Consider the following 72,089-nt stretch of genomic DNA (forward strand, 5'->3'; position numbering starts at 1 on the left):
GACACCCTCAAAGTTGTATTATATGGAAAAGTTAAAATGTGGTGTATGCAAAAAAGAAAGGAATGGGATAAAAGACTGCAAGCTACTCAAACTAAATTAGATAACTTAAAAGGTAATCTAACACCAAATGATAAGAAAGTCTTAGATAATATAAGTACATTAAACAAATATCAAAATGTATTGAAACACAAAATATCTATAAATCTAGAGAAAATTAAATTATGTTCATACTCTATCAATCCTAAAAGTCTACATAGAATTGCAGTACACTCAAAGTAGTTGAAAGAAAGAAATCACATAAAAGAAATTACATATGTTGAAAATATGAGAAAAATAAAAGCTGCAAATTTAAATTCCATACTACAAGGTTTCAAAAAAACATTATGAGAATATAAATACTCTCAAACCAATAAATGAAAATATAAATCTAGACAAATTCTTATCTGATAATATTCTAAATACCTTATCCCCTGGGAATATTGCTAAAATTGATAGACCTTTCACATTTACAGAACTAAAAAAAATCAAATAAACAACTTAAAAACTAATAAAGCAGCAGAGTTAGATGGTTTAATTCCTGAAATATACAAAATCCTTCCTAATAATACATTAAAAATACTACTAAACACATTTCGGGAAATCAAAACTACTTATAATATCCCACCATCATGGAGATATTCATTAATCTCTCCCATACTTAAACCTGATAAAGATCCTACTTCCTGTTCCTCCTATAGGCCCATCTATTATTAAATATAGATTATAAGATTTTCATGAACATAATATCAAACAGAATCAATTCCATTATACCTAGCCTAATAGAGGAAGATCAGACTGGTTTTATTAAACACAGAAAAGTCCAAGATAATATAATAAGACTTCTGACTCATAGATTTAGCTAAAAAAATAAAAACAAATTAACAATAATGAGTCTAGGCATAAACAAAACCTTTGATTCACTGAGTTGGTCCTATCTATTTAAAGCTTTACAACACTATAAATTTTCTCTAAATTTTATAAAATTAATTAGAAACCTTTATGAAGACTCTTTCTTTTGTAAAGATAGGCTTTTTCTTATCCCTCTCATTTAAACTTACAAAAGGAACAAAACAAGGTTGCCCTCTTTCCCCTTTAATTTTCACTCTAGCTGTAGAACCACTAGCCAACTATATTAGCAATAATGTTCACATTAAAGGCTATACTTTATATAGTAACATATTTCCAAAGATTCAGCTATTTGCAGATGATTTGTTACTAACTAGTGGAGACACTGATGCATCTTTAGATCAGCTACTTAACACTTTAGATTTATTTGAAAGTTTATCTGGACTAAAATTTAATCATAACAAGACCCAGGCTTTGTTAATAAATAAAAAAATGACTATGAAAATGAAAAGTTATAAATGCTTTAACTGGGACAATACACAAATTAAATACCTGGGTGTTCAAATTAATTCCACTCAAGAATACAATTACTACAAACTATAATATCTTAACAAATCTAATAATTAATCTCACAGATAATTGCAACAAACTTTATTTTACTTTTGAGGGCAGACTAATGCTAATTAAAATGATAGTGTTACCTAAAATATAAGTTAGTCTTTAATCATTCCCACAACCAAGAAAATATTAAAAACAATTAGTAATAACTTAGTAAATTTCTGTGGTATCCTCAAAAACCCAGAATATCTTTACAAAGACATGTGGCAAGTTGGGAAGAAGGAGGTATTAGTTTTCCTAATATTTAATATTATGTAAATGCTTCTATTTTTAATATAATCCTTTTGTGGTTAAACACCTCATATAATTCATATTGGAAACTATTACATGAAAAAAATTATTAAACAATAATAGAGCATTAATTGACCCTCTAACTACAGTACACCAAAATACCTTTATTTGGTCTTTAAAAATATACATACAAGATAAGCAGAAGTTAAAATCTTGCTCCTTTATCAGTCTAATAATAGCAAATTTCATGAAAATCACCCAATCTAATCAGTCAATTAAAAGCTTATTAATATTCATTTTTCCTATTGCTTATACTAATGAATGTTTAATATCGTTTGATAAAAATAAAATGATTGAATTTAAAAATAATGACTTAATATACTGGAACCAATTCTTATCCACTAATGGAATTTATTCAGCTTACCATCTAATTACTAGATACAGCCTACATAATAATAACTGGATAGACATACAAACCTGCAGAGAATTTATATATAACAAAACTATATTTTCCTTACAAACCCATGGAAAAAACATACATAAAACACTAGAACTTTTGACATATAATTGATGGTTCTTTGAAAGGCACCTCATTTATATCCTTAATATATAAAGTCATTAGATCTGATAATTCCACAAATGCTTCTTTTTGGGAATACTCCACCAAAATAAATAATGGAGAATGTACTCCTAAAACAAGAAATTACTTCTAAAAATCAGTACAGAAAACAACAATTTCTCCTTACTGGAAAATATACACATGGAAATTCCTCCACAGAAGTTATTATACACCTCAAATAATTGCAAATATGTACAAAACAAATGATATGAAATGTTGGAGGTGTAAAGCTACAGAAGCTGACTGGTTTCATATGATTGTTGCATGTAATATGTTATCCCAATTTCGGAAGGAATTTGAGTGTTTCTGTAAAGCCTTATGGAATGATAATTGTGAAATTTCAAGTTCACTCATTTTATTTAATGTACCAGTACCAGAAATCGTACCCAGATCTCAAACACACCTTCTTTGGTCAATACTTGCAGTAGCAAGAAAGGTTGTGACAACAAATTGGAAAACTAACTCTCCTATATCTTTCAGAAATTAATTTATTTATTTAGCCAGAACCTTATGTGAAAATAAATATCTAGTTTAAAAATGAATACAAATAATTTAACACACAAATCAATTGCTTGGGAAAAGTTACAATCATTACTAAAAACGTATTAGATGATTTCCTGAATGAATATAGAAGTATTTCATTGTTATGGACTTTGTAAATAATCTGCTTCAGTTTTGAGTGTAAATATGTTATTACTGTTGTTATTCTTGTTATAAAAAAAATAAGCATTTTTGAAAAAAAAAAGACTGTAGACACCCAGGTTCAGGTCACACTGTAGACAGCTGGTAAGTGGGACATCTTTGCATCATGTGCCATTGCAGCCCCCATTGACATCTTCACAGTAAATCTGGTCAGTGGCAGTACTCATCTCAGGTCCAGAGTATGTTGCTACCAACTTGACCTCCTTCAGAATACAGTACCTTGAAGTTTTCATTGAAGGTCTCTTGAAACCTTTTCTGGCTGAAGCAGCCAATAAGCACCCTGCCTCATTGTCAGTGTCAAAACCCTCCTTCAAATTTGCCTTATGATACAATTAACAAAACCAGGTATATGGTAGCTCCCTACTATCGACTTCAGTGACAAGGAGGGTTCTGACATTTATATTTTTATATACTAAAATCGGCAGGTACTTAGCCTGGCACACAAAATTCTTTGAGGCTATCCTAGCCCCCTCCCTTTTAATGACAATGCATAGTGTTCCAGAACCAAACTCAAATATTACTTCAGCAGTTTAAACTGTCAGCAGCTCTGAAAAATTGACCCCAGTCTGTCTGGTTATTTTTCATAAGTTCTACTGGGTATTTTATTTCATTAGTTGAAACCGGAGTGTGTGCATTTCCTAGCTACTTTCAAAGACAGTCCATTCTTTTTGATTTGTATAAGACTTTTCCTGTCAGAACTGATAGTTGATTTGTCATCCTCTCTCTCACTTCTTTTTTCCACCATTTTGAAGTATGTTTTTCCTTTGCCTTATTAGTCAGATTTGGTTGTACTTAACCCCTTCTTGCTACAGGTTTTACCTAGTAATTAAAACTTTGGAATGAAGAATGTGCAAGTCAGTTTTAGGGTGTGATGTCCCATCCTCTGAGCCAGTAATCAAGGTGCCTGAATCCTCACCACTGACACAGGTGAGGGACATTTACTTGGAGCAAAACTAGATACACACAGTATTTCCAGCTGTAGCTGTCTGCATCAAGCACAGTTTCCCTTAACTGCACACAGGGAACACAGTCCCAAAGCTGGGTTTCCCCTATCCCTTTCTCTCTCCTGGCCCCCAGTAAGACCCCCCATTGGCAAAGCTGTAGAGATGAGTCCTCAGCCAAGTGTCCAAGCTGAATCCTCCCTTACTCTGTGAAACCAGTGCTGTGTATCCCTGCTCCAAGTAGCTGACATCACACTCTTTGAGATTTGATTTTCACACACACAGCCCCCCCCCCCAGGAAAGTCTGGCACAGACTTACTATTTATGCCCCTCTGCCCAGACTCTAAGGTAGTTAACTGCCACCAAACACTCCAAAGCCAGCTACTCCAAGGTTCTTACAAGAGTACTCAGTTATACTGAGGGAAATTAATACTAATTCAAATGGTAATGTTGACCAAAGAACAAGGCTTTCAGGAGCGGCCACAGTGTCACCAAATAAAATAAGGCACTCCAAGTTAAAATAGTCTCTGAAAGACCAGCCACAATAAAAGGTTTAAATATATTTAATAATAATAAAAGAACATAAAAATACTAAATATCTATTTATAATAAACACCAGAGTTTCAGTCACAGGAAATATTAAAAATAACCCAGATGGATAGATTCACACAGTTACAGAAAAACAGTACTTAATCTCACTATATTTTCATTTTCACACATTATATACATTTTCTTTCTTTATAATAGCAGTCTTTCAGTCCAGTATTACATAAGTCACTCAGTTACTGTATTCTCTTAAACCTTACTACTCCTTCTCCTGAACTTTATTCTGCATGTATTGTTCCCACAGATTACAGTTATTTCTGTGTAATTTGCTCTATTCCTTTTCTAAGGATCAGTGTTACAGTTCTTTTATGTCTCTTTTTACAATATTCAATAAAGGTACTGATGATCTGCCACCTGTTGCTAGCTCAGGAAGATATGGTGGCATATGTGCTCAAACCTTTTGGTTACATGGCACCTCCTTTTCTTGTATCTAATGTTGGGGTTCCTATGAGACAGGCTTCAGCAGTACCAACATAACCCCATCACACAGAATCATCTTAAAGCTTTGGTTCCTGTTGAGGCTTCAATGGCTCTGTACTCTCCAGTTGTAACATAGGCAAGCCTTTTTATAGCGCTTACTCTATGCATTCTCACTATAGATGTCAGTCCTACAATTACCAGAAATGGTGGTGGTCTTTGGAGCAAGCCCAATTGTATATCAACAATGCTGAGCTCAGGGCAGTTAGTTTTACCCTCAGATTATTCCAGGAGTCATTGTCAAGAGGCCCTCTGGTGTTCCATATGGACACTGTACCGGTAGTAAGGTACATCAATAAACAAGACAACACATTTTCTTTTGTGTGTAGAGGCTATCAAGCTCTGGGACTGGGCCCTGGACCACAGCCTGTATCTAGTAGCAGGCCATATCCCAGGAGAAGTAACTGTGTTAGCAAACTGACTTACTCCACAGGACATTCTTTCTTTCCCACAAATGATCAGTCAGTAGCAGACAGTATTTTGCAGCTTGGGATTAGCCAGTGATGGACCTGTTTGTATCACCAAATAATGTGAAAAAACAGAACATTTACTTGCTGCTTCCTGGGCTCAAGACTCCCTGGTTAGGGATGCCCTGGTAGACATATGCGCAGAAGGCCTGCCTTATGTGCATCTCTCCACATCCCCAGGATGATCCAGAAAGTGAAAATACACACGGCTAAAATGCTACTCCTACTAGGCAGCACAAGTCTGGCTTCCAGGGCTGGTTCCTTTCACATAAGGCCCTCTTAGGTTCACCCCAGGCAGAGGTATAATATCTCTCCCATCTGGAACAGCTTGCCCAGATAACACTCTCAGGCTCAGTATGACTTCTGCAATTCTGAATGTTGCAAACAAGCCTCAGTTATCTGATAAATTTAACGAGATTGCGATTGTTCACAAGGAAAACCTACAAAAATAAATGGAACAGCTTCATTCTTTGGGCCACTAAGAATGGATTCTTGATGCGTACACCATTATTCAACATCTGTTGAAGTATTCGGCTAAGTTGTTTAACCAAGATTTACTCTATTCTTGAAAGTCCACCTTATGGCCATACCTTTTGTCAAGGCAAAGACTTAACTTTCCTGGACACAGCAAACCTCAGCAATGGATTCCATAAGGGTGTTTTCATTTGAGATTCCTCAATCAGAGACCCAGTACCACACAGGATCTTCACTTTATTCTAGAGAGGTTCCCTTTGAGATCACAGTAACAGCAGACATTGACTTCCTTTCCTGGAATACCTTGTTTCTTGCAGGCATTACATCAACTAGAGGATCTTGTAGATGTCCTCCTATTCCTATGTTGCAGTATTCTTAGTGTGGGATTCCCCACCTCAGATGACCTGAACGTCGGCTCATATACAAAAGCTTAAGCCTGATTGCTGTAGGTGCATGGGCATCACACGTACAGCCATAAACCAGGGACCTTAAAAGTGACATCTGCATGCACAGAGCTCAGAACTTTTCAGCCGCAGACGACGTCACATCAATCACTCGAAGACCTCTAAAAAGCTAAGTACCCCTTTGGGGAATCTTTCCATCTATTTTGCTTGAGCTTGGTTAGCTGTAGTTATTGTTAGCCAATGTCAGCTTAGAAGGGCAAATGCCATTGTGGGCATCAGATACCACATAACGATACGCACGACCATTGCATTTTTTGTCTAGGGAAGGAACACAACTATACGACCTGTTCCATTTGCCAATCCTTTGTTACAAAAACCCTTTGCAGCTGTCTGGCTTCCTTTAACTTACATTTAAAGAACCAAAGACTCAAAAAAACTTGCACTCAGGATGGATCCCGAATCGGCCACTCTGACTGAACCACCATGGAAAAAGACCAAGGTTTCCAGGTCTACTTCTGTTGCCTCTCCGCCATCAGACATCCACCCAGCTTCCAATTTAGGGGTTGAGGGATGTCCGATAGAACCATCTACTTTGACACCTCCCACCAAGGAACCCGCTTCAGAAGTAATGGCCTGCACGTCCATGGAGACAGCACAGATGTCTGTCCCTACCGATGTCAAGGGAGAGCCAGATACAGTTAGATAAATGATCGGGATGCCATTACCTGAAGCCCAGGCTCCAGAACCTAGGCCTTCGCCCAGACCTACTCCTTCTAAACAGAAACAAAAAAATAAACACCTGACTCCTATCCCCAAAGGAGTCCCAGACTGGCAATCATTTATCAACTCCTTGATGCAGGCTTTTATGGCTCTTAGGCCCACAGCCTCTTCCCCTTCCACTGTTCCAGTGCTTAGTCCTAGGCATGTTTCTGCTACTTCTCTCCCCTTGCCTACTGTCCAAGAAGGAGAGGAAGAATTAGAACCCTATTACTCTTCTTCTGATGAATCTATTTCTTATGCCTCACAAATTGCCTCTCCTCTGGAATGCTACTCCCCAGATGAGGAATCCATTGAAGGGGACTCCCCACCAGAGGATATCACCTTTGGAGAAACAATTACAAAAATTAAGAAATACTTCAAATGAGACACTACCCAAATGACTGACACCCAGAGGAGGTATTTTGAACTCCTTCAAGTGGATTCTCCCTCCCAGTCAGCCGTCCAACCTGTCTTACCTGCCTATCTGGATGCTTTCTCCTCTGCATCCAAAAATCCAGACTCTCAATCACCTGCTCCTAAGAGACCGGACAGGTTCTACAAAGTACCTGATTATCAGAAATTCTTGGTAAAGCTGCCCCTGGCAGACCCTGCAATAATAGCTGTCTCCCCTGATGAGCAATCTAGACCGATTCCTTCAGCATCTCTTCTGCCCATGGATAAGGATAGCAAAAGCATGGACAGGATTGGGAAAAAAATACACCTCCTCCACCCTGGCCTTCAGAGCTATCAGTTACCAAACTCACATGATAAAATATGCCTTGGGCCTAGTTTCACAAGCCTCCACTCTTTTGGCTACCACCCCTGACTCCCGTGCCAAAACTGACGCAGCATCTACATTGTCCCTGGCTTCTCAGGTAGCCCAGACATTCCATTAGGTGCAGTTATGATGCTGCAGAGGCCTCCACTAGGTCGGCAGCTTTTGCTTCAGTTCTCCACAGGTAGTCTTGGCTTTGCCTCCAACCACTCCCTGAGGATTTCAAGTCAGAAATTCTAGCTGTCCCATTAGACCATAACTTCTTGTTTGGCAAACAATCGCAGAACTTTTAAAAAAATCTACAGGGAAAAAAAGTAAGGAGCTTCAGGACATCAACATTTGCTGGTCTCCCATTCCTAAATACTACAGGAATTATCCTGCAAAAACCTCCTTTGTCAGGAAAACTCTCTCCTCTGCCAACCACTCCTCTACCAGACATAGGAGAGGAATCAGGAGTCAAACCTACTCCAGACCAGTTACCTCTCAACCTTCTCCAAGATAACCATTCCGGGATAGAAGTGGCCCCAACAATGCATGATTGCCTTGCCCATCTCCCTGTGTCAGCCTGCATCCCCTTTTGGAAAACCATCACATCAGACCACTGGGTACCGACTATCATTCAAAATGGATATTTCCTTTCTTGGAAGGAAAAACCCATCCCAAGGCCCATCCCCTTTCCTCCCAAAAACTAAATTCACCTCATACTCCACATACTACTAGACCTTTTAAGATTAGGTACAATAGAACCTGTCCCTCCAGGACAGGAAGGAAAAGGATTTTACTCAAGACTTTTTCTGGTCCCCAAAAAGACGGGCCTTGGAGACCAATACTAGATTTATCCTTCCTAAACCGGTTCCTAAAAGTCCCATCATTCAGGATACTATCCCTTCAAACTCTTCTCCCTTTAATACCAGCCCAGGCCTTCATGGCCACTCTACAACTAAAGGAAGCTTATCTCGAGATTCCCATAAAACCCTCCAACAGGAAATTCTTATGTTTTACTGGACCCTGCTCTCATTTTTCAGTTTATAGCCTTGCCCTTTGGTTTGTCTACTGCACCCAGGGTATTTACAAAATGCCTAGCCCCAGCCATTGCTTACTACAGGACCAAATGTGTCCAAATCTATCTGTACCTAGACGACATTCTTCTTCTAGCAGAAACAGAATACCTCCTCAAAAATCATCTCAGGTTCACCACTTCCCTACTACAAAACCTGGGTTTCACCCTAAACCTACACAGATCTTCCTTACTCCCGCAGATAGACACAATTTTTCTAGGCTGCAGGATCAGGACAGACTTGATGCAGGCTTTCCTCCCCCAGGACAAAGACCTGTCATTCTCCAATCACTTCCAAAACCTAGTACTAGTTCCTCAGATCTACAAGACAGTTCCTGCAACTCCTGGGGCTGATGGCAGCCTCAACCTATACATGCTAAAAAGTGTTGTGTGTATGAATTAACATTAACAATGGACATTTTAACTGTAAAAGTGTTAATGTTGTATACATGGCAAAATGCCAACAATGTCCCATATTTTACATAGGAAAAACTTGTAGAAAATTCAAGAACAGAATTGGAGAGCATTTTGGCGACATAAAATACAATAGGTCAACTAGTGCCCTGAGTAGGCATATGCAGGATCAAAAAGAACACACTTTTAAGTTCCTGGTAATACAACAGCTTAAAAAAGACCTACAGGGAAAATGTCTAGATATACATTTGGACATCAGTGAGCTGAAATGGCAGCTGCATTTGAATGCTATGGAGTATCCAAGAATTAATGAAATGACTAGCATAGCCAGTATTTTAAAGTTCAAAAGTATTTTAGGATAGTGTTTTAATTCATACACACAACACTTCTTTAGCATGTATAGGTTGAGTTTGTATTATGTTTTAAAGCCTTTTATTAAATTAAAAACTTAAACATGATTAATTGGGGTGAGGTACACACACAAAAATGGCTGGGATGTTACATTCATTTGTTCTGATGATGTCCCTTGCAGTTGGGGAAGAAAGCGCTTAACTTGTGGAATATTGTTTTACCTGGGGTTTTTAAACTGTTAAAGTGGTGTATTTCTACAACGTGCCTGCTTGTTCCATTTGCTGGTTTGGTTCTTCAGTTTGTTGTTGTTGTAAAGACACTCCTTTGAATAAGGACTGTTTGTTTGGCACCAAAGCAGAAGAGGTTCTTAAAAAGATGGAAGAAAAAGCTAAGTCTATGCAGACTCTTAAAGAATTCTTACAAGTGCACCCCCCTAGATTCAGTAGGCATTGCCCTTCCAAACACTGGTCCTTTTCAGCCCCCTCCAGGCCTTCTCAAACCAGACCACCCAGACTACAGTCTCAGGGTATGCAGAGATCTAAGCAATGGAGTGCCCCCACCCCTAAAGCAGGGAATGGTAAGCCACCCCCTTACGGAAAAGCTCACAATGACTTCTTTACTCCACTACCCAGCCCTGCCCAATTGCTTGTGCCCTTAGGAGGAAAACATGCCCTTCATGCAAAAAACTGGATGTCCATCACTCAGAACTGGTGGGTCCTCAACATTGTATCCCAGGGGTACAAATTTTATTTCCATTCACTGCCAACCCCAAGTGGGTTTCCAGATCTTCCTCCAAACCAGTAGGCAGAGGCTCAAAACCAAGTACTTTCCCTGCTCAGTATTAGAGCTATTCAGCCGGTTCCAGTAGAACAGAGGGGTCAAGGATTCTACTCCAGACTCTTCCTGGTACCCAGGAAAGAGGGCTCTTGGCACCCAATCCTGGCTCTTTCAATTCTCAACACCTTCCTGGTGGTACCAAAATTCAAAATGCTTAACCTGCAACAGCTTCATCCTATGCTAGCCAAGGATGCCTGGTTAGTCACCCTAGACTTAAAAGAAGCCTATCTGCACATCCCCATAATGGAGTCATACAGGAAGTATCTACGTTTCAGGGCAGGATCTATGCATTATCAGAAGCCTATCTGCACATCCCCATAATGGAGTCATGCAGGAAGTATCTACGTTTCAGGGCAGGATCTATGCATTATCAGTTCTCTGCACTTCCCTTTGGCTTATCTACTGCGCCCAGAGTAGTCACAAAATTCCTGGCTCCAGCCATTGCATACTGCAGGCAGAGAAATATCCAAATTTACCCATACTTGGACGACTGCCTGATTCAGGCAGACAGTCAGGAATTGCTGCCACAGCACCTGACATTTGTGAAAAACCTTCTCACTTCCTTGGGGTACACCATCAACGAAAAGAAATCAAAACTGGTACCCAGTCAAAAGATTGTATTCCTGGGACAGGTTTGAACACAACTTCCCAGGTGGCATTCCTCACTTCAGAAAAACAAAGTCTATCTGACAGACTACTTCAAACAGATGGCCACCAGAACCCAGCTATCTGCAAGAAAAATACTGCAAGCCCTAGCTTTCATGGCTCATGTATACTGCTAATTCCATCTGCAAGACTGCATAAGAGGAAACTTCAATGGTACTTAAAAAGTCTTTGGTGCCAACATTCTCAGGACCTAGAAACAGTCATTCCTATCATACCCTATCTAAGGACAGAGTTCCTTTGTGGACAGAAGCATGCAACCACAACAAGGGACTGCCATTTACTCAACCCCACTCCACCCAGACCCTAACCACAGATGCATCAGACTATGCCTGGGGGGCACACATGGATGGCAAATGTATTCAGGGCCACTGGAGCCCAAGTCAATTTCATCTGCACATCAACCAATAAGAGATGCTAGCTGTACAGAATGCCCTGACAGCTTTCAAAGCCCTACTCTTTCCAGGACAACTGCTAATAAAAACAGACAACACTACAGTTATGTGGTACATCAACAAGCAGGGGGGAACCCATTCCTACCCACTCTGCAGGTTAGCCATGGCCCTGTGGAACACAGCCTTGGACATTCAAGTCCATCTGCAAGCTCAATTCCTGCCAGGCAAACAAAACTCACTGGCAGATGACTTAAGCAGAAATCTCCTAGACCCACACAAGTGGCAATTGGAACCCAGCACCTTCAACCTTCTGATTCAGAAATAGGGGACCCCAGAAGTGGATCTCTTTGCCTCCCCCTACAACCACCAGCTCAGCAAAGTCTGCACCAGGAATCCTCACAGCAGGGCCTGGAAAGTGGATGCCCTATCTTTTCAGTGAGTACATCTCTCAGTCTATGCCTTTCCCCCTCTACCCCTTCTCTCAAGTATTACTCAAGATAAAACAGGACAGACCAAGGACAATTCTGATTGCCTCGAACTGGCCATGCCAGCACTGGTACCTACTCCTGCACAGCCTGACACCAGTGCCATCCTGGCATCTACACCAGAATCCAACCCTGCTCTCTCAGCAGGAGGGACAGATTTTGCATCCACAACTGCAAACCCTAAATCTTGCAGCCTGGCTTATTCCTTGAATTCTCCCCCAGCAACCTTAAGCAAGCAGGTGCTGGACGTCATTCCTGAAGCCAGAAGACCCAGTACAAGAAAATCCTATGCTGATAAGTGGAAATGGTTCTGCTCATGGATTCAATCTAAAGGAGAGAGCACAACACTGCCCTCTCTGCCTCTAATCCTGGATTACTTAGCAGATCTACTCCACAAGCATTAAGATATATGCCTCAGCCATTTCTGCTCATTACAACACTGAGCCACCTCTCTTCTCGCACCCTCTTATCAAACAGTTCCTGAGAGGGGCAAACAACTTAAGGCCACCAAGGAGGGCACCCACCCCTGCTTGTGACCTTAACTTTGTACTGGAAAAGCTCACGCCCCCCCCCCCCCTTGAATCTGCTATGTCAGCAGAGTTAAAATTCCTCTCTTGGAAAACAGCTTTGCTTCTAGCCATCACTTCAGCTAGAAGAGTGTCTGAGCTACAAGCCCTGATGTCTGTGGAACCCTTCATTATTTTCCATGCTGACAGGATTTCCCTCAGGACTAACGTTTCCTTTATGCCTAAAGTGGTGTCCAGTGTGGCTCTCAACCAATCCATCCATTTGCCAACCTTCTTCCCTAATCCTCAAAATAAAGAAGAAAGGATCCTACACTCCTTGGATGTGCACAGACAGTTCAGATTCTACCTTGGTAGGACTAAGCCCTTCAGAAAATCTGACCAGTTGCTAGTCAGCTTTGCAACAGGGGCAGAGGGCAAGGCCATTTCAAAACAAACTGTTTCAAAATGTGTAGCACACTGCATCCATTTCTGCTACAAACACCATGGGAAACCAACTCCTCAGGGGGTCAGAACACATTCCACTAGGCAACATCTGCCTCTACAGCATTTCTCAGGGGAGTCCCTACCAGGGACATCCTGGAAGCTGCTACCTGGAGTTCTGTACACACCTTCACCAAGCATTAACTCCTGCTTTTCTTTTCCAAATCCAAAATCCAGGGCAGGTTTTGCTACAGTAGTCCTGCAAGGCATACTAGCCAGCCCTAACTCTTCTTGACTACCTCCTCCCTTCTTCAGCTTTGGGAATCCACCCAAGTGTGATGACTGCAACAGTGAAACACAAAGAACATAGTACAATTGTGTACACTTACCATAAATGTAGATGTTTGAGTGTATTCACTGTTGCAGTCCTGGTTTCCCTCCCTCCAGCCCCCTGGTTTTCTCTCTCCTCTCTATGGCTATTACTCACCCCTTCTGGGGTATTGGTATTTACGTTTTACTGGTGGTGTTTTCCCCACCATAACTTAGCTCCCTATTTGGGGCAAGAAAAAACTGATATAATGGCGTTGGCTGCCTGTTATACCCCTGATGACCTGAAGTCAGTCCTGGAGCGACAGCAACTGATGCAGAAATACTAAGCCTCTAGTATTCGGGCCGACTGAGGGCTACCCTGGCAGAGATAACCCAAATGTGCTGACTGCAACAGTGAATACACTTGAGCATCTACATTTATGGTAAGTGTACACAACTGCACTTTCTGAGGTCTATACGTGCAGACGTCACACTTAAGGTCCCTGATTTATGGCCCTATGTGTGATGCCCCATGCACCTACAGCAACCAGGCTTAAGCTTTTGTATAGGAGCCAATGTTCGAGTCACCTGAGACGGGGAATCCCACACTAAGAATACTGAAACATAGAAGAGGAGGACATCTATGATTATGGTAAGATTTTACACAACTATTCTTTATAAGCAGCATCAATTAAAAAATGTTTGGTTTTCGGGAGGACAGAGTTACACTCCATTCTACCTCATCTTTCTTACAGAGACCAGCATGAGTCAGATTATTTTCCCCCCACCCTAAATGTAAAAAAGGAGAATAGCTGCTGCATTACACTGATGTGCATAAGACATTGCATTAAAATGCCAAAGAATTTAGAAAATTGGAGCAGCAGATGATATTGATTGCTGCACAGCTAAGGATCATATAGGTGGCATGCAGTGAAACAACTTAGGGCGTATGAGTGCACACTCCATGGAAGCTGACTACTGTTCATACTTATCACTCCAAAAGCTGCATTCCCCTGCACCCCCTGTCCCCTTGAGGGTAAGAAGGCTTGGTCTCTTGTTCCTCCGTACTTGGTCAGCTCTGCACCTGAGCTACTGATTTCATTCTTGTCACTTGTAGTACACACAGATATGGCTCTTGATACACCAGCCCTGCATTGATACTTCTTTTAAAGGCTATTTTTATTTTATTTGGACCTAAGATAGATGAACATCTGAAAAAGATACAACAAAAAGGCAGCCTTTACTCCTGTGGGGTCTGATTCCATTCACCATAGAAAACCTTTGTAATGAAGCCCATTCCTGTCATGTTTCCCATATGGCCTGTAACCACAAAAGCAGAATGCAGGTGGAAACATCTCAGCAAGGTGGGAGTCATAGAGGTCAGGGACTTTGGTGAAACTCAGCAGGCTGTGGCCAACTCAAGGGTGGGGTTACAGCATTCCTGACTTTCCAGCTGCCTCCTTAGAAGCAAACAAGAGTCAGAATTTCCTTTCACCTGTTAAGATCTCTGAGGGTAAGTGGATGAGAGAGAATGTCCCACGGTTATATCCTCTCATTATGGTGTAGAATTGTAATGAGAGGATGTAACAATAAAGTCTAATTGTTGTATCCTATCTTTACAATCCTACACCATTCTACCATTAAGATCCTTGATGGGTATTCCTGTCAAAAACACAAATAAGGAGAGGCAAAATCTCTTTAAAAGAAAGATATCCAAAGAGTCTGCAAAGAGCAACAAAAAGTCCTGCCAAAGCTAGATAGCCAGCCAGCCAGCCAGCTTCCAATGCTTTGGGACACCTTCCATGCACCCAAACTGTCAGCTTAACCTAAGCTGACTTTAAAAGATTTGGGCGGCAAGCATCTCATAACTTTCCTGCCAGTAAAGAGAGTACTCCTCTGCAGGTTTTCAAGGGTAGATGGTCTACTTGTAATGCCCCTTTGCCGGGCAAATGAGTTCCTTTTGGGGAAAAAACCTTGCATGTGAAAAAAATGTTTTGTTGTACTTTCCTGTTTAGGAAAGACATTTTTAAGCTAGGAGTTTGTTTTATATTTGTGTTATAACAGACTATCACAAGACGTTACTGTACTTCTAAGTGGGAGGGCATTTTTCATTTTAGTTTAAAGTTGCTTACTGTACATTTTGGGACTGGCCAAGTGTTTTTTTAACTACATTTTGTTTGAAAAAAGTGACTCTTAAAGACTAAATTTTTACTGGGTTTTGCTGCTTGTTTTCCCTGAGAAAGAGGCAATATTTTTGGCTTTATTGTGGAACAAACTACCAGTCCCAGGGTGCAGTCCTTCTTCCAGCCACTAAAAGAAAAAGTTAAGCAAACAACCTTTGTCACCACAGCAGGCTACCAATTTGCCTCATCCACAGGTGGGTGACTGCTGCGGCCATAGCTTGTTCCTCAGACTACTATTTTTTTTTTTTTTTTTTTAACCTCAGAGCCCTCTGGTGTATCACCTGCAGTCATTATGGATGGGGAGCAGGAGGTTAGCCACATCCTCTGGCTGTTGGAGTTCCTTCAGTGAGCAATGGAAAACTATGCTTGTTGGTCCTGGGAGAGGGAACAGGGAAAAATCCCTGTTTGGTCATAATTCTGTACCCATCCTTGGATAACCTGCTGCTGCCAATAATAAATCTTCTGGCCCCATTTTTCCTGTCAAAAAGAAATAGAAAACTATGTAGTATCTAGTTCTCCTCAGTTTTCCTTAGTCAGGAGTGATATTTTCTTGGTCTGGCACAGGGTTTACTTCAGGCTATTGATCCTTCTTATAAGGTCGCATCTGATAAAAGAAAAAGATACTTCTGTTCCTGAAGAGATTCAAGATTCCAAATCTAGGATTTCAAACAGCATCTGGTGTTGGGAGATGGAGCTGAACAGGAAGAAGACCACCAACACTGAAATTGGTGAATAAATGGGAGGCTATAAAACATCAATCACATTTGTGAAACATGACTTTACAAGAAAAAGTAGGTGAGAAAGATTGGACCTTTGTTAAACTTTTGTGTGGACTGTAAAGCATATGCCCCACTTTATATGATTAATGTTTAGGACACTAAAAAGGGAAAAAGTAAATGCGAGTAAAAAAAGTTATTTGTATAAAACATTTCATGCTACAAACTGCATGTTATTTATAGTAAAGCAGTATGTAGTCAGAAGTATTATAAATGTGGGGGGCATACCTCTCAACTCTCCTTGATTTTGACTCAGATTTTAGCTTTGTCCCTCTTAATCCATCTTAAAACTAGTGACTTTTGGAGGAAAGGTGGTGAGTTACACTTAATGAATTATGGCAATGATTAAGAGTTCTAGACTTTTATTTCAGAAAATGTACATTAATTCATATGCTCTGATTCTGTCAATGTCTCAGGTTAATAGCACTAATATTTTAAAAGTGTCCCTGATTGTTTCTGGATTTGTCCCTGATTCTGTTGAAATGTGTCACTGATTAGTTGAGAGCTATGGGGGGACAGGCTTTTCAGTGACTGTTTTGTGTGTTAAACACATTGAAGTAAGCAAGTACTTTTTAATTGTAATAAATATAAGTGTTATAGTATAACAAGAGTTGAAAGACTTGATAAAAGCATGTTTACTGTGAATATGCAGTGATCCTGAGCTGCTGGGGTGGGGTTGTAAAATATGGATTGAGTATATGTAGAATTAAGTTATTCTTATTTTTATCATGGTGAATATGTAGTTTAATGCTCTTAGCTTAAGATATAAAGCTATTTTTATAAGCAAGTAAGCTTGTAAAAATAAGGCAAAATTATGTTACATTTGCAAAGTTATTAGGTTTTGTTTCCTTCATTTAGCAAATGGGAGTTAAGTCTGCAACTGAAGGTAGTTGTACATTCTGTTGTAACTTACATTGACAGATTCATTGTTGACTACATCTACATGGGTCTGTAAGTGTGAACAATTAATTTTGAGAGTTCTTGTTCTTAGCATTGTTTGCTGAGGGAAATGCAACATTTAAAGTTACAATCTCAAGCATATCAGTGGAAAAGGTTTGGAATTATGGGAAGGGAATAAGAGATGGCAGCCAAAATACGTTAATGCATTTAATAGAACAGTGTACAATTTAGTTTTAATTAAAGATAGTGTGCACTTTTTCTTAGGGGGAGAAGTTAATGTTTTCTGAAAGCATATAAGCAGTTTTTCACATCTCGGATTGGACTAGAGACAATAAAAGAACAGACAGCAGTTGGTGTAAGTGGGAACATAGGCTATAGCATGCTGTTTAGCATGGTTAACCTTAATTTTAGGTTCGCTAATGCCTGTTGGTGCAGCTGTTTGAACTTTATTATTTGAAGATGCACATAGTCCTTTCTTTGTTCTAAGTTAATAGGTGATGGGGTGTTCTGAAAATGTATTTACTTGTTTGAGAGTTGCCATTAAAATAAAATTTCTTGAAAAATGTGACACAGGCTCAGATACAGATGAGAAGAAATTGTAAAAGATCAGCCTGCCAAACAGTGGGTGCATGTAACACAAAAGTTAGACACGTTACAAAATTGTCATAACAAGTAGAAACAATAGCTATTTATAATGTTTATGTTATCCATATTCTTAGAACATAAGTGGCCTTTTAGGTATAGACAAAAAGGAAAATTAAGGGTGTTGAATTATGTTATGAAATGCATAGTGCAAATAGTAATGCTGCAGGATACACATTTGGAAAGGAAGGAGCTTGTGAATTTAACAAAGGATTTCAGAATGGCTATTCAGCAGAATATCAGAGTCAAAGGAAAGGGAAGTAATTATACTAATTGCTAGAAAATCTCCAATAGTGATAGAAAAAGTATATAGAAAATACAACAATGATAGATTTGTGGTATTAAGGGACTTGCTGACAAGGCAGGAGGATTACACTGACTTGTATTCACATTCTACCAAAAACTGCTGTTAGGGAGCTTAAGAAAATTTGGGGAGAGGTAATCACCTTTCAGTAGGGAATAATGCTCATAGCTAGGGACTGGAATTTGATTTGCAATAATGAAGATATATCAAGGGGACCTAGAAGGGAAAATATAACAAAATATGGTAGACTTCTGAAGAAATGTATGAAGATATTTGGTAGAAGATTTGAATTCAGTCATAGGAACTCTGAAAGAATTAACATTTTATTCCCCAAGGAACAATAACTGGGCTAGACTAGATAAAAATTATATTTCACAGGAACATATGCATTTAATTGAAAACTTTGACACACATCCAATAACTATTTCAGGTCACACACTGATAAAAATTAACATAAAAACACATGGTAATGAAGTAAAAATGAAACCCCAGCAGTTTCCCATCTACCTGTTAAAGGGGGGTTTAACTAATGGGTAGAGAAAATGATTCAAGAGTTATTAGGGAAGATACAAATATAGAAGTAGAACTAGTGAGTGGGATAAAATGAAAATGGAGTTTAAAAACAGGGTAGAAATAATACTGAGGGGGCTGACAAAGTATTGCAGAATAAAGAAAGAGGTGCAAATGTGGAGCACTAAAGACAGAATAAGGGAGCATCTGAATAATAGGCATGAGTATAGAAAGAGTGCTGTTAAAAGCAACAGTTTTTTGATACTCCAGAGAACAAAAGGTTTTAGCACGATGACTTGGGCAACAGGAGGTAGAAAGGATTATCACCAAACATAATGAGATGTAACAAGAAAAAAATATTACAATCTTGTAGAGCTATTACAGATATTCTGGAAATGTTATAAAGTTTGTGTAAAGCAGAGAAATGTGGAAATCAAGAAAGATGACAAATGGAAGACTTAATTATGCCTAGGTTAAAGATTGATAAGGCTCAACACTAACAGGATAGGGGGAAATAAGTTCAAAAATGGTGATGTATAACTAATCCTCAGAAAGTCTCCAGAAACAGGAAATATGTATTCATGTGGAATGTGGTAGGAGAGAAAGTGATAAAGATATGGAAGATTTTGTTTAACAGTAGTTTAAAAGGAGGGGAAGCACCAACACATTAAAGGAAAGCTGTGGTGGCTGTATTGCCTAAAGACAGTAAAGACGCTTTAGACCCAGCTTCATATAGACCTACTTCAATTATAAACCATGATTATAAAGTGTTTTGTCTACACTAGCTACAAGATGGCAAAGGTGCTACCAAAATTGATAGATATAGATCAATATAGATTTGTGGAAGGGAAGAAAATATTCAGCAACATTAGAACAATGATGATCCAGAGGGAACAGAATGTAAGAAAATACCACTGTTAGTGGGTCTTGATGCAGAGAAAGCATTCAGCACAGGAAGGTATGATACTGATTAGGACAATGGAACATTTGCATTCCCTGATAAAATAGCTGGGTTAAATTAGGAGGATATATGAAGAATCAGAGGTAAGAATTAAAGTGGTAGGGTTCCTTTCTGATAAGTAGTGCTTTGTGAGGAAGCAGGCAATGGTATCCTCTTTCCCCTTTATTTGCTTTATATTTAGAGCAATTACCAAAGAAAATAAGGGGATCAGAAATTCAAGGATATAATTGGTACATAAATAAAGAAAAGTTGGCTTTATTTGCAGATGATATTATGTTGTACCTGATAACTCCAGAAAAAGCCTAGTGTGGTAGAACAATTTGAGACAGTTTGAAGTCTTTTCTTGTTATAAAATGAGTGAAGGTAAAACAGGCTGTACCCTTAAATTTTGAACTTGCACAAACATTGGTTCAACAATGCCCATATTTATGGGGACATAAAAAGATGAAATATTTAAGAATATGAATTAAAAGGCTTCTATTATGGCAGCTAAGGATATTTGTGAAGAGACCAAACAAAATACAAAAACTGGAAGCTCTAGTTTATTGATATAGATAGTAAGATACAAGCAGTTAAAATGGTTTATTCCTTTTAGTTTTATTTACTGGTCAAGAATATATTTTTATCAACTAAAGGAGAAGGTGTGGACAATAACAGAGTTGATGGAATTTATCTGGGAGGTGATGAGGGCAAGAATGAAGTGGGATAAGCTGATCCGTCTAAAAGAACAAGGAGGTTTAGGATTACCTGATTGAAGGGATATTTTAGAGGTACAGAGTTAAGGCTAATGTACGTAACACAAACAGAGGGTTATAATTCAGTGTAGAAAGGGATGATGATGATGAAGCAATGGGGACATTCAAGAAAGAGTAGGATTTTTGATGCAAAAATAAGGGGAATAAAGTCATACAGAATATTATAATCACAGAGTAGCAGAAAGTATAGTAAGAACTATGCCAACACAGGAGTGGAGAAAGGAAATTCATCTGATTGATGATGACTGTAATTAGGGATACAGAAAATAGGCAAGAGGGGGTTGGACTTTACTGGAGGAAGCCATCAATGGAATCTAGGTATTGGTAACAAATAGAGAGAAAGGTAATATAATGGGAAGAGGTCAAGAAGACATTTGGATTGCAGGCTAGGAATTAACCGAGTATAGGCAAAGAGAAATTAATAGGGGAATCCTAAACGAAAGACCTGCTTTGCTTGAGTTTTTAACTGAACCTAGAACAGAATATGCTGTTAAAAAGGGATAATTAGTAGGGCATATAAAATTATTGCATGGCAATTGTAGGAATCAAATAGAGGCAGAAAAATTGTGAAGAGAGATTAGATAAGCAATTACTAGAAAATGGAAATCAAAGTCTTTCCCAATTATACTTGCGATAGTGAATATTGTAACAGATAAAAAGCAGGATCTTTAGAAAAGGGTAGGTATAAACTACACACAAAAAATGGAAACTGTGGGAACAATACATGCAAAGGAATTAGGTTTTAGAGAAGGCAGGAAGTGAACAATTTATGTAATACTGCTTTATGTATATTTGTATGGTACAGAAAAATACATATGATGTATAATTTTTATAAGTGTGAACTTGTGAATATGGTTTATTTTTATATAAATGTAAGCTTGCCTGTGTTGTAAAAGATCTTCCTTGGGCAGTCCCATACAGAATAATGCAGAGTGTTACCTCCCCAAGGACAAGGCTTCCTTACAGCAGACCTTTATGTAACAGGTCAGCAGAGACAATATGACTGCCAGGGGCCATTCGAAGGCCACAGGGTAAAGGGCATCAGTATACTGATGGTACCTTTCTCTATGTTGGATGTAAGGATGATTCCTCAGGATGGCTTAAAACCAGCACCCTGCAGCAACTGGAAAGACCCCAAAAGTACCTCACCAAGTGGATCAAGGGACTCAAACAAATGACCTATGCTGCCCGTTTAAAGAAGCTCCAGCTATACTCAGTTGCATACTGCCTACTCAGAGGTGACCTGTGCCTGATGTATGAAGCCATGTCAAACCTAGATTTAATGGACATGCTCCACCTCAGAAAATCCAAATCCCTTAGAGATACACGCTCGAGGGACTTAAACCTCAGCACAGAAATTAATAGAACATGCTGGAGGGACAGATTTATAACCCAGAGGCTCCCATCCCTCTGGAATAGAATCCCAGTCCATGTCAGACAGAGCCCCTCACTGCTTCTTTTCAAAAGGAATCTTGACGAGTGGATGGGTGATCGTAAGTTTACCCCGGGGATTAACTCTGCATCACTGCTAGACAGAGGCACAGTAAACTAACCTTAAAAGGGTATAGTAAACTCATTTAAAAGGGTGGCGAAAGCCAAACACACTCTGGCTAGGCTTGTAAATGCCCCAGGGCAGACAGCCTAGTATCAACCTATGAACCTATAACAACTGGAGATGGCGCTGCCAGGGTTGCTCTGCATTCAGAAGGTATTTTTTACAGTTGGTGGATCAAGTGTAGAAGAACAAAGGGACATACTTCTCTCAGTCTGTGAACCGTCCCAGTTCCTGACCGATGCATCAGACTTCACCTGGGGGCATTTGTAGTTCATGGGGTTTAGGAGATGCAGAATAAGCTGTACACCAGTATGCATCTAGGATCAGTGGCAACTGGGCATCCACCAGCTCCAAACTGATAACACCATGGGGTGTGTATTTCATTAACAGGTGGGGAGACAAGGTCCTACCTGCTCTGCAGACTGGCTGTGCAGGTGTATATGCTAAAAGCCCATTCTAGCCTGGGACTCAAAGCCATATACATACCATCTCAATGCAGTATTACTTGAAGGCAGCCTGACCAGGGTTCTGGTTGGAAACCATAAATAAAAGTTGTCTGTATGTATTCCAGAAACTGCCAAACAGATGGAGGCTTCTGGCAGCTGACCTGTTTGCTTCCAAGGCATTCCATCAGCCACCTGGTTTAGTGCACAAAGCTCCTATGTATGGAGAATGGATATTTTCTGCTTTCAGTGCTGGCAGATGCTTATATATACTGTACTTCAACATTTCTAATTCCATGGTCATAGGGAAATATTTGCTGGGAGCAGCTATTATGATCCTCATAATATCATCCTGGCCCAGTTTTTTTTAATGATAATCTGGCCAGCTAAGTAAACATAATCTTCCACCACAAAGGATGGACCTGCTTAAACAGTGCAATGCAACCCTGATACATCCAGATTTGAAATATTCAGTCTGGTGGCTTTAAAGAGTGAAGTCTTGCTGCTCGAGCACTTTTTTTTTTTGGCTGTGCTAACAATTTTGAATGAGGCCAGGAAGCCATACCTGACAAAATAAAAAACAAGTTATCCATTTCATGCAGAAGAAAGAATGACGACCCTCTTTGAGCAAACATACTTTTATCTGCTATCTTTCAAATCTGTTTATAGTAGGACTGTTTACTCTTAGATTAAGGTTTATGCCCCTGCCATGGACTTTCTTACTTTCTGACTGAAGTTTGTATTTCTGCCATGTGTGCTTGGCTACTGTTAGTCATACCTTTAATGGGTGGCACATACTGGTCAAACAGTTCCCAAAAGGTGTGATCTATCTTTAGCCCATGAAGTGAGTTTTATCTGTCTCCTCAGCTGGTCTTAATTTCATGCTGAAGCAGCTAACAGTAGATGCTTCCAAACCTACACCTTCAGCACCACTCAAATTCGTATCTTGGTAGTAATAACTTCTTCAAGAAGGCTGTTGAGACTGCATGCGCTGATGGATAAGGAATCCTCTTCATTGGCTTTCATAAAGACAGGGTCATTCTCAAGACACTCTGCTTTCATGTCTAAAATAGTGTGACTGTATCACTTAACCAGTCAGTCCATCTGCTGATGTTCTTCATAAAGCCTGTAAATTAGAGAGAATCCTGCAGTTGTTAGCAATGGCTTATCAGAATAGCTTTTCTCAAACACCTAGAGTAAATAAAGCCCACCAGCAAGACAGATCAGTTGTTCATAGCTTTTGTACGGAGTAAATAGAACTGTTTACAAAGTAGATGTTTTCTGTTATGAGAAGGACAGACCCCCTGCAGGAACATGTGAAAGCACATTCCACCAGAGCTGCCACAACTTCCGTAGCCCATCTTCAGGGTTACTGGACCAATCCATTTGTGATGCACCTACCCAGTCATTTCCAAACAAAATAAACTTGCACATATATTCTGTGGCAGAGCACAGTGCACCTCCAGGCTGTCCACTGATATATCTGATTTTTGGATACCCACAGAATGTCCCCTTCTGGGGTGGGGTGTTTTCCATACATAATGAAAAATACTCTCTTAACTATGACTTTTGCAAAGAACATAGTTCAGCTGTGTGAAAACTCACCATAACAGCACACATTCAAGTAGTTCCACAGCTGCAGTAACTATACCCACCTGCCTTCTCCAAGCAGAACAGCTCTTCCAACAGACTTCCAACAGAAATGCTTAATATCTTTGGGTGGGAAACAAGAAACATGTCATACATGGACTAATTCAAAGCCCTGTCACTATACTCTGTATCCTACAGACTGCTAAGAGGTGTGCTGTGTCTGGCATAGAAGGCATCCTCCAACCCAGTACTGATGGATTTACTGCACATCAGCAAGTCAAATGGCATCAAACATAGTCTGTCTAGGGATCTAGACCTTTTCTGCATCATCATCAGAACAGTTTGGAGGGACAGGTACATCCTACGCAGGGTACAGCTGCTATGAAACAGACCGCATCCACATAAAACAAAGTTTATCCCTGTCCATTTTCAATAGCAACTTTGATCTGTTGTTGGAATACAGAAAATTTATCCCAGGACTGCCCCCTGTACTACTAATGGACAGAGACAGCTCCTAAATGATTTATCCCATGCATGGTTCCTGTCAAATTATCTATAGTATGATCCCAGTTATTCTCATTAGGGGTAATATATAATTATCGACCATGGAATGGGTAAAGCCAGTCTGTAACCAAATGGAATGAGTTGTTTTGAACTCAAAAATGGAAATTGGCTAGGCTAGGCTAGGCTTAAAATGGCCTACAAGGGCAGCTAGCCTAGTACTTATGATCTTATACAGGAAGAGAGATGCTTAGACATTTTGATTGCATTAGGTTTGCTCTTCCTTACATGTGGGATGGCCTGCATGAGGTTTACTAGCAAAAATGACAACTGAAGATGGTATAGCCTGAACCTTTATGTAAGCAGAGCTTCAAGAGTCAGGCTGTCATGTGCACATCAGCATACACATCTGATTCTCATATGCAATGAACAGTATTGTAGCAATGATTGCACTCAAACATCCATTTTTATTGCGATTTCTCAAGCAACTATACTTCCCTTTTCAAAATAGAAACAAGGATTTTACTCCTCTCTTCCTTGCTGTAAAGTTAGTGGGAGATTTCTGTCCCATCTTGGACCTCAGCCAGCATATCTGGTACTTAAAATCCAGACAGCAAGTGTCTCAGAGTCTATGGTATCTGCTAGCTTCAGGCCACTTGGATGGTGTAACTGGATACAATTGATGGTATATGGCAAAACATTCTCACAGTGTATGTATAGGAGGTTTCTTCATTGTAGTGATGGTGGGCATCACTTTCAGTATAAAGTGTTGCTTGGGTTCCATTTTGCATGCATAGTAAAGAGCATGCTGCTAGTTTTTGTTATGTACGACTTGCAGAGGAAAACCTTTCCTGTGTTCGCCTGCTTCTGTGACTGGCTATTGTTAGCACTGCCATAGGTTTTCCTAGTATTGTTAGCACTGCCATAGGTTTTCCTAGTATTGTTAGCACTGCCATAGGTTTTCCTAGTATTGTTAGCACTGCCATAGGTTTTCCTAGTAATGTTTGGCTTGGATACATCAATGGCTGCCAATCATAAAATGTGACAAAAATCTTCTCTAAACCTTAATTAAGGGATATTCTTTGTCAGGGCAGTGTTGGGCACTGTCCACTGTCTGATGTCCTTGCTCCCAGATAGACCAAGAAAATCAGTGTTTTGATGCCCTAAATGAGAGTGTAGCAGGGCACCAAGGCCTGGATTCCTCTCTTCTGGAGCATTGTGGCAGTCAAGATACTTATGGTTTCACTTGCTTGCCTTCAAGGTGAGGGTGCAGATGATCCAAGCCTAGATTTATAGCAGCCATGGGCTTTCATAGCTTTACACTCCTGAGAGTACATTTGGTGCAATTTGCAATAAGCCATCACAACTTATAAAATCAACCTTGGCGTGGAGCTTGTCACATGTTTGGGTTGCTTTTCAGCTAACCTCAAAACTTCAACTATTCCATCACAAGGACTTGCATTTCATAGCATTTTATACATGGATTCCCATGCAGGAGCTTCACTCCCTTATTCATCAACATGATGCAAGGTCATACAGTCTCACTGTAAGTTATATTAGTAGGTTTGCGACTATTTGAGGGTAATGGATTTGCAGTATCAAAGTTCAATGAGAACAGACTGAGGGAATATCTGACGGATCATCTTTTTGTGTCAAATCCCTGTAATCACTTTCTACATTGGTGGTTATTTCTCACCTGTCATTCTGTATCTCTTGCCTTTTTCCATCAATGATGGATGCTTTGGTATCAGATAGGTAAGCTCACCTGGACCCTCCCTTCCAGGTGATGGGTATTGTGTATGACACTTACAAAATCAGTAACAGGAAGACAGACCTCCTACATCAGTTCAGTTACACACAAGGCTACTATAACACTTCCTTCTGCAATGTGAAAAAGACTTGGCAGAAAACGTCAAAGGGGATACAAATAGTTCTCACAATGGAAATGCATCATCTGCTTCTCCACACTGAAAGCCTTCCACTACAACTAGCAGTTGTGTTACTTACTCTCAACAGTGACAAGCTGTAACTGATGGCATCATTTCTACTGCTGCCATTAAAAGTCTGCAGATGTGACAAACATTATCTCTATCTCCATCTTAGGAAAATAGTTAAGCTAGCAGCAAACCTATGTAACATTGTTAATTGCAAAGTAGATGGAAAAGTAGCTGCTGTAAAAAATGTCTGTCCCTTGTGTGGAAAGTGCAGAAGCAGATAAAGTGACTGTGAATCACAATAAGGCAGAAGGGGGCTCTAAGTAGCATAAGATAGTGACAGATTTACCACATACTCCTCACTATGTCTTAATTTGCTTAAGATCTTCTGTGGCTACTTAAAATCAGTATGCCTTAGCAGAATGGGTGTGCCTGAATCACACCTCAGCTGAGCTTAGGCTTGACCAACATAGCTTCTCACTATACTAAGTGCTAAGATTATGAGGACCACCTTTACACTTGTGCTTAGTTGACTGTGCAGTCTTTTTATATTTATATTATTTATAAATCCATGTGACAACTTACTGAAATCTGTCATCTCAAACCTTATATGGCCAATAAAACTGTCAGCTAAGGAGATACTAAGTGCTGTTTAATGGACAGTCCTTTTCATATTTCTGTAAGTAGCTCAGTTATTAAATATAGACGTGCCTGACCTCATACTAGTAGGTCACAAATGGCTGGACTGATGGCAGCAAAGTGAACTAAAGCAATTAGATGGCAGTTCATAGGACATAAGCTTGGAGCTGCTTTGTGTGCCCAGGGTGCAGAGTTTGATTCCTTTCACCTTCACTTGTGTGCTGTGTGAATCTTAGTATGTCACTTAACCAGACACTGACCCTGGGTCACACCCCTGAAAAGGAACAATTTTCCATTGGACTTACTAAATCAATGAAAACAACAAAAATGTGCTGTTGGTGTATTGTCTGTCTAGCTTGCTAAGATCTTTTAAGTTCTTTACACATTTTTGGAAACAGTTATAACATTTGTTCTTATTTTATTTATGTATTTGTTTTTAGTTAGAAAAATCCTTAAAACTTGTTATCTGATGACATTGTAAGGGCTTTTGCTGATCAGATTTATGTGAGTTTATAATGTGATTTGTAAAAAAGCAAGACTCTGAATCATTGCGGACCTTAGGCATAGGCCAACTAGGTGGAGTGTGTGGGGGGGTACTGTGGAGACCATTTGCCTAGGGCATCAGCTGACCAAAGGCCAGCCCTGCTCTGAATAAAGACCTTCATTATTCTTGTGCAGCAACCAGTGGCACCTTTCTATAGTACTTTGGGAGTGATGACATCACAGCAAGCATATTGATTAGTCTGCAGTTTGTTTTTACTTTTACCTCTAGCCAATACAAGGTTGGCTCTTGCTGGGTATGAATATTCTACCAGAAGAGATGTTGCCTCTAGTTTGTTACCTGCCCAGTGTAGACATCTGTACTGAAGTGATGTCATCCTCTGTGAGTACACCAGGTAGTGATGCAAGAACGTGATATGGGGGCACATGAAGTTTTGACACATCAGAGCAGTACAAGCTAAATATAAGCTGGGATTTGCTTCTGTTGGTCCCTTTTCATACACTGCATTGCAACAATGCTCTGTATATTAACTTTAGAAATCTCTCCAGTGTAAAAGTAGTAAAACTGCAGGTGTACTTTTCACAGTCATACACTGGAGTTGGACTTTGTCAGATCAGATTCCTTTACTCCACATGCTTTTAAGCTTTCATATGTGGACATTGTTGGGTGGGTGTAATCTTGATGTAGTGTCTGATCCCTTCCCCTATATTGATGAATTAAAACTTGCTAGTCTTTGAAGTCTTCTTGGAAGAGATCTGATGGTGAGAGTTTGTATTACTATAATTTTTCTGTGCATATTTAGTTTGCCTTTTGTAGATATCACTGCCACTGAAAGCAAGCCTTAGAGAGTTTAAAGCAGGTTGCAATGATAGAGAAGACACGTCAGCTATCCATGTCTACTGGTGAAGGTGAGGTCTCAACTTGTGGTTTAGTAGAGTTAGGAGTAATAGTAGTATTTAAAAGGTGAGGAAGTAAGCTACATTGCTGAAGACATTGACAAAGGCAAATTGGCTGTATCTTCTATGAGACATATAAATTAACTCATTATGAAAGCTGAGAGAAAGGCACCCTCAAAAAAAAAAAAAAATGACCAGAATAGGAACCCATTGATGACGGTGGTACTCAAACCTATACTTGAGTATGGTAATCGTGGAATACAACTAAAGATGTATTCCGAATGGAAATGATACAAAAAGGATTTATCAGGAAAGTTCTCAGTATTAGGGCCTTTACATATCAGGAACTATTAGGATGTTTAGGTTAGCGTTGTGCTATATGCATCTAAAAGAAGATCTCATTGTAGTTTACAGGGCATTGAGGGATGACTTTATCTCTGAATGTGTAGTGTTTGAAGCTACTCAGCCATTTGAAGAATCAAGTTAAAATATCCTTAATAGCTATTAGTGATTGCATCAACTTGCCATTGGTGGTAAAGCAAGCCAAGGATCTCAACATCTTTACAAGAGGAATAGGCTCTTTACATGGGATGTATGACTTACCAGTATTTTATTCATAACACGATGCATTTTAGTACGGTGTATTGTCAATGTGGAATTTTGGACTAGTGGTTCTGATCACACTGTGTTTCCTGGCATTCTCCTTAATGCTTCTGTACTTTACCATTTGTGTCTACCAATTTTGTATTGTTTTGAGGTGGTACGGAGTGTCACCAGACATAATTTAGCATGTTTTCTGCCACCTGTGGACAAGAGGGCACTTGCGTGCTACAGAACTGATTTCATTATAATATACCATGACCTGGAAATTAAGTGCAAGAAATATATTTAAGCAGAAGATATTACAGGATATGCATTACTGGATGTGTGCCCCCATCGTATGTGGTAGTGTTACCAAAATAACCATGCTGTGTTAATACCTCCTGTGAGCCTTACTTTGTAGCAGTATTTCTTCAACTCCCTGTCACTTCAGGTCTCCAACTTGCTCACTCTATTAGCATGTTAATTTCCAAGAAAAAGAGCTGTATGAGCCCATTGGATCCCTAAGGTACTGCGAGGTGGGAGCAGTGCTCTCTTTTGCCAGGATCATAGATTTTCTTTCTTACACCCTTATGTTTTTTTTTGTTTTTTTTTATATATACACACACTTTCACTGAATTATCACTTGTGATATAGGCAAATTTACTTTTATACAAAAGTAATCAAACTGTGTTAACACATGAACATTATACTTCATATATATTTCTATACGTCACATAACCTAAGCAATATTCCATAAATGATTCAATTCCTGACGCTTTTTTATACAAGAAACATATTTATTAAATCATCACTTACGACATAAGCAGTCATAAGTTTATATAAATGAAAACAAACCACACCGACACAATCCTAGTTGCAAGTATTTTATTACATCACAAACCATACTGACACACTCCCAGTTGCAGACATTATACATCACTTATAATCTAACCAATCATTTTCTGTCAAACATTACATAGCCCATTTAAGTCCCGCCTTCTTTTAAACCTAATTCCTCCCTGTATGTATTGTTCCCACTTTTCCCATTTTTTCCCTATGTAGTTTGCACCTAAACTTTTCTAAAGATCTCAATTCCAGTTGTTTTATCTCTATTACTATTTTCACTACTTGTAATACAATTGGTTTAGATTTTGATTTCCATTTTCTAGTAATTGCTTTTTAGCAGCCACCATAATTAGACACAACAAGGCATTACCATGTCTAGGCAGTTCCAGTTTCTGTATCATAGCTCAGAAAAATCATTTCCCTCATCACGCCAATCTGCCCACACAGCATCTCCAACAGTGTATCCCGCATGGAATCCTTAAAGTCCACCAACTCACCGCACTCCCAAAAAATATGTACCCAAGTACCTCTTTTCTCCCCTTCACACCTCCAACATTTGCTGTCTACCTGTGGAAAACTTCTCTGGAGTCTACTTGGGTATAAAAATATCTATGTAAACATTTCCATGTAAAAATCCTACATTTTCTAGATTTTGTTGCATATTTGGGAGATATACATATATCCCCCCCATTGTTTCTTTTTGAATTGTTTATCCGATCTCTCTTCCCAATCCTTTCTAACCTCCTCTGATTGATTCTTATAATGATCATGCAATATTCTATATGATCTACTAATTATTCCTTTTTAATGTCAGTTTCTGTTCTAGATTCTGATAAAAAAACTCTACCACTGCTTGTCTTTCATTTATGACCCCTCCATTTCTTTCACTTTGCCTGTACTCTGACATCAATCCTTGATAGGGAAGGCAATCTCTAACCTATCCTGTATGTTTCTTAGAGCACATCACATAATCACATATCCACTGAGGCCCAAGAGGTTGGCCTGCACCAAGCATTTGTTGAGGGTGTATCTCCTACTTCCACAAGTGACAACCCCCTTAACTGGCCCTACTTCCTTCCTTAGAAGCAATCCACTTTATTAATCCCCAGTCTCTTCTGAGAGATTCTAGCAGAGACCACCCTCTGGACATGCAACCCCCCACCTTTGCTGCAGAGAGACAGAGAGGCAGATAAGCAGGCATTGCTTCATTACTTCCATTACCTCTTCACCAACCATCTGTGCAACTGTAATTGACCCCCTGAAGCCTCATCCACTCACTATTTCTACACCCCATCTGTCCTGGATAACAAAAACACACTCTAGCTATACCTATCCATGTGTAAGCAATAACCTATATATGAGTATATGTACATGTGTGTGTATGTATATATAATGCTCTTACATGTATATTTGCTTGAATGTATATATGGAAACTTAAACGTTTATATACTCTTATTCAGTTGTGAAATATCTTGCAATGCTCTACCAGGTTCTTATCTACTCTCACTGTATATTTTGTACACTTGTATTTTTAACCAAAAGGGATAATATCCTCTTATTGTATACTAACTGCTGCAAAGTCTACAGTCTGTATGCTACTACTCTGTAATGCCTCTTTTGTAAAATTTTCTTCTCTCTGTTAACTTATGGAGTTTTTCTCCCCAGGACTCCGCTGAAAACAGACACTTGTCCAGTTGGACTATCCTGGCAAACAAATGTTAAATAAAAATAAAAAAAATAAATACTTCTCTTTCTTCTTTTTTTTAATTTCTCCAAGTCTTTCGGGTTTCTTATATCATGATGGGAATGTACCCTATTCCTAAGTCAAAGTACGATTAAAGTTCATGAAATTAGTATTGTTTTAATCTTTGCTGTTAGCCAAAAGTGCTCTTTGCAGCACCTGCAATGTACCCAGTAATGACTCCTTCAATTTGTATGGAGTTACATGTATTGAAAACATATCTATGTACAATTGTAAATTATTTTTTATAAGACCAGTTGCTCCTACTACTACTGGAACTGTCTGGGTATCTTTCTTCCACATTGCAATCATTTGTCTCTTTCTGTACATAAATAAGACACTGTAGTCACTGGGTGTAGCAATTTCGATGATCAGTGCAGGTCTACATTACAACGGCGAACTCTCAGGAGTTTGAATGTTGTAATATCGAACCCATATGTCCGAAATGTGAAAATAGCGAAGCTGTGGAACACCGATTTTTTTTCCCAGGGAAAAAAAGCAGTGGGCCATTTTCACGGCTTTGCTATTTCCTCCACTATGGTGCGATCTCGGAGTTGGTATATTTAAGTAGGGGGGTTAGTATAAGTTTAAAGTGTACGTGTTTTTGTACTGGAAAAGCGATTATTTTTTTTTCCCTGGGAAAAAAAATTGCTGTTTTGTGTGTTTGTACTTTTTTGCATTTCCAACTTCCTGGTTCAATATTACATCGTTAGAACTCTTGTGCATTCGACAATGTAATATAGACCCATCAGTGCTACTTTTGTCTTTTTTGCATGGACTATTATATCTTGTTTTCTTGCATCTATTTTTTAAACTGTTGGCAATGGATGATCCCATGTGATATAAACCATCTTTTTCTATGATGCTTTGTGGCTCATGTTTCCAGTGTTTTTCAGCTACTTAGTATTATAATGTTTGCACAATCCCTAGTGCAACAGTCACCACATTATCATGCCTTTGAATGTACAGTCCTTCTGCCATTAGTATATCACAACCAGCAACAAGATGTGCGATTTTTCCAATTCTGTTTTACAAAACCTACATTTGTCTGTTTCCCCCACATGCTCAATGGATTTTGTAAACCAACATGTAAGCAGTCCAGAATCTTCAGCCACCAATATTAACCTTCCCTCTTTTGGTTTAAATTCACCACTCCTTAACCATTCCAACATTCAATCCTGATTAACATGAGGTTGTTCCAAGTGTTTTCTATACTCGCAACTATATTTATGCATTTTCCACATTACTTGCTTTCTCATCTGATCCTTCACCTCATATTCTTTCTTTGTTTTTTGGCACATTCAGTTGCTGCCTGATTTTAGTCTACTTCTGGTTTGGTTTCCATTCCCACTTGACTGATAAGCTTCTACTAAACTAAGCAGAGAAGTCATCTTAGACTTATTCTCCTCATGTTTCTAAACATACACTACGTTTAGTCTTATGAGGTCAGAAGATATGTATGCAGTCCCATGACTGCAGATCTATACATGTAATCAGTTTTGAGAAGACTCATACCTCTTTCAGAATGAGGAATATATAATCTTGGTATGCACTGATTTTTATAAATCATTTCAAGAGCATGAAGCATCCTTCTTGTTTTCATATCCAACCTATCCAATACCTTTTGGGCCAGTCAATCACTCCAAAACTGTAATTAGAATAGGAAGAGCAAATTGGTTTATAGCTTGGACTTGGTTCCCGGATGTCACTGCTGTTTTCAGTATTAAATATAGTCTTCTAAAATATTCCTAAGTTTTATTCACATTTGTTCATATTTTATTGTTGATCCTTCATCAATTCCCAAATATTTATACACTCCTAGATCAATTCTTTTATATCACATTTCTGTCCCAAACTTATGTTTTCTTGGTGCTGCTACTTTCCTGCTTTAAATGTTGCTTTTGCACATTTACCAAGGCCAAATGACATTCATATATCATCTGAAAAAGTTTTGACCACTTGAAGTTGTGCTTTCATTTCCTCATCTGATGAACTCTACAGTTTTAAGTCATCTACAAAAAGGCGAGAAGTCTTTACACTTTGTTTTTATTAAACACCTTTATTGAATTATCACTTGTGACACAAACAAATTTACATTTATATAAAAGTAATCAAACTGTATTAACATGTTCACGTTTACAAACATTATACTTCACATATATTGCTATATATCATATAACCTAAGCAACATTACATAAATTATCCAACTCCTACCTTTTTGTAAAGAAGAAACATCTTTATTAAACCATCACTTATGACATAGGCAATCATACATTTATATAAAAGAAAACAAACCACACTGACACAATCCTAGTTACAAGCATTTTACATCACAAACCATACTGACACACTCCCAGTTGCAAACATCATACATCACTTGTAATCTAACCAAGCATTTTCAGTCAAACATTACATAGCTCATTTAAGACCTGCCTACTTTTAAACCTCATTCCTCCCTTATATATATTGTTCCCACAATTCCCATTTTCATATGTAGTTTGCTCCTACCCTTTTCTAAAGATCTCAATTCCAGTTGTTTTATCTCTGTCACTATAGTCACTACTTCTAGTATAGTTAATTTAGGCTTTGATTTCCATTTTCTAGTAATTGCTTTTTTGACAGCAACCATAATTATTCACAGCAAGGCCTTACCATGTCTAGGCAATTCCAATCCTGTATCAAAACTCAGAAAAATCATCTCCCTTATACTACCAATCTGCCCACCCAGCATCTATGGCAGTGCATCCCGCAGGGGATCCTGAAAGTCTGCCAACTCATCGCACTCCCAGAAGATATGTACCCAAGTACCTCTTTCTTCCCTGTCACACCTCCGACATTTGCTGTCTACCTGAGGAAAAATTCTCTGGAGTCTACTTGGGGTATAAAAATATCTATGTAAACATTTCCAAGCAAAAATCCTACTGCACATTTGGGAGACATACATATATCCTCTCATTTTTTTTTTTTTTTTTTTTTTTGTGAATTGCTTATCCAATATCTCTTCCCAATCCTTTCTAACCTCCTCTGATTAATTCGTATAATTATCATGCAATATTTTATATGCTCTACTAATTATTACTTTTTTAATGGCGGCTTCTGTTCTAGATTCTACTAAAAACTCTACTAGTGCTGGTCTTTCATTTAGGGTCCCCTATTTATTTCTGTCTGCCTATACTCTAATACCAGTCCTTGATAGGGAGGGCAATCTTACCTGCAATCCGGATGAATTCTTGGTGTCTTCCCATTCTATTATCTTTCCCTCTCTGGTTATTTGCTCCCAATACCTTGGTTCCTTTGGCAGTTTTCTGCAATAAATTCCAGACCCTCTTGCCGATTGTCTATATCCCTAATTGCAGTCATCCCTATCGGCACAATCTCCTTTCTCTATTTTCATGTTGGCTTCATTCTTAGGATATTTTCTGCTACTTTATAGATGTAATAATCTGTATGATTATTGTTATTCTCCTTAAAGGCCTGCATCCAAAATCCCAGTCTCTCCTTATTTCTTAGGTTCCCCCCCGTTTCATCATCATTCCTTTCCACTTTGAATTCTAGCTTTCTACTTGTGCTATATATAGGAGTCTTACTGTGTAGTTTGGAAATACCCTTTCAAATCGGGTAATTGCAGTCTGCCCTGTTCTTCTGGAAGAATGAGCTTATCCCACTTGACTTGTTATCTTCCCTCCCAGATAAAGTCCTTCAGCTCTTTATTATTACCCACAACTTCTCCTCTGATTGATAAAAATATGTCTGCCCTCTGTATAAGACTAATGGGACTAAAATGTTTTAACTGCTTCTATCTTACTATCCATACCCGTATAACAAAGCTTCCATTTTCTCAGTTTTTGTATTATCTTTTGTTTAGTCTCTTCCCACATATCTTTAGCTGCCACACCAGAATGTTTTTTTTTAATTTATATTCCTAAATACTTCACATTTTATCATGTACCCATAAATATGGATATTGCTGAGCAGATTCATATGTGGGTACATAATTTACCGCTATTCTGTTTGTATTGGCTTCATTAATTTTGAATCCCAAAAAGATTTGATACTATCTCAGAATGTTCCATACACTGTAATGTCTCTTTCTGGTTTTGTCAGGTATAAAACTATTTTATCATCTGCAAATAGAGCCAGGTTTTCTGGACTACTATATCAATTATATCCTTGAATTTCTGTGTGCCTTTTTCTTTGCCAATAGTTCTAAATATAATGCAAATAACAAAAGGGAAAGAGGACACCCCTGCCTGGTTCCTCTGCTCAAGCAGAGATGATCAGAGAGGACCCCACCCACTTTAATTTTTGCCTCCAATCCCTCAAATATCCTCTTAATCAACCTAGTACTTTTTTCAGGAAATGCAAATACTTCCACTGTCCTGCTCATAAAGTCCCAGCTTACTCTGTCAAATGTTTTCCCTGCATCATGACTCACTAACAACAGTGGTATTTTCTTACATTCTGCTTCCCTCATATCATCAGTGTTCTGTTAATGTTGACAAATGTTTTCCTCCCATCCACAAAACCACATTTATCCATACCTATCAATTTTGGATTACTTTTGCAATTGTTTTAGCCATTATAGACATGAACACTTTATAGCCATGGTTTAGTATTGAAATGTGCCTGTATGGAACTGGATCTGATAGATCTTTACCATCTTCAGGTATTACAGCTACCACTGCTTTCATCCAGGATGTTAGTACTTCTCCTCCTCTTAAAATACTGTTAAACAAAACCTTCCAGATCATTATCAGTTTTTCCCTTCCTAGCTTCCAAACTTCCCCAGAAATACCATCTAGTCCTGGGGATTTTTCTGTAGAGTAGTTATGCATCCATTTTATCTCATCTCCTTCTATCCAAACCATTAGTAATTGAGCGTCATCTACTTCTAACCTTGCCATATTCCATTCTTCCATAAACATTTCCATTTGTATCTTTTCTTAATTTCCATATATCTCTGCTTTATACAGACATTCATAACAGGATCTCTTGTTACCTTTCTTGTTATAGGCTCCCTAAGCTTGGCGACAGGCCTTTCTACTTTCTGTTGCCTAAGTTGTTGTGCTCTAGTGTTATCAAAAAACAGTTGCTTAACAGCAATCTTTCTGTCTAAACTAATGTATATTATTGAGCTAATCACTTATTTTCTGCTTAGCTTTCAACAATTGATCATCTTCTTCTGTGAGATTCCCCATATTCTGTAATACTTGAGCATTTGTCAGTCCCTCTGAATAATTCTTGTTATTTCTTAACCATAGCTCCCTTTCGTTGCTACCCTATTTTTAAACTCCACCTTAATTTTATCCCACTCCCTAGCTGTATTTTCAAAAATAATTTATGTCCTATCGAATAGCTCCTGAATAATCCCCACTACCTATTCCTTAACTTCCTCTCTTTTCAACAGACAGGTGGGAAAGCGCCAGTGTATGATTTTTACTTCATTACCCCTGTGTTTTTATTTTAATTATTATTGGTACATGATGTGAAATAGTTATTGGGTACATATCAAGACCTTCAATTAAATGTACATGTTCTTGTGAAATTTAAATTATGTCTAGACTAGCCCAATATTTATATATTGAGGAATAATGATATGTAAATTAATTCTGGACTCCTGTTACCAAATTCACATCTTCCATGCCAAACATTTTCATAAATTTCTTCAAAAATCTACCCTCCTTTGTTATACTTGCCCTTCTGGGCCCCCTAGACACATCTTCACTGCTGCAAATCAAATTCCAGTCCCCACTTATAAGTAATATTTCTTGCTGAAAACTGATTGTTTCTCCAAGAATTTTCATAAGCTCCATTATAGCAGTTTTAGATGGAATATAAATATGTGCCAATGTAATCCTCCTCCCTTGCCAGTAGCCCCTTAGCACTACAAATCTGCCATTATTATGATGTTCTTCATGTTTCGCTGTTGCAGTCATCACATTTGGGTTATCTGCTTGCAGTAGCCCTCAGTCAGCCTGATTAACTGAGAAAAAATTACATTATATCATGCAAAGAAAATCACACACCACAAAAATAGTACTATTAAGAAAAATGTTTTCTTTACTTACAGTTAACTTTCTCTCCCCTCTTTTCCCCTCCTCAAAGCATTTTTCCAAACACTGAGAGGAAGTAGGGCATGTATTTTAGAGTTCCCCATAAGTCCAGGAAATTCTGAAAAATCCAATATTTCCAGATTTTCTTGTTCTGCCATGTATCACAAATATAATTATTGCTTTGTAATCCCACATTAAGTTGCTGGTTTTATTACTGTTCATCTCCATCTCCCAAATCCTCATGCTCCCTTCTTCTCTCCAACATTTTCCATTGAAACACTGGAAAAGGTTTTACAGGTGCAGTCTTTCTATGGTTTTATTACTAGAAGAACAAGAAGTAGAATCTACTCCTGTTTCACAATTCACTTTTTCTTGGACAAACTTTTGTGTTTCCTCCTTAGGATGTACTTCATAAAAAAAATGATTTTATCCCTCCAGGGAAGACTACCCTGAAGACAGCTGGGTACAGCAGTTTGAATCTCACACCTGGGTCTCGACATTCCCTGAATAGTGGAATGAATTTAATCCTCTTCTGCCTGATGTACAGTGAGTAAGCATTCTCCACAAACACTCTGCTGTCTCCCACTTTAGTATTTTGTCTTTCTGCCACAGTTTTGTCAGAATCAACTGCTTCTGTTTGTAGGATTGGATCTTTACTATTAAAGATATAGGTTGCTTTCTCATAGCCAGGTTTGGAGCATACACACAACATGCCCTTTCAACTAACAACTCCTGCTGTGAAATACCAGTCCAGCTGCTTATTTGTGCTTTCATAAAATTAATGTAGTCTGTTCCTTCCAGCTTCTCTAGTACAGCTGAAAATCTCAGGTTTTCCCCATGTACTCTGTCCTCTAATTCTATTATTTTTGAAACATTACTTCCTGAGCAGTCTTATATTCAGCCAGCCTTTTCTTTATTTATTATTATTTTATTTATTTATTGACATTTGTTAACCGGGTATGTCCAACTGGGCTTGAGGCCCATTTTCAGTGGAGACCGGAGGTGAAAAGCTCCAATACATGAACAAATTATAGAAAATTCTAAGTTTTAACAACAAGAAGCGGGTTATACAAAGAAATGTAATTAATCATCTAAAATTCAATTATACAGAAAATGTAAGTAAAAGGAGTAAATTGCAATGCAAGCACTCAAAATATATATATATTTTATCAATTTTATTTACATATTTACATATGTACAAGCAGAGCTTTTAAGCAACAATTCTGGTTAGTAAACATTAGTACATATCCTAAGATAATAGAGCACCTATGAGAGAGAGGAGGGAGAAAGAAAGGTATTATAGCGGGGTGCTTAAGTTGGTGCCTGACAATGGCAAAATTTGGAGTTAAGTAGGTAAGATTTGAGTTTTTATTTAAAGTGGGCTGGGTGGATGATGGAACGTATATCTATAGGGAGTTTGTTCCAAGCTTGTGTAGTGGAGTATTTGTATAAGAGTTTGCCTATGGTTTTTTTGGGTTGGTATGTGAGCAGTAGTTTCTGACTGGAAGTGCAGAGTGTTCGTGGTGGAGTATACATAGAGATGAGTGAAGAGAGAGCAGGACAGGATGCAGGCTTATTAAGAATGACCTGAAGCATTTGAAGTTGAGATAGAAGTAGGAGCTGGGGAAATTCAAGCCACTGGACTGAGTTTAAAGCTAGGCAATAATGTGCATTGTAAGGTGAGTTTGTGACAAATCTAGCTACTTTATGGCAGGTTTGCTGCAGTTTGGTAAGGGTTGTGGTTTAAATGTTTGTGAGTATAGGGGCAGCATAAAGGAGGGAGGGAAGGAGAAGGGCTTGAGCAAGGGAGAGTCTAGCGTTGGTGGTGAGAAATCTTTTGTTGCAGTATATTAAACCAAGTTTCTGGTTTGTCTTTTTTATTCCTTGGAGCAGGTGAAGATTGAATTTGAGTTCATCATCAGTGATGACCCCTAGGAGTTTTGTGTGAGCTTCTGGTTGGATTAAAGTCTTATTAGTGGATGCAATTACAAAGGTGGATTTATGGTGAGTGAGAGATTGAGGCAGAAAGAGTAAGAGTTTGGTCTTTTTGGGGTTAAGGATAAGTAGGTTGTTGGATAACCACTGTTCAGTGGATAGAAATGCCTGTTGTGTTAGGGTGTGAAGTTTAGAGATATTGTCAGAGATAGAGATGAGGGTTGAGTTGTCAGCATATTGGATGAGGGAGGATTCATTATAGGATGTATAGAGATCGTTGGTAAAGACATTGAACAGGACAGGACCCAGGATGGAACCTTGTGGTACACCAGTAGGAACAGATATAAATGGAGAGGTGGAGGAGAGCCATTTAACAGATTGCTGCCTGCAGGATAGGTAACTGGAGAACCAGGTGAGGGAAGAAGAAGATAGATACTTCATTTAAACCTCTGATGTTTGCAGCTTTACCACCTCATCTGAATATCTGTTTAAACTTCTTCCATTTTTCCAGACTTTTGTTTGTGTCGATATACTCCATCAGTGTTATCTGAAAGTTCTTTGATCATGTCCCTCTGCAGTCTCGTAATGTGCCAGGAAATTCAAAGACCATAAAGCAAAAGCTGATGAAGCATAAACTCTCCTCCTGAATCTATCCATTGCCCGAGACTTCTTGGGAGAATGGATAGAGGAACTCTCCTCAGCAAGTTCCTTCTTAGCTGCTGCCACCACAACCATAACATCAACATGCAAAAATTTAGACCAAAATTGCTTATCTTTAAGAGCTGTTATAATTTTGCCTGGTCTCCTGGGAATCAGTTCATTGGTATTAGGTGCCTTCCATACCCACTGAAAGATCAACTCAGTGAGCTTATCAGCGGGTGGAGATACCCAGGAGGCAGATGGGCAAGTATCAAAAGCCTCCAAATACACTGACTCCTCAGGTGAAGGATTGCTGGACTTCCAGTCACCTCTCTGTTTTAAGATTTCTAGGATGTCTCCAAAGGAGACATCATCAGGAGGAGACCTCCAGGATCCTTCAGCTTCATCGATACTGGGGTCTTTGGTGATGGATTCTTCTGGGAAATCCAAGTGCTTCCTCTTGCACTTCTTCTTCCTAGGGACCTCGTCAGTGGGATTCTCTGGAGAGGTGTTGGAAGAAGAGGGGAAACCTGGGGTTTTGCTACTCGCTGTCCTCATGAAGAGAAGGATTTAGGCTCTGTGTTCTAAGAGGGCTGAGGACCCAAGGGGGTAGGAACCATCTGAATGTCTGGAACAGACTGGGCTTTCCCCAAGACCTTGCAAGCCAACCTCTCCAGAGAGGACTAGGACTCTGATTCAGAAAGAACAGACCTCTGAACCGTAGTCCTTCCCTATTCCAAAGAGTGTCTCTCCGAGGTCAAAGCTAGAGCCAAGCTCATCAGTGCCAAGTGAAGGTTCCAAAATCTTTGGAGTCAACTCTAAGGGCCTGGAACTAACCAGTGAACTATGGCTATGACAGGTCTCCTGTTCCAAATGTTCCAAATGGACTGAAGAACTCAGAGCAACTCTTGAAGTCGAAGATAACAACTTTAGATCAGACAATGACTATACTGGCAGATTTGGCTCTAAGGATCCTGAAGCTTCTGAAGAAGTCAAATGAGAATATAAAGTTGGAGTACAGGTAAATTGTGGCTCCTGACCCAAGTGGATAGGGGCTGAATGATCTGGTGTAAGTCCCTGTGCACAGAGAATCTTCCTCACCAATATCTCCATGTCATCTTCTGTGATCCACTCGGAAGAGTGAGTTGGAAACTATGGAAGGAGATTTTGGTCTTTGTAAAAAGGGAGAAGGCAATCTAGATGGAACCAGGTCTATAGAATGTAAGTACCTAGTCCTTGGCAAGAAAATGACACACTGCGCTGATTCAGGGGATCGAACTTTCAATTCCAAAGGTTTCAGCGCTGAAGGAAACTTATCCAATGAAGTCTTTGTGTTTGATGTAGATGTTGACTCAGAAGCATGTCTAGATTTAGGTTTCAGTGCCGAATGATCAGTCAGTACTGGAGATACATGTCTGCTTTTACTTGAAAAAGGAGTGGGAGCCAAGGTTTTTTTGCTTCTTTGTTGTTGGAGCTGAAAGGGAAGTCAGCACGACACGTCTTTTCTTTGCCTTTTTGGCAGCTTTTCAGGAGGTCGAAGAAGAAGGGCTGGAAATATCAGATTTTCCCCTTTTTTTAGTTTGTCTGAAGGGGAAGCTCTAGATAAGGCCTCGGTAAATGAAGAAGGTAATAGCCCCTTTAAAATGAGTTTGTTCTTTTGTTCAGTCAAGGCTCTGAGAAAAAGCATGACACAGAACAATCTTCTTGAAGGTAAAATGGACCCAAATGATATCCATAGAGATTATGGGAATCAGAACAAGGTATTTTATGGCCACACTTCTGACATATTTTAAAACCAGATGGTCCTTTAGCCTTAACAGTTTGACATTTAACACAGAGGACTAAAGCTACAACTTGTCATTGAGCTGCTCCCTGTGGCAAGGGTGCAAAGTTTGAATATTTCCACACCTTTCAGCCCCAGAACATGGACTGAAGCTCCAAAGGAATGGTGTTTCCATATTCATAAAGGATGCATACACCTCTAGACTGGTAGCCCAACATAACACATGTGAGATACTTCAGGTGCAGCTAACATTGGGTAAGACACCGATTCAGGTCGTAGCCTACTGTAGGTCCCCAGCCATGTCCCAAGACTCACACTCCATGTTCCTAAGCACCCTGGAGAATATTAGGGTCCAACCTGACACTTTCATACTGGGCGACTTCAACTACCCCTCCACTAACTGGGAAAACTACTCCTGTACCAATACACTTGCCCAACGTTTCCTGGAATTCATTAATTCCACTGCCCTAGACCAGCTTGTTCTTACCCCACTAGAGGTAGCAACATCCTTGACCTGGTCATTACTAACATGGGCGACTGTTGCTCTACACCAACAGTCAACTCCTCCCTGGTTAGATCCGACCACAAACCCTGTCATAAACAAACTGCAACAGAAGGAGGAAACTGATGTGGAATAAGGTAAAGTACCAAGATGGAAAAACTCCCTTATCAGCGTCAACAAAAAGTTGAGATCCCTCATCAAATCCTCTAAAGCTAGCTATGACAACAGAATTGCAGCAGATACTAAAGACAACCACAAGGCCTTCTATAGTATGTAAAGAATCTCCATGGCAATACCCAGATTTGCTCTGAGCTACTGCACAATGGTACCTCCTATACTGAGCCAACAGATATTGCCAATTACTGGCCGACAGATTCAGTACCAACTTTACCTCTCCCTCCCAAAGGACCAATCACAATACCAGCAGATTGCCAGGCACCCAGTATTACTGCTGCACAGGTTAAAACAGCACTGTCCAAGGCCAAGAATACAGCTTCTGTGGGACCTGAAAATATCCCTGGCTATGTTCTACATGAACTACAGAGTCAATTGGCACCTCACCTGTGTGCCCTGTTCAATCACAGCCTCACCTCAGGCTTTGTCCCTACCAAATGATCCACTGCTACAGTCATCCCTCTCCACAAAGAAGGAGCGACTACAGACCCTGAGAACTATCGACCCATTAGCCTGACGAGTCTGATATGCAAAGCTATGGAACGTATCATTATGGACCTAATAATGATATAGGGAATCTCCAAACTTTAGCTCCTACACAGTTTGGTTTTGTGAAGGGTAGATCATGCCTGCTCAACTTGGTCGACTTCTTTGAGTCAGTCACCAGAGCTGTGGATGAAGGCAAGGTGGTTCATACAGCCTATCTTGATCTGGCCAAGGCCTTTAATACCATGCCCCACTCAGGAATCATAGAAAAACTCACTAAGCTAGGCATCAACCCCTATATCACTGGGTAGGTTGCAAACTGGCTCACAGACAGAACCCACATTGTGAAAGTAGCTGACTCCAAGTCAGACTGCAGACCAATCATGAGTGGAGTCCCACTGTGTTCGGTGCTGGGTCCTCTCCTGTTTGATATCTACTTCTCTGAAATCCAGGCCAACACGAAGGGACTGTGGCTGATAAAGTTAGCAAACGATTGCAAGTTGGGAGCTATTATTAACTCCTCAAGTGATATTGACATCCTGTAGAAAGGCTTCACAGAGACCAATGACTGGTGTCAGAACCATGGCCTTAAGCTCATTGCCAAAAAATGTCATCATCCCCCTTGGAAAAAACCTGGTTCCATTGAATTACCACATCGATGGTAGTCCACTGAGCACAGAAGATGTTATAAGAGATCTGGAAACATAGGTTGACAGCAACCTCTCTTTTTTGACCACCACATTGTCACTGTGGTCAGAAAGTCCTTCTATGTGGCACATCTCATTACTAAGGGTTTTGCATCCAGGAAGAAAGAGGTCATTGTGTACCTCTACTCTTCCCTCATTAGGCCAATCATCGAGTACAATGCCCCATTTGGCATGTACCTCACTAGACACCTACAACAACTGGAGAGGACACAAAAGTACCTCACAAAGAGGATCCTAGGCCTTAAACACTTGTCCTATATGGACAGACTCAAAAAAACTCCAACTATTCTCTATCTCATATCTCCTACTTAGAGGCGCTCTCTGCTTGACTTACAAAGCCATGTCTGACCCAGCTCTGTTAGAAATGCTACATCTAAAGAAATCGAAATCCCTCCGCACCACACACTCTAGAGACCTCAACCTCATTACCACAATCAATAGAACACGCTGGAGGGACAGGTTCATAACCCAAAGACTGCCCATTCTCTGGAATAGACTTCCCATACATGTCAAGCAGAGCATCTCACTGGCCCTCTTCAAGAGAAATATTGATGAGAGGATGGGAAATAGATAATTCACCCCAGGGATCACTACAGTGACTTACTCGACAGAGGCACTGGGAACTAAGGTCAGGTGGCATGATACCAGGGTAACCCTATGAGCTAGGCTTGTAAAGGCTCCAGGGCCATTAGCCTAGTACACACCTATGAACCTATCTCTCTCAAAAAACAAAAAGTAGAAGTATAGGAAAAAAAGAGGATTTTTATTTATTTTTTGGTAAAGGCAACAAGAGAGAGGAAAAAGAACATCAGAAATGATATTTCAGAAATACACTGAGTGTAATGGAAAGCTACTAATCATAGTAACTAGAGTACCGAACTAGAAAACAGGAGAAAAATGAGTCCCTTATAATTAGAAGAGACTTTAAGTAGTCGCTAGATAATGATATAACCAGTAAAACAGGTGAAAGGGAAAGATTTTGGAAAGGAAGAGGCAAATTACAAAAAATGATGACTTATCTGCTCAAGAGCACTGTGTAACCATGTCTATCTCACAAAGTGACAAACGAAATCTGAGGTCCTAAGCAGTGTTGCATGCTGGGTAAGGGTTAGACTTGAGAGTTTCTGATTACCGTTACAGGTTGAAGATAGAATTAAAATTGACAACATCAGATCTGAAAGTTACATGTTTGTTTTCAGATGACTGTTTATAAAATGTTTCACTCTTGTCACTTTATAAAAGCCATTCTGGCCTGAATTTCACCATAACATCAAATGAGAATCCCTGTATTACTTCAAGATATTCTTATGAAATTTTCCAGACAAAACCACATATTTTTTGCACAGCTCAATAACTTTTATGAAAACAGCAAAACAATCTGAAATCCATGCTTCTTGGAGCATTAAAATACATGAATTTTGCATTTTTATTTATATATAAATATATATATATATATATATATAAATTAGAGAAAAACATCCCTTTTCCCTACAGATTTTTTTTTGTGTTGGATTCATGTGAACATACCACTAACATGATTTTGACACATAGAGTTTGTCAGCTTGAAAGCATGCAAAATGTATATGTTTTATAAGCAAGCTTACCTTGCAGGCCATTTTAAGCCTAGCCAATTTCCCTTTCAAGGTGAGACTCAAACCCTGTACCTTGTATGTGAGAGGTAAATGCAATCTGAGGGTCATGCTGCTCAACTCTAGAAGTCTAAATCTTAAAAAGCACTCCTTAAAATGGAGAACATCAACATTTGTGCTGTAAGAGAGACCTGGTTCAATGCAGCAGAAAGCATCCCTGCACTACCAGGCTATAACTCATTCCACACCTTTCGGCCCCAGAACTTGGACCGAAGCTCTAAAGGTGGTGGTGTTTCCATATTCATAAAGGATGCACATACCTTCAGACTGGTAGCGCAACATAATGCATCAGAGATACTTCAGGTGCAGCAAACATTGGGTAAGACAGCGATTCAGGTCATAGCCTGCTATAGGTCCCCAACCATGTCCCATGACTCACACTCCACATTCCTAAGCACCCTGGAGAATATTAGGGTCCAACCTAACACTCTCATACTGGGCGACTTCAACTACCCCTCCATTAACTGGTACCAATACACTTGCCCAACATTTCCTGGAATTCATTAATTCCAATGCCCTGGACCAGCTCGTTTTTACCCCCACTGGTGGTAGCAACATCTTTGACCTGGTCATTACTAACATGGGCGACCATTGCTCTATACCAATAGTCAACTCCTCCCTTGTTAGATCCGACCATAAACTAATCACCTTGGAAATCCACATCACCCCCCCCCCCCCCGCAAAGGTAACCACCATGAAAAACTTCTCCAAAGCTAACTTTGAGCTCCTAAAAACAGAGGTGGCTAACTCCACTGCACTCATGCAAATGCAGAACAGTTGCAAGACCACCGAATCATACACCAATGCACTGTACAAACACATACACAAATGCATGGATCTCGCCATACCCAATAGAACCAAAATGCTCTCCTCCAAAGGAAGCCAATCTGGTGGTCCCCTGCCATAAACAAACTCTACAACAGGAGAAGGAAACTGATGCAGAATAAGGTGAAGTCCCAAGACTGGAAAAACTCCCTTATCAGCCTCAACAAAAAGTTGAGATCCCTCATCAAATCCTCTAAAGCTAGCTATGAAAACAGAATTGCAGCAGATAGTAAAGACAACCACAAGGCCTTCTATAGTTATGTAAAGAATCTCCATGGCAATACCCAGATTTGCTATGAGCTACTGCACAATGGTACCTCCTATACCGAGCCAACAGATATTGCCAATATACTGTCCGACAGATTCAGTGCCAACTTCACCCCTCTCCCCCCCAAAGGACCAATCAGAATACCAGTAGATTGCCAGGCACCCAGTATTATTGCTGCACAGGTTAAACAGCACTGTCCAAGGCCAATAATACAGCTTCTATGGGACATGACAATATCCCTGGCTGTGTTCTACATGAACTACAGAGAGAACTGGCACCTCACCTGTGTGCCATGTTCAATCACAGCCTCACCTCAAGCTTTGTCCCTACCGAATGGCTAGCACACTTAAGTGTGTAGCTAAAATACAGTAAATACAGTTGAATTAAATGCAATATAGTAAAAATGACAAAGTGCAGTAAGCAGTATATTCACGAATAAGTAAAATGGAGATACTTAAAGTCTCTCAAAGTCTCTCTTTATGCTTTCTGCTGCTCTTGTAGGCATGCAGGACGCCAAAATGGGATCTTAGATTTTCATACTTTTTGTTCAGAAAATGCTTACTGATGCAAAACCTCTTCTGTTAGCTTTTTAAATAAGTTACAGTAATATAAAAAAATTCCTGCTGTCTTTGTTCAGTGTTATTTTTTGCTACATCTAGAATTCTTGAGCAGAGAAGAAAAGACTTATGCATGGAACCATAACTGTCGATTGTCTCTGATTTTACATATTTTTGTTCTGTCACAGATTTTCTGGTAGAACGCTAACAAATGCCAGATAATAGAGTTTCATACTTATTGCTCAGAAATGTATGCTGATGCAAACCCTATTAAATGAATTGGAAAAATATTTTTAAAAAGACTGTTCTTAATTTGGGGGTTTTCACAATTATTTTGACTATGTCTGGGATTATTGAGCAAATATCTTGAGAAGTATGCCAGAAACCATATGTCTCAACTGTATCTGATTTGAAAGAACATATCTGATTTTGTCTCACATTTTTGCCCTTATCTGGGATTTTCTGTTAAGTCACTTGAGAATTACAGATAAGTCAATAATGCCAAGCAAGTTTAATTCTGATGGCTGCCAAAAAAATTAAAAAACATTTACTAGAAAATGGAAGTCAAAATCTAAACCAACTGTATTTGAAGATCTGAAGTGCTGAATATTGTAAATGAAATAAAAGGACTGAAAGTGGGATCTTGAGAAAAGGGAAGGAGCAAATTACATAGAAATAAATGGAAATTGTGGGAAGAATACATACAAAATAATGTTCAGGAAGAGGAGTGAGGTTTAAGGGAAGACAGGAATTCAACAATTTACGTAATGGTAGCGAGAATAACAATTGTTATAAAGAAAGTAAACTGATTTAATGTATAATGTATGCAAATGGAAAAATGTTAATTTGGTTTGTTTTCTTTTCTATTAATATATGTGTACCTATGTGTTAAGTGATTATTTAATAAAGGTGTTTAAAAAGTCAATAATGTAAGACATTAGTTTCAGTCATACTTTTTGTTTAGCAAATGCATGTTAATACAAAAGCTGTTATTCTATTAACTTTTAAGTGAATTAGAAAAATGTTTGAAGGTTGTCCCTGATTTTCTCTCCCAGTTATTTTTGGCTATGTGATTATCGAGAATTGTTGAGCAAAGAGTTATGAGCTGTGTTCCTCACATCAACCTCATTAAAAGCAAATATAAAGGGGAAAAAAAACAGTTATATTCTGCTGTGACAGGCCACAGTTTTAGTTGACTTTTTGTGGCTTGTCCCAATTTAAAATAAGAAACACACAAAAATAAGTACTTGTAAAGTGAAAACCATCCCTGAAGCTCTGCAATTCACAGCAGTATCTAATCCAATGGTTACTTAACTAGGGATTGCCAAGAAAGTACACTGATCATTTGTAATTGCTGAGACTGCACATTTCCCAGTCCTCTCTAGTCATATTAATTCATGACTAGAGACTGTGACTTACTCTGCCACTGAACACGGTGGTGCAGCGGTTAGCGTTGCCGCCTCACAGCAAGAGGTTCTCCGGTTTGATTCTCGGCTGGGGTGCCTTCTATACGCAGTCTGCATGTCCTCCCTGTGGTCACATGGGTTTCCTCCGGGTGCTCTGGTTTCCTCTCCACATCACAAAGACATGCTGTAGGTGGATTGGACACTCTAAATTGGCCCTAGGTGTGAGTGTGCATGTGTGTGCCTTCTGTGGAAGGTTGGACGCTGGGCTGGCAACTCGACACCGTAAAACTCCACTGCCAATCATGAGTGGACAGATGATCCGCTGTGGTGACCCCTAACTGGGAAAAGCAGAAAGAAGAAGGAGAAAAAGCCTTACCTAGACTGCATAGTACCAGGACATGACCTGTAAGTACAATCACAATAAAAGATGAAGAAAATGTATTTCTCATTGGGGCATTCACCATGACAAAGGCACAAAATATTATGGCTGGGGTACATGCCTCATTGTGGTGTAACCACTGGACTTATTTTACTTTTAATGCAAAATTATTCTTTCTGGCAGGAGATGCTTTGCAGGAAATGAGTCCGTCTCCCAACATCATGTACTGGCACATCATAGCCTTAAAAATAAAAAGTAGCCTGGGCATGATTGTCCAGGAAATTATTCTGGTATTCTTCTAGTCCACATTATTTTAACTTGTGAAACATTGACAAAACTCAGTTAATTATACATCTAGCCTTCACATAAAATACAAAGCATACAATAGTATACCAAAGGTAAGTAAAACCTAGGTACTCCAGCCTAAAAATCCTTATGTTCTAAGATGAATATTTTAGTTAAATTCCACACAGTATTACTTTATATACTAAATCAATGACAAGCAAAGTAGTTGTAAGAGAACATGCTCAAAATATACAAACATGAGCAAAATACCCTGTCCCCATCTTGCTGACATTACCTCATCTCAACTTCTAAATACCATAGCAGAATATATTCTTAAACAACAGTCCTTATACCTGAACCAGTTTATGAAATGTTCTGCACCTAGAAAACAATCTAATTATAGAAGTAGATGATATCACCCCATCCAAATAATTCTAAAACAACATGTTTTGAAAAATAAAACATAGATAGACAGATAGATATGCTGGAGTGGCATCCCCATTAAAGCCAACTGAAAAATCCATCTAAAAAAATAGTTTTCTACCTTTTTGGGTTCAGAAATTTTATCTCCATTTCACAACCAGCAAAAGAAGCTACAGGGAAGGGTGTAGTGCAAGCCCAGATGGAATGCAGTTTGTTACTATTTGAAATGCCTCATACAAAATCAGAACATATTTTCATTGCCAGCTCCTCATCAAGAACAGAAATGTCTGTCTCTCTAAAAAAACAAAACAAATTGCTTCCAGTCAAAGGGCTGATCTTTTCTTCATGGGTCACTAATTTTCAAGCTCCTCCAGCAGGACACTAACCCCCCCACTCATCACCAGACTACACACAAACTACCTGCTACAACCTCCACAGTGACACTACCTCCCCACTCATAATCAGACTACACACAAACTACCTTCTACAACCTCTGCAGTCAGACACTACCAACCCAATCATCACCAGACGACACACAAACTACCTTCTACAACCTCCGCAGTCAGACACTACCAACCCAATCATCACCAGACGACACACAAACTACCTGCTCCGACCTCCATAGTCACACTACCTACCCACTCATCACCAGACTACACACAAACTACCTGCTCCGACCTCCACATTCAGACACTACCTCCCCACTCATCACCAGACTACACACAAACTACCTGCTCCGACCTCCACAGTCAGACACTACCTTCCCACTCATCACCAGACTACAGACAAACTACCTACTTCGACCTCCACAGTCACACTACCTACCCACTCATCACCACATTACACACAAACTACCTGCTCCGACCTCCACAGTCAGACATTACCTCCCCACTCATCACCGGACTACACACAAACTACTTGCTCCGACCTCCACAGTCAGACACTACCTCCCCACTCATCACCAGACTACACACAAACTACCTGCTCCGACCTCCACAGTCAGACAGTACCTCCCCACTCATCACCAGACTACACACAAACTACCTGCTCCGACCTCCACAGTCAGACACTAAAACCCCACTCATCACCAGACTACACATAAATTACCTGCTACAACCTCCACAGTCAATATCTACCACCCCCACTCATCACCAGACTACACACAAGCTACCTGCTCCGACCTCCACAGTCAAACACTACCTCCTCACTCATCACCAGACTACAAAAAAACTACCTGCTCCGACCTCCACAGTCAGACACTACCTCTCCACTCATCAACAGACTACACACAAACTACCTGCTCCGACCTCCACATTCAGACACTACCTCCACACACATCACCAGACTACACACAAACTACCTGCTCCGACCTCCAGAGTCAGACACTACCTCCCCACACATCACTAGACTACACACAAACTACCTACTCCGACCTCCACAGTCACACTACCTCCCCACTCATCACCAGACTACACACAAACTACCAGCTCCAAGCTCCACAGTCAGACACTACCCCCCACTCATCACCAGACTACACACAAACTACCGGCTACAACATCCACAGTCAGACACTACCTCCCTACTCATCACCAGACTACACACAAACTACCTGCTCCAACCTCCACAGTCAGACACTACTCCCCACTCATCACCAGATTACACACAAACTACCTGCTCCGTCCTCCACAGTCAGACACTACTTCCCCACTCATCACCAGACTACACACAAACTACCTGCCCCGACCTCCACAGTTAGACACTACCTCTCCACTCATCACCAGACTACACACAAACTACCTGCTCCAACTTACACAATCAGGCTAACTCCCCACTCATTACCAGACTACACACAAACTACCTGCTCCGACCTCCACAGACAGACACTACCTCCCTACTCATCACCAGACTACACACAAACTACCTGCTCCAACCTCCACAGTCAGACACTACTTCCCCACTCATCACCACACTACACACAAACTACCTGCTCCGACCTCCACAGTCAGACACTACCTCCCTACTCATCACCAGACTACACACAAACTTCCTGCTCCGACCTCCACAGTCAGACACTACTTCCCACACTCATCATCAGACTACACACAAACTATCTGCTCCGACCTCCACAGTCAGACACTACCACCCCACTCATCACCATACTACACACAAACTACCTCCTCCGACCTCCACAGTCAGACACAACCTCCCCACTCATCACCAGGCTATGCACAAACTACCTGATCCGACCTCCACAGTCACACTACCTCCCCACTCATCACTAGACTACACACAAACTACCTGTTCCAACCTCTACAGTCAGACACGACTTCCCCACTCATCAGCAGAGTACAAACAAACTACCTGTTCCAACCTCCACAGTCAGACACTACCTCCCCACTCATCACCAGACTACACACAAACTACCTGCTCCAACTTCCACAATCAGACAATACCTTCACACTCATCACCAGACTGCACACAAACTACCTGCTCCAACCTCCACAGTCAGACACTACCCCCCACTCATCACCAGACTACACACAAACTACCTGCTCCGACCTCCACAGTCAGACACTACCTCCCCACTCATCACCAGACTACACACAAACTACCTGCTCCGACCTCCACAGTCAGACACTACCTCCCCACTCATCACCAGACTACACACAAACTACCTGCTCCAACCTCCACAGTCAGACACTACCTCCCCACTCATCACCAGACTACACACAAACTACCTGCTCTGACCTCCACAGTCAGACACTACCTCCCCACTCATCACCAGACTACACACAAACTACCTGCTCCAACCTCCACAGTCAGACACTACCTCCCCACTCATCACCAGACTACACACAAACTACCTGCTCTGACCTCCACAGTCAGACACTACCTCCCCACTCATCACCAGACTACACACAAACTACCTGCTCCAACCTCCACAATCAGACACTACCCCCCACTCATCACCAGACTACACACAAACTACCTGCTCCAACCTCCACAGTCAGACACTACCTCCCCACTCATCACCAGACTACACACAAACTACCTGCTCCGACCTCCACAGTCAGACACTACCTCCCCACTCATCACCAGACTACACACAAACTACCTGCTCCAACCTCCACAGTCAGACACTACCTCCCCACTCATCACCAGACTACACACAAACTACCTGTTCCAACCTCCACAGTCAGACACTACCTCCCTACTCATCACCAGACTACACACAAACTACCTGATCCAACCTCCACAGTCAGACACTACCTCCCCACTCATCACCAGACTACACACAAACTACCTGCTCCAACCTCCACAGTCAGACACTACCTCCCCACTCATCACCAGACTACACACAAACTTCCTGCTCCAACCTCCACAGTCAGACACTACCTCCCCACTCATCATCAGACTACACACAAACTACGTGCTCCAACTTCCACAATCAGACACTACCCCCCACTCATCACCAGACTACACACAAACTACATGCTCCAACCTCCACAGTCAGACACTACCTCCCCACTCATCACCAGACTACACACAAACTACCTGCTCCAACCTCCACAGTCAGACACTACCTCCCCACTCATCACCAGACTACACACAAACTACCTGCTCCAACCTCCACAGTCAGACACTACCCCCCACTCATCACCAGACTACACACAAACTACCTGCTCCGACCTCCACAGTCAGACACTACCTCCCCACTCATCACCAGACTACACACAAACTACCTGCTCCAACCTCCACAGTCAGACACTACCTCCCCACTCATCACCAGACTACACACAAACTACATGCTCCAACCTCCACAGTCAGACACTACCCCCCACTCATCAACAGACTACACACAAACTACATGCTCCAACCTCCACAGTCAGACACTACCTCCCCACTCATCACCAGACTACACACAAACTACCTGCTCCAACCTCCACAGTCAGACACTGCCTCCCCACTCATCACCAGCCTACACACAAACTACCTGCTCCAACCTCCACAATCAGGCACTACCCCCCACTCATCACCAGACTACACACAAACTACCTGCTCCGACCTCCACAGTCAGACACTACCTCCCCACTCATCACCAGACTACACACAAACTACCTGCTCCAACCTCCACAGTCAGACACTACCTCCCCACTCATCACCAGACTACACACAAACTACCTGCTCCGACCTCCACAGTCAGACACTACCTCCCCACTCATCACCAGACTACACACAAACTACCTGTTCCAACCTCCACAGTCAGACACTACCTCCCCACTCATCACCAGACTACACACAAACTACCTGCTCCGACCTCCACAGTCAGACACTACCTCCCCACCAGACTACACACAAACTACCTGCTCCGACCTCCACAGTCAGACACTACCTCCCCACTCATCACCAGACTACACACAAACTACCTGCTCCGACCTCCACAGTCAGACACAACTTCTTACTCATCACCAGACTACACACAAACTACCTGCTCCGACCTCCACAGTCAGACACTACCTCCCCACTCATCACCAGACTACACACAAACTACCTGCTCCGACCTCCACAGTCAGACACTACCTCCCCACTCATCACCAGACTACACACAAACTACCTGCTCCGACCTCCACAGTCAGACACTACCTCCCCACTCATCACCAGACTACACACAAACTACCTGTTCCAACCTCCACAGTCAGACACTACCTCCCCACTCATCACCAGACTACACACAAACTACCTGCTCCAACCTCCACAGTCAGACACTACCTCCCCACTCATCACCAGACTACACACAAACTACCTGCTCCAACCTCCACAGTCAGACACTACCTCCCCACTCATCACCAGACTACACACAAACTACCTGCTCCGACCTCCACAGTCAGACACTACCTCCCCACTCATCACCAGACTACACACAAACTACCTGCTCTGACCTCCACAGTCAGACACTACCTCCCCACTCATCACCAGACTACACACAAACTACCTGCTCCGACCTCCACAGTCAGACACTACCTCCCTACTCATCACCAGACTACACACAAACTACCTGCTCCGACCTCCACAGTCAGACACTACCTCCCCACTCATCACCAGACTACACACAAACTACCTGCTCCGACCTCCACAGTCAGACACTACCTCCCCACTCATCACCAGACTACACACAAACTACCTGCTCCAACCTCCACAGTCAGACACTACCTCCCCACTCATCACCAGACTACACACAAACTACCTGCTCCGACCTCCACAGTCAGACACTACCTCCCCACTCATCACCAGACTACACACAAACTACCTGCTCTGACCTCCACAGTCAGACACTACCTCCCCACTCATCACCAGACTACACACAAACTACCTGCTCCGACCTCCACAGTCAGACACTACCTCCCCACTCATCACCAGACTACACACAAACTACCTGTTCCAACCTCCACAGTCAGACACTACCTCCCCACTCATCACCAGACTACACACAAACTACCTGCTCCGACCTCCACAGTCAGACACTACCTCCCCACTCATCACCAGACTACACACAAACTACCTGCTCCGACCTCCACAGTCAGACACTACCTCCCCACTCATCACCAGACTACACACAAACTACCTGCTCCAACCTCCACAGTCAGACACTACCTCCCCACTCATCACCAGACTACACACAAACTACCTGCTCCAACCTCCACAGTCAGACACTACCTCCCCACTCATCACCAGACTACACACAAACTACCTGCTCCAACCTCCACAGTCAGACACTACCTCCCCACTCATCACTAGACTACACACAAACTACCTGCTCTGACCTCCACAAACACTACCTCCCTACTCATCACCAGACTACACACAAACTACCTGCTCCAACCTCCACAGTCAGACACTACTCCCCACTCATCACCAGACTACACACAAACTACCTGCTCCGACCTCCACAGTCAGACACTACCTCCCCACTCATCACCAGACTACACACAAACTACCTGCTCCGACCTCCACAGTCAGACACTACCTCCCCACTCATCACCAGACTACACACAAACTACCTGCTCCGACCTCCACAGTCAGACACTACCTCCCCACTCATCACCAGACTACCGATAAACTACCTGCTCCACCTTACACAATCTGACACTACCTCCCCACTCATCACCAGACTACACACAAACTACCTGCTCCGACCTCCACAGTCAGACACTACCTCCCCACTCATCACCAGACCAGACTACACACAAACTACCTGCTCTGACCTCCACAGTCAGACACTACCTCCCCACTCATCACCAGACTACACACAAACTACCTGCTCCAACCTCCACAGTCAGACACAACTTCTTACTCATCACCAGACTACACACAAACTACCTGCTCCGACCTCCACAGTCAGACACTACCTCCCCACTCATCACCAGACTACACACAAACTACCTGCTCCAACCTCCACAGTCAGACACTACCTCCCCACTCATCACCAGACTACACACAAACTACCTGCTCCAACCTCCACAGTCAGACACTACCTCCCCACTCATCACCAGACTACACACAAACTACCTGCTCCAACCTCCACAGTCAGACACTACCTCCCCACTCATCACCAGACTACACACAAACTACCTGCTCCAACCTCCACAGTCAGACACTACCCCCCACTCATCACCAGACTACACACAAACTACCTGCTCCGACCTCCACAGTCAGACACTACCTCCCCACTCATCACCAGACTACACACAAACTACCTGCTCCGACCTCCACAGTCAGACACTACCTCCCCACTCATCACCAGACTACACACAAACTACCTGCTCCGACCTCCACAGTCAGACACTACCTCCCCACTCATCACCAGACTACACACAAACTACCTGCTCCGACCTCCACAGTCAGACACTACCTCCCCACTCATCACCAGACTACACACAAACTACCTGCTCCAACCTCCACAGTCAGACACTACCTCCCCACTCATCACCAGACTACACACAAACTACCTGCTCCGACCTCCACAGTCAGACACAACTCCCTACTCATCACCAGACTACACACAAACTACCTGCTCCGACCTCCACAGTCAGACACTACTTCCCCACTCATCACCAGACTGCACACAAACTACCTGCTCCAACCTCCACAGTCAGACACTACCTCCCCACTCATCACCAGACTACACACAAACTACCTGCTCCAACCTCCACAGTCAGACACTACCTCCCCACTCATCACCAGACTACACACAAACTACCTGCTCCAACCTCCACAGTCAGACACTACCTCCCCACTCATCACCAGACTACACACAAACTACCTGCTCCAACCTCCACAGTCAGACACTACCTCCCCACTCATCACCAGACTACACACAAACTACCTGCTCCAACCTCCACAGTCAGACACTACCTCCCCACTCATCACCAGACTACACACAAACTACCTGCTCCGACCTCCACAGTCAGACACTACCTCCCCACTCATCACCAGACTACACACAAACTACCTGTTCCAACCTCCACAGTCAGACACTACCTCCCCACTCATCACCAGACTACACACAAACTACCTGCTCCGACCTCCACAGTCAGACACAACTCCCTACTCATCACCAGACTACACACAAACTACCTGCTCCGACCTCCACAGTCAGACACTACCTCCCCACTCATCACCAGACTACACACAAACTACCTGCTCCAACCTCCACAGTCAGACACTACCTCCCCACTCATCACCAGACTACACACAAACTACCTGCTCCAACCTCCACAGTCAGACACTACTCCCCACTCATCACCAGACTACACACAAACTACCTGCTCCAACCTCCACAGTGAGACACTACCTCCCCCACTCATCACCAGACTACACACAAACTTCCTACTCCAACCTCCACAGTCAGACACTACCTCCCCACTCATCACCAGACTACACCCAAACTACCTGCTCCAACCTCCACAGTCAGACACTACCTCCCCACTCATCACCAGACTACACACAAACTACCTGCTCCATCCTCCACAGTCAGACACTACCTCCCCACTCATCACCAGACTACACACAAACTACCTGCTCCAACCTCCACAGTCAGACACTACCTCCCCACTCATCACCAGACTACACACAAACTACCTGCTCCGACCTCCACAGTCAGACACTACCTCCCCACTCATCACCAGACTACACACAAACTACCTGCTCCAACCTCCACATTCAGGCACTACCCCCCACTCATCACCAGACTACACACAAACTACCTGCTCCAACCTCCACAGTCAGACACTACCTCCCCACTCATCACCAGACTACACACAAACTACCTGCTCCGACCTCCACAGTCAGACACTACCCCCCACTCATCACCAGACTACACACAAACTACCTGCTCCAACCTCGACAGTGAGACACTACCTCCCCCACTCATCACCAGACTACACACAAACTTCCTGCTCCAACCTCCACAGTCAGACACTACCTCCCCACTCATCACCAGACTACACCCAAACTACCTGCTCCAACCTCCACAGTCAGACACTACCTCCCCACTCATCACCAGACTACACACAAACTACCTGCTCCAACCTCCACAGTCAGACACTACCTCCCCACTCATCACCAGACTACACACAAACTACCTGTTCCAACCTCCACAGTCAGACACTACCTCCCCACTCATCACCAGACTACACACAAACTACCTGCTCCGACCTCCACAGTCAGACACTACCTCCCCACTCATCACCAGACTACACACAAACTACCTGCTCCAACCTCCACAGTCAGACACTACCTCCCCACTCATCACCAGACTACACACAAACTACCTGCTCCAACCTCCACAGTCAGACACTACCCCCCACTCATCACCAGACTACACACAAACTACCTGCTCCAACCTCCACAGTCAGACACTACCTCCCCACTCATCACCAGACTACACACAAACTACCTGCTCCGACCTCCACAGTCAGACACTACCTCCCCACTCATCACCAGACTACACACAAACTACCTGCTCCAACCTCCACAGTCAGACACTACCTCCCCACTCATCACCAGACTACACACAAACTACCTGCTCCAACTTCCACAATCAGACACTGCCTCCCCACTCATCACCAGCCTACACACAAACTACCTGCTCCAACCTCCACAATCAGACACTACCTCCCCACTCATCACCAGACTACACATAAACTACCTGCTCCACCTTACACAATCAGACACTACCTCCCCACTCATCACCAGACTACACACAAACTACCTGCTCCGACCTCCACAGTCAGACACTACCTCCCCACTCATCACCAGACTACACACAAACTACCTGCTCCAACCTCCACAGTCAGACACTACCTCCCCACTCATCACCAGACTACACACAAACTACCTGCTCCAACCTCCACAGTCAGACACTACCTCCCCACTCATCACCAGACTACACACAAACTACCTGCTCCAACCTCCACAGTCAGACACTACCTCCCCACTCATCACCAGACTACACACAAACTACCTGCTCCAACCTCCACAGTCAGACACTACCTCCCCACTCATCACCAGACTACACACAAACTACCTGCTCCAACCTCGACAGTCAGACACTACCTCCCCACTCATCACCAGACTACACACAAACTACCTGCTCCAACCTCCACAGTCAGACACTACCTCCCCACTCATCACCAGACTACACACAAACTACCTGCTCCAACCTCCACAGTCAGACACTACCTCCCCACTCATCACCAGACTACACACAAACTACCTGCTCCAACCTCCACAGTCAGACACTACCTCCCCACTCATCACCAGACTACACACAAACTACCTGCTCCAACCTCCAGATTCAGACACTACCTCCCCACTCATCAGCAGACTACACACAAACTACCTGCTCCAACCTCCACAGCCAGACACTACCTCCCCACTCATCACCAGACTACACACAAACTACCTGCTCCGACCTCCACAGTCAGACACAACTTATTACTCATCACCAGACTACACACAAACTACCTGCTCCGACCTCCACAGTCAGACACTACCTCCCCACTCATCACCAGACTACACACAAACTACCTGCTCCAACTTCCACAATCAGACACTACCTCCCCACTCATCACCAGACTACACACAAACTACCTGCTCCAACTTCCACAGTCAGACACTACCTCCCCACTCATCACCAGACTACACACAAACTACCTGCTCCAACCTCCACAGTCAGACACTACCTCCCCACTCATCACCAGACTACACACAAACTACCTGCTCCAACCTCCACAGTCAGACACTACCTCCCCACTCATCACCAGACTACACACAAACTACCTGCTCCAACCTCCACAGTCAGACACTACCTCCCCACTCATCACCAGACTACACACAAACTACCTGCTCCGACCTCCACAGTCAGACACAACTCCCTACTCATCACCAGACTACACACAAACTACCTGCTCCAACCTCCACAGTCAGACACTACCTCCCCACTCATCACCAGACTACACACAAACTACCTGTTCCAACCTCCACAGTCAGACACTACCTCCCCACTCATCACCAGACTACACACAAACTACCTGCTCCGACCTCCACAGTCAGACACTACCTCCCCACTCATCGCCAGACTACACACAAACTAGCTGCTCTGACCTCCACAGTCAGACACTACCTCCCCACTCATCACCGGACTACACACAAACTACCTGCTCCGACCTCTACAGTCAGACATTATCTCCCCACTCATCACCAGACTACACACAAACTACCTGCTCCAACTTCCACAATCCGACACTTCCTCTTTACTCATCACCAGACTACACACAAACTATTTGCTCCAACTTCCACAATCAGACACTACCTCTCCACTCATCACCAGATTACACACAAACTACCTGCTCCGACCTCCACAGTCAGACACCACCTCCCTACTCATCACCAGACTACACATAAACTACCTGCTACAACCTACACATTCAAACATTACCTCTCCACTCATCACCAGACTACACACAAACTACCTGCTCTGACCTCCACAGTCAGACACTACCTCCCCACTCATCACCAGACTACGCACAGACTGCTACAACCTCCACAGTAAGTCCAGGCACAGCCTTCTGATTCTGAAGCCCCAAAATTAGACTCCACTGCACAGGCAACTATTTTTCTGTATTGCCCCTCCCCCCAAGCTATGGTAAGTATTGCCTTCTCTCTTAATGACCAAGACTCAGCTTCAGATACTTTCTAAACAGGCAGATTTGCTGCACATGCCAACAACTTGGGCCATGTCACATGACCACTACATTACTTGAGCACTGCTCCGTAATTGAACCCAGGCAATCATGATCGAGCAAGCTTCACCTCCTCTTTTCTCTACAGCTCAGTGTCTAACTTCTCTGGATACTACAATCTGTATAGCTTTACAAAGTCTGCTTCAAAACGTCTCAGAAAGATAAATTCAAACTGTTGCTGAATCCCAGCATTTTAACTGCATGTTTTATTCTCATTCATAGGGCGATTCTGCACTTTACCTTACCATGTCCATCTGTCTGCATGCAAATGAACAAACAGTGGTGGTTGTCATGCTTATGCATTTCAAAGGGCCATTGTGTAACAGCCAGAACAAGCATTACTGATTTGTTAGCTGAGGTTGCCATCAAATGATAATACTGGACAATGGAAGCTCAGAGCTTGCCAAATGTTATTAGGTCAGGTGTTCTCCAAGAGTCAGTACTCAGCCCTTTTTAATACTGTGTCAGTTTTGACAATAACACAAACAGGTACTGTAGCAACCTTTATCTGGTATAACATGCAGATGACACTTCTCTGTTCCATCAAACCAGCCTTGGCGGTGAAGCACAGTATAAACTACAGTCAGATGCTTAACCCCCTGTAAAATTGCCTCAGGACTGTAGATGACTGTATCAAAAACAAAACTAAAGGTGTTCACTTCAGAATCTACAAGGTTCTTAAATTCCGGAATTCAAACAACCTCTAAAATGGAACAGCCCTTTCAAATGTAAACTGCATGGGAGTTGTGAGTCCAGGAAAAGTCTGACCATACCCAGGGTCCGGTTAAAATAGCTAACAGGCATGTAGACTCCTTGGCTCTTTTTACAGTCATTTGTCTGTCCACTGAGCCTCAGTTTACACCAACTAATACACATTTTAAACACATGTATTAAGTTATCATTCAAGACATAGACACACACATACTAATAGAACACAAAACAAACCATATTAACATTTTTTCATGTGCATGTATTATACATTACATATATGCTTTCTTTATTTTTAACTGTTGTCATTCACCTCAACATTACATAAATTACTTAGTTTCAGCCTTCCCTTAAACCTCATTCCCCCTTCTGGACATTGTTCTGCATCTATTTTCCCCACAAATTCCATTTATTTCTATGTAATTTGCTTTTTTCCTTTTCAAAAGATCTCACCTCCAGTTCTTTTATCTCCTTTACGACATTCAATAATTCTGTTACAGTTGATTTAGTTTTTGATTTCTATTTTGTAGTAATTATTTTCTGGCATCCAATAGCATTAAACTTACTAGGGCCTTATATGTCTAGGCAATTCAGTTTCTATATCTCACCTCAAATAAATCATTTCCGTAGGTACAGTAATTTGCATGCCCAGCATGTCTGATACAGCAGCCTGTAGGGAATTTTTAAAATATCATTTGCAGACCAGGTACCTTGGACAGTCTTTCCAAGATAATGCCTCCCCCACCCAATCTGGGAGACATCCGTGGTCACTGTGGTCTGTAGTTGAAGGTGAACAAATGGTTGACCCTGTGTCACCTGTTGGGAATGAATCCACCATGACAGATCCTTTTTGCATATGTCCATTATTAGGATCTGATGAGACATTGGACAATGAATTGTTGACCACTGAGGGGCTAGAAGCCATTGCAAAATTCGCATGTGAAACCTGGCAAGCTGAACCAACAGAACTGCAACAGCCATAGAGACCAAGGCCTGAAGAATATGACAGGCAGCTATCCTTTTGCTTCTGATTAATCTTGTGGTCTGCCTTTTGATCATTAATACCATGGAAGTGGGTAGTTTCGCAATCATCTGAGTTGTGTCCAGTAGGGCTCCTATGAACTCTATTGTTTGAGTGGGTTCCAGGTGAGATTTTTGATGATTTATGGTTATGTCTAGTTCCAAAAAAGATGAAGAATAGAGTCTCTTGCGTGAACTAGTAGATGCCTGGTCGGAGTGGAAATGAGACAGTCGTCTAAGTATGGAAACACCTGGAATCCTTGTCATCTCAGGTGAGCCACAACTATTGCCACACATTTGGTGAACACCCTGTGGGGGGGGGGTGGCATTGAGATTAAAGGGCAGTGCTCTGGACTGGTAATGACTGACTCCCAACTGAAGTGTAGTTAACTTCTGGAGTGCCTGTCCATTTTTATGTGGTAGCACACATCCTAAAGCTCTAGTGAGCACATCCAATCATTCTTTTCCAGAAAAGGAAGTATGGATTGAACCGTGACCATTTGGCGCTTGCTGCAATGGATTGCAATCCCCTGTTTTCTTTGGAACTAAAAAGAACCTTGAGTAAGTTCCGAATCCTCTCTGGTCTAGGGGGACCTCCTGGATGACTCTTTCTTCCAGCAGTTTTTTCAATTTGTGAGACTGCTTGATATTTTTGACTGGGTGGAACATCCTGGATTTTCTTGTTGGGAGGTGGTTGCTGGAAAAAGGGAATTTGGTAACCCATGGACATTATCCTCTGCACCCACACATCAGAAGTTATCTTCTGCCAGGCTATCTGGTGCAGGGACAGTTGACATCCTGATTGCCTCCAGAGGTGGACAATCAGGCTTCCTTTCAGTAGTGCTGAAAAGGTTTTCTGAAGAACAGTTCCTGGGAACCTTGGTTTTGCATACCTCCGCTGCCATGAGGGCGACGTCTTACATTGTTATTTCCCCCTCTGCCTCTTGGGGAAAACTCTCCATTTGTGTCCTGGTATGACCCTTGAGAATTTTCAACCACATTTTTCTGCTACCTCTCTGACCTTTGGGATAGAGTCTCTGAGGAGCTGAAAAATGTATTCCTATGGCAGAAAGGATCTTAGCTTCCTTCTCACACCTGGATAATGTATCCTTGACTTTGGGGCCAAAAAGTGACATGCCCTCAGATGGAGCATTGATGAACAAAGACTTAAAAGGTTCCACAAAATCACAAAGGTGCATCTGGGCATGCCTCCTCATGGAAATGCTGGAACTCACCTCTCTGCTTCTTCATTCGGCTGCATGGGCAATGAGCCTCAAGGAACAGTTGGGAATTGAATGTAAGGTGGCTAACTGGGAAGCTACTTTTTCTTTAGCTCCTTCAGCTACTGCTTTTTGAAGGGTATCTGAGAGCTCCTTGATCAGATCCCTTTGTAACCTGGTAAAATGAGATAGGTAATTCAGTGACCAGAGGGCAAAGGTCACTGAGGAAAAGACATGCTTCCCACATCTATCCATCACCCTAGAATCTTTATTAGGAGGATGGATAGTTGAACTCCCTTTGAAAAGTTATTTCTTCGTCACTGCCCCCATGACCATGGCATCTACTGCAACCCCCTTAGTCCAGAAAGTCTTATCATATGGAGCGGTTATAATCTTATTTGGTCTCAAGGGAATTGGTTCAATGGGGTCTTCCATGCCTGCCATGAGATTAGATCTATGAGCTCATTGGTAGGCAGAGTCACCCAGGAAGTAGACGGGCAGGTACCAAAGGCGGCCAGGTATACTGACTCATTGGGCAAAGGGCTGCTGGACTTCCACTCACCCCTTTGCTTGAGAATTTTCAGAATCTCCCCAAAGGAAACATCCTCATGGGGTGACCATGGGGAACCCTCACCTTCATCGAGGTCAGTATCTTCAGTGGCTGACTCCTCTGTGGAGTCCAGATGCTTCCTCTTGCATAACGTCTTCTGAGGGACTTCCTCAGTGGGATAGTCTGGGGAGGTATCAGAAGAGTTGGGGGTACCCTAATGGTATCCTGGAGCCTAGGCACCCGCTGTCCCTGTGGAACAAGATGGGATGAAGAAGAACACTGGGTATCTGTCTAGGATAATGGATCAGAGGGGGCAGGTAACTTTTTCAATGCAGTGGCAGCCATAGCCTTCTCCAAAGCCCCAAAGTCTGACTGCTTCTGGAAGGATGAGGACTCTGGACCCAATAAGCCATGCTTACAGGACGGAGACCCCCCGGCAGTCCAGAAGAAAGCTTGCCTAGGGGGTTGAAGCTAGAGCTGAGCTCACTTTCCTCAAATCCCTTAGGGGCATTGACCGCTCTGAGGATCTGGGAGTCAACTGCACCCGAGTTTCGCGAAGCTCACTTCAGCCCCGGGAGCTCTCTAGCTCCAAAAAGGCTGATAAGCTCCGAGCAGAAGTGTGATCTAAGGAAGAGGACAACCCAGTATCCAAACTCAAAGGCACTGGGCATATTGGATCCATGAGCTCTGAAACTTGCCCCAAAGCTAGAAGATGAGGAAGAGGGGGAGGTGACAGTTTAGGTAGACCTGGAGCCAAAAGAGCTGAAGTCGAGGGGGACCTAGTGATACCCTCCACCCATAAGATCTTCTGTACCATCCATTCCACATCTTCTTCTGTAAGACTCCTGGTCAAACAGGAGGACAAAGCAGAAAGGGACCTTGGCCTTGATAGAAATGGGGACGGTACCCTCGAAGGAACTCGGTCGAATGAGGGAGAGTACCATGTCCTCGATAAAGTCAAAACTGCCTTGAAGTGAAAAAAGGAAAAATTACAACCAGACACCAAGATCTAGCTGGAATGACCACGGGCCAGATTCAGGAAGGCTTACACGGAGTTTAAGAGTAGTGTAAGCCTCCGTGTAAGCCTCCTGATTCAGCAACAGCCCAAATCTCCGTGTAAGAGACAGCTAACACGTCTCTTACACGGAGTGGGCGTGGAAATGCTCAATACCTCATTTGCAGCTCCAAGATATGCAAATGAGGTATGTGAGCGATCCACGAAGCCCAAACCAGTCCGTGTAACGGACGTGTTAGCTGCAGAAATGTACTCAGCTGACAACTGAGTACATTTCTGCAAAATTAAAAACGGAGCTATGTCAGCTCCAAATAAAGGGTGCATTTGTTACATTAAGCATGCCAATGGCCAAATATGTGGCCATTGGCATGAAAAGTGTTGCAAAAAAGTTATATAACTTTTTTTTTTTCCACGGATTTATGTGTTTAACTGTAGCGCACACCAGCAAGCGGGTGCGCTACCTAAAACTGAAAACCGAAGCTTATAAGCCCACAATTGTGGGATTTATATATTACATGAAATGTCAATGGAGGGACTTGCAGAGCAAAACAATATGGCCTCCGTTTAGTGGTTGTCAAGGGGAAGCTCCGTGTAAGATATGTAACTAAGCATTACTAGGCAATCCTATGTAAATGAGGCTTACAATACTGAATCACACTGCCACATAAGTAATGAGCACTTTCTGAGTCGTGTAAGAGTTAGAGAAGGGGGAGGAACAGAGTAAGAGGTAGGTGACATCATGGGGAAGGATAGAAAGAAATGTACCAGATTGGAGGGCAATGTAAGGTAAGAGATGACAGACAGACATCAGGGAGGGAGGTGTGTCCCAACAGAACACTAGGAATGTCAAGAAATTGAGGGCATACGCTATCCCTACACTCTAAGTTTCTTGATATCGTGCATGCTGTGGCAGCGATGTGAGGCAGGTTCAACATGTGGGGCGTGTTGCAAACTGTTTACAACGGTTTGCTGGCGCACGCGTGTGGCGGTAAGGCGTGTAGCGTTTTAGCAAGAATAACCCTAGCTAACACCATGTAAGGATGTGTGCGCGTGTAACACCGTGTAGGGATGTGTACAGCGTTTAAGTTACTGTGAGCGTGTTTAAGCCGGTGTGCACACTGCTCCCACTCAGGAAACAGAGAGGAAATAGGAAACAACCAAAATACAGGGAAACTGCCAGAAGATACTACTAAAGTTAATTGGTGGAAACAATTAGAAGCAGGCAATTACACAGGCAGACTAGAAGCCCAACCCAGCACTTAAAACACAACAAAGAGCAGTGCAGGCTGTTTCTCACAAGAGATACTGCCAGAAACTAAGCTATCAGAGTTGAAACCTGAAAAAAGCTGAACTCAGAGCAGAAATGCTAGGGGCTGCCATAGCTGTTATAATCAGACATAGGCGAATTGCCGAGGGTGGTGATAATGCAGATGCTGACAGACAACCCAGAGTGAGGAGAAGGAGAAGAGTATACAGGCCTAGGGTCACCTACCATGGGTTACATGAGCTGGAGATAGTAGAGCGCTATAGAGTGGACAGAGAGCTCCTGCAGCAGATTGTTGAGCTGTGCAGGCCACGCCTCACACACAGAACCAACAGAGGGGAACCCATCCCAGTGGAAACCAAGGTATGTGTTGGCCTAAGAATACTAGCAACAGGTACCTTTCAGAGACCAACTGGCGATATGATGGGGATATCACAGGCATCAGCCTCCAGGGTACTGCACCAGTTCCTGGATGCCATGTCACCACATGTCAGTGATCATATATATGTCCCTAGTGACCGTGAGGTTGTGTCCAGCAATATCGTCTCTTCCAGCAAATAGCGGGATACCCTGAGGTGCTGGGTGCAATAGACTGCACGCACATACGCATCAAGGCACCAGCCGGTGAGCGGGGTAGAGTCTACATTAACCGCAAGGGATACCCCTCCATCAACTGCCAGGTCGTGTGTGATGCCCAGGGCATAATAATGAATGTGTGTGCTGGCTGCCCTGGTAGCTACCACGATTCCCACATCTGGCATCTGGCGCAGCTGTACCAATCATTTGCCAATGGGGACTTCCCACACGGACACCTAGTGGGGATGCTGGTTATGCACTTGAGCCGTGGCTGATGACACCCATCAGAAATGCACACACACCCGAACAGGAACGCCATAATGAGGCACACGCACAAACACGTAATATCATAGAGCGTGTGTTTGGGCTGCTCAAGTCACGGTTCCGGTGTCTGGACACGTCTGGTGGAGCTTTGCAGTACACACCAACTACATGTACCCAAATGATCATGATATGTGCTATGCTACATAATATGATCCTGGAAACAGCTGCAGCAGGACCAGCACAGGGCTGGGCCAAACATCCCCACCATTGCCAAGGCCACCACAGGCAGGGGGTGACTTGGAGGAGGAACAACCTGACCTTGTCCCAGTAGGCAGAAGGAGGCGTGCCCAGTATGCCCTGGCCTTGGCAAAGAGGCAACGCATAGCACATATGCTTGGTCAGTAGGAACACTGGGACCGATACCCACTCTGACTCACTCATACAGTAACAGGGATGCCTAACATGACACAACCTGCTTCCAAATGTACAGGGAGTGTAGTATGTGCATCCGACAGAGGCAGCCCTGCAGCACCACCCGAGGCATGAATGCCATGTGTTAAGTAATGTAATACCATGTATCATATGCACACCTGAGGACCATGACTAACATCCACCCTCACCAATCATAAACCACAAAAACACAAACCCACCTCATAGCTATCACAAGGGATAGGAACCTAGATGTAATGCTACCCAATGGCAAAGGTATAAACAGCAAGATGTGTGCAGTGTAAATGCACACAGTATAGGAATGCACATATCAGTGCTGTAATAGAAAACAGGGTCAAAGCGCACATCAGCACCCTGACACTACCAGGGTCACACCTCATACAGTGATGTACATGTGCAAAACATGGAACAAGATACAAAATTAGGGTGACTACCAATAAATGGCATGGATAACCACACACCCTGTTGTTACCACAACAAGAAGCAACATGCATTAGCCATGGTCAAACACCAATGGCTAAAACTGACTACTACTATATAGCTTGCTGCAGACCACTGTCCTAATAGCAGCAACTGCCCCAGGCCTATGTTCACAGGTTCACAGGTTCATACTAGGCTATCTGCCCTAGGGCATTTATAAGCCTAGACCAGAGTTCCGTGGAGTCTGCCGCACCTTCACTCTGACGGATAATTTGCCCATTATATTGCTGTGCCTCTGACAAGCAGTGATACTGAGGTTATCCCTGGGGCATACCTGCAATCTCCCATCCATTGATTAAGATCTCACTTGAACAAAGCCAGTGAGGTACTCAGCCTCACATGTACCAGGATGTTGTTCCACAGCATAGGGACTCTCTGGTTGAAGAATCTGTCCCTCCAGCACATCCTATTAATATCTGTGTTGAGGTTTAAATCTCCTGCCACTGTAGTTCTGATGGATGTAGAGGTCTTGAGGTGAAGCGTGTACATTAACTCAGGTTTGGACATGGCCTTGGATGTCAGGCACAGGTCACCTCTGAGCAGACGGTAAGTCACGGAATCAAGCTGGAATTCCTCCAGTCGGGCAGCATAAGAAATATGTTTGAGACCCTTTCTCCTCCTGTCGAGGAATTTGTGGGCCCATCCAATTGCCATAGGTGTCGGGTCATATACATGCTGAATGGGGCATTGCACTCAATCAATGGTCCGATGAGTGAAGAGTACAGGGGAACAATGACCTCCCTGGATCTAGATGTGAATCCCTGCATGATGAGGTGGGCAATGTAGAAGTTCTACCTAACTACCCTGGCAACGTGAGTGTCAAACAAAGGTTACTCTCAACCTGGGTGCCCAGGTCCCTGATAACCTCCTGTGTGCTTAGAGGATTGCCACCTACATGGGAACTAGTGGTAACCTTGTTCTTCCCAAAGGGTATGGCTATGCATTGTTTAGTGTGTAATGTAAGGCCATGGCTCTGGCACCAGTTATCCGTGTCTATGACACCCTTCTGAAGGATGTCTGTGTCAGATGGGTGTCCAACTATGGTTCCCAGTCTGCAGTCATCTTCAAACTTTGTCAGCCATAATCCTGCTGTGTTTGCTTGTACTTCTGAAAAGTAGATGCTGAGCAATAGTGGGCCCAGGACTGAGCCCTGTGGGACACCACTTGTGACAGTTGTGGAGTGTGACATGGCACCAGCAAGTCTGAACCTGTCTGTTCTGTCACGTAGCCGGTTTGCAACCCATCTTGTGATGTATGGGTTCACATTTAAGCTGGTGATGTTTTCAATGATACCCAAGTGGGGTATTGTGTTGAAAGCCTTTGCCAGGTCAAGGTAGGCTGTGTGGAGTGCCTTGCCCTTGTCAATGGCCTTGGTGTCTGTTATGAAACAGTCAACCAAGTTTAAAAGGCATGATCTGCCCTCAACAAAGCCTAACTGGGTTGGATCTAATGTCTGCAAGTCCCCTATGTCCTCATCTATGACTTCCATCATGATCTTCTCCATAGCTTAGCAGACCCTGCTTGTCAAGCTGATGGGATGGTAGTTTCCGTGGTCGGTGGAGGCACCCCCATGTGAAGTGGGTCCACCATTGACATATGCCACTCCTTGGGAACATATCCTGAGTTGAGGCTAAGATCATACAGCTGCCCTGACTGCGGGTTTAATTCTTGAGTGAGTTCATGGAGCACAAAACCAGGGACACCATCTGGTCCCATGGATGCTGCGTCCTTTCCCTTGGATAGAGCAGTTCCCACCTGAGCATTTGAGATGTTTGGGGGGCTACAATCCTCTTTCATACATATCTCTCCAGTTGTGGTGGAGGGGTGGGTGGAGAAATCTGCACTGAACCTGTCAGCCAGTATGTTGGCAATGTCTGTAGGTTCAGTGATATTTACAGCATTCTGAGCCTATTCTGAGCATATCTGGGAGTTTCCTCCCAGGTGTGTAACGATGTATAAAAGGCCTCATTGTTGTCCCGTGAGCCCTTAGTGGGTTTACTCCCAATATTCGCCTTGGATGATTTCATGGGGAACTCAGTGTTTCACCTATATTGAGCAGGGGTGTCTACCCTTCCACGGATATCGCTCTATCTTGTAGTACCTCCTTCCTTGTGTTGTAGTGCTTGTTTATGGCTGAGGTCCACCACACTGGACGCTTGCCTCTGGTACAACGAGTCTGTGTTTTGTTTGGGATTGCCTCATCCATGCAGTCTTGAAGGTGCTGGTAGAAGGCAGTTGTAAGTGATACAGTGGCTTGGGTAATGGTGTCTGCTGGCTTGGGGCTTTGAAAGAGACCACAACAGTCATTAGAAGTGTGTAGTCGGCTTCTGAGAGGTTCTGCACTGTGGTCTTTTCTATCTGGGGTGGGGTGGGATGTGGACTTCCACTGAGAGTAGGTCATGATCTGATCTCACCAATGATGGGTATACCTCTGGTGTTGAACATTGTGAGCCCATGTTTGTGATGATGAGATCTACTATGTTGTCTCCTCTTGTGGGGATGGTGACTAGTTCTTCCATGGCATGTGAGTGTATGAACTCTAGGAACCTGTGGGCTAGAGTGTTGTGGCTGTAGTACTGATCCCAGTCTATATTTGGATAGTTGGGATCACCCAGTGTGATGGTGTTTGCAGGTACATGTATCCCCGCCACTGTTTTCATGAAAGCTCTGTGAGGTACCTGAGTGTCAGAGGATGGCCTGTAACATGCTACAAACTTCAGAGCAGTCTTGCCTATGGTTAATTGCACCCGGATGGTGTCCAATGCATCGTGTGTTGCCACCAACCATGAGGTGAGGGTGTCCTTGATGAATATCGCTATTGCCACCCCTCATAGTGGTAATATGTGTACTGCATAGATACGAAATATTGTGCCTCTGACTTAGTAGTGACACATTATGACCACCTTACATAATTGAATAATGTGACTATGCCTCTGTCCAGTCTGTGCCCCTGTCCACATGCAGCTGTCCAGATGTCTTTTGAAGAGAGTCAGTGAGGTACTCTGTCTAACATGAACTGGGATACTCTGCTAGAGTTTGAGATGCCTCTGAGTTATGACTCTGTCCCTTCAGCATGTCCTATACATGTATGTGCTGAGGTTCAAATCTTTAGCTCCCATGTTTCTGGTGGATGTGGATTGCTTGCAGTGGAGCATGTCTACCAAATCCTGATCGGACATGGTCTTGTATGTCAGGCATAGGTCACCTGTACGTATGTGGTATGACACTGAAAAAGCTTGTTTTTAGTTATTCTGGAAGTATATGACATGTGTTGTAGATCCCTGATCTTCATGGTAAGGTACTTGTGGGGTCTCTCCAGCTGCTGCAAGTGCTGGTTGAGGTACATACCAAATGGGGCGTTGTATTCAAGCATGGGCCTGATAAGGGAGAAGTATAGTGGTACAATGACCTCCTATGGTCTGGATGGAATACCCTCCATGATAAGGTGGCCAAGATAGAAAGTCTGTCAAACAACTTTGGCAACATGGGTGT

Source organism: Protopterus annectens, chromosome 10.part0 (assembly GCF_019279795.1).
Source record: "Protopterus annectens isolate FY-2018-M chromosome 10.part0, PAN1.0, whole genome shotgun sequence".
Lineage (NCBI taxonomy): Eukaryota > Metazoa > Chordata > Ceratodontiformes > Protopteridae > Protopterus > Protopterus annectens.